Source organism: Diabrotica undecimpunctata, chromosome 1, assembly GCF_040954645.1.
Source record: "Diabrotica undecimpunctata isolate CICGRU chromosome 1, icDiaUnde3, whole genome shotgun sequence".
Lineage (NCBI taxonomy): Eukaryota > Metazoa > Arthropoda > Insecta > Coleoptera > Chrysomelidae > Diabrotica > Diabrotica undecimpunctata.
In genome coordinates, this window is record NC_092803.1 from 116,609,359 (window position 1) to 116,681,447 (window position 72,089).

The following is a 72,089-nucleotide window of genomic DNA, read 5'->3' on the forward strand; positions in this document are numbered from 1 at the left end:
GAGGTTTTTTTCCTGGTTTTTCCCTCATAATTTACTATGGAATCACTAACAGGAGAATTTTACTGTCATCATGGCATGTATTTGTCTTTTTAAAGACGAATTACATGTTATGATCTTTTCTGACGGATATTCTCAAGTTAAAGTTGATTTCATGTAATCGAATGAACTATCTTATAAGTAAAGTCGTCCCAGGAACGCAACTCAACAATATTGGCAATATCATTTTAAAGTCTTCTACTTTAAAATGTATAAGGTATGTCTGAATTGTGAATATAAATAGATGAGTCAGATAAAATTAAATTATTAGAAGAATTTTTTCACTAAGTAATAAAAAACAAAATTTGTTTAATTTACTAATGTTTGTATTTTGAGAACGATTTCCGAAGTGGAAATTAAAACGTCAATAAACGTATTTTAACCTTTAATTGTGGCTTATTCCCATTTAAATATAAATTAACATTATTTTTGTCCTCTCTGTGTCAGGTCGTGTTTCTGCCGCATATGTCATTATCGGTCTGATGTTTTGTAAATTCTGCCTTTCATTTCTTTCCTGATATTTATATTTCTCCATATCGATTCATTGAGGAAACCTGCGGTTCTATTTGCTCTATTCACTTGATCCTTCATTTCTGTTTCGAGCTTTCCGTAGCTAGATAATGTTATGCCTAGATATTTAAACTCTACCACTTGTTCTATTATGTAACCTTTCAGCTCTAATTTACATCTTAGTACATTTGCTGTTATAACCATGCATTTTTTTTGCAGAAATTAACATGTTAAATTTTCTGGCTGTTATAATAAATTGGTGCAGCATACGTTGTAAATTATCTTTACTTTGAGAGAGTAGTATTGTGTCGTCTGCATAGCAGATTATTGTATGTTGTTCTTTTCCCATTTGGTATCCTTTTTTAGTTCTTACTTTTTTCATTATTTCATCCATAATCAGATTGAATAATAGAGGAGTCAATTATACATGTTTCAATTATACACGGTAAAACTATAAAATATTAAGAAGTTAAGAATAATGTGAGATTACAAATTAAGGGATTAATTTGTGATTGAACAAACATTACTATATATTACAAAAAATAAAATATATCTAATAATACCGTAGTGAATACCGCGATAGTGGGACTTTTACTAATTTCTAAAGTAAAAAAGAAATTTAAATATAGAATTTTTTAAAAGTACCTAATGAAGGATATAATACTGATTTCATGTGAGGAACCTCGTTTCGATGGAGAAAAGAAAGATATATTTACAATTATTACTACAAAGGAAAATATATCACAGACAAATACAATGCCACTAAAGATACTATATGCGTTCGAGGATCTAGGAGATCCAAGAGTCATTTATTTGTAACAAAACATTAAAATAAGATAAATCATCTTTGCTGTTGTTTTTTTTTTGTTTAAAACACAAAAGTAAGGATCTATAAAACAAATAGACCTATAATGTCATACACGACCCGACTCATCCAAAACGAAACCACTACTAGGAACGACAAAGATACGATCTCTTCGAACACTATTAGGGAAAAGCCTACTGGGTAATGTGGAAGACATTAATATATGGGTACCAGAACGGAAACAGGAATAGAAGGAACACATTAGCACAATGGTAGAGAATCATATTATATATGAATAGTATGAGACGAGTCACCAAATTATCGAAGAAGTTTTGGAAGACCAATGAACAGATGTTGTGATAATTTAAATAATGCTGATCAAAGAATAAACAGGCTTAAGGAGTTTTACATACAAGAGAAAAGAAGAAGGGGTTTTGGTTGAAGTGTCCAATAAATGACCGTTTGAAACCGTTCAGTATACCGGTACTTTATACAGATTATATATAATCATAGAGTAAATCAAGACCTTTGAGAGACTTGGTAAACCTGCAGTTTATTTTAAAATCCACATGCTGTTAATCGATTGGAAAAAAACATTCAACTTGGCAGCATGATAAAAGTCTTGAGTTAAAATACCCTAGAAGAACATAAGGATGACACGGGTCTGATATGGAGCCCATACATTCGCCACCAAAATATTAACGCTGCTTGGTAGTCAAATAAAACATTCCAGTAAAATTTAGAAATATATTGCTTACTGTTTAATACTTTTTATCACGACAGTCTACGGAATAATATGTATTTCATTATTCTGTAAATAAATATAAAAAAGAAACGTATTGGAGGTTGAGTAAATCAGCCGCAAAATATCTTGCCCTCTGAGACGATTACTCCCTGTTGTATATGAGATTCTACAGGAAATATTTGTATGTTAACTCATGCAAGTCGACTCTGCTAATATTAAAAGCAATAACATGTAGCTCAGATGTATATTGTATATTGTTTCGATTTTCATATTTTCATTTATAATAAAATTGATCTTACTATGTATCCATTTAATTTTAGTTTATTCAATAACACACTATATGAATTATTTTTTGGTTGATATAATATTACTAACGCAAATAACATAGTTTTATCGTTGTCCATTCGTAATATTGTAACCTCGGAAACCTCTTTTGGATGGTGCTAGAAAGGTCACCGATAGAGACACTGCGAACGGCATCTAGGTGGTTGTAGGAGAGCGAGTCGGGGGTTCGAAACTAGCATTTGGAACTAGGAATGGATCCAACAGAAGGAATAATAAAGATAAGAAAGACAGTAAAATAAATAACAAGAGAGATAGGTAAAATTACCAAAGATAAGAGAGGATAACAAAAAGGGTGCCATTTAACTTTTTTTGGTCACAAAGGGGAAAATTAAAAACCATAGAAACGAAAAGAGATAGGGAGAGATAATTAGGTTCTGAGAGCAAATACAAGAAAAGATAATAACAGTAAATTATTAAATAAATGTGGTCTACAAACTACGTACACAAATAATAAAATAATATGTTCGGTGGAATTCGCCCACCTACTTACCTACAAACATAATATACAGCCTGATCTTTCTTCTGGTCGAAGATATCGTGATGGTTAAATATTTTTATTAGCAAATATTCAGAGATACTCTATTATCAGGAAACTTATTAGGAGTAGATAAATAAAATTCAGTAGGTAAACAAAACAAAATATATTCAATAACTGAATCACCAGGCGGGTAAATTCCAAAAACAAGAAATACAAATAAATCTACCGTAACATGTAAAAAATCATGTATATATAAATAAAATATAACATTAAGAAGAACTTGATGTTTTAAAAAAATTCCAAAAGAGTAGATCATATAAATATCTCTCCTTAATGTTTTAGACTTAAAAAAATTTGCTTTAAAAGTAATAATTTATAGCAAGTACAAAATAATACTAAATTAATTAACAATAAAATTGCAGAAGTAGAGAGACAAGATTATAAAAATCAGTTTTACTAAAAATTAAAGAAGGACAAACCCACGCTTGGTTCACAAGAAGCTACTCGCATAGCTTTTATTTAAATAATCAATGTTTGTGATTAATTAATATTTGTTAATGAAAAGATATGAAAGTTAATGAAAATTCTGAAATGTGCAATTGATGAAATCGTTGTTGCTTAGAGGAATTGATTGCATCGGTATTTAGCTTTAACCACTGATCAGGAAAATGTTGTCGAAAATAGCCATCCAGTAGATTACTCTACTTTGGAGATAATTGGAGATAATTAATATTAATTAATAGCAAGACCAGTTACAGTAACTCTAGATAATGTTGCCTCTTAAATTGCACTAAATTTAAACTGTACTCAACTTTAGTACCAAACACTGAAGTTAATTTATACTATATATTTGATCTACTCAAGTGTTAGATCAAACTAATTGAGATACAATGGAAGTGTATATACCCACTTATAGATAAATTCCTACAGAAAGAAATACGTCTAAACTCTTAGACTACACAAACAAAAGTCAGTCCAATATCTTAGACTACCCAACGAAAAGTGATCCTCTCTTTTCAAATTGTACAAATTATCCCCTAAAACAGACTCAAGAACCCCACTTAAAGAATTCCTCTTAACAAGAACCGACTTATTTTCATTTTCAGCGTAAACACATAAACATAACGGTACTTTTTAAAAAGGGGAGCAAAAAGTCAAATAACTGCATCATATTGAGGGAAAGGTTCTTTGTGAATTAAAGCTATTTGTAAGAAGGTTAACAAATTTTATTACTATCTTCCTGGCGCTATAAAAAAGGCTCCTAAATGTTCTTTGTTCCCAAAAAATGACGATTGATCTTAAACCTCTAACAAAGCTGCCATCGAGTAATCTGCTTGTTTCGGTACTTCTTTTAAGAAATAAAAGAGCTAAAAGATATCAACAAATTAGGTATGTAAAAATATAAAATCTAAACTACCGTTACATTTTCATAAAGGACCAAGTAGGGACCTATCATCCGTTCCAGCGAGGTGCAAAAGAGAGATTTTTTGATAAGGCCATTGGCGTAGCTTCAGTAATTGCAAAAAGTTTTTAAAATTAATCTTAAAGTAATATATAATAGTTAGTTGCTAATGTAATTATAAAAAACTTACATTATCCATTTTGTTACAATTGCACATATACAGCACTTTGCAATACTACTTAGTGACGTATTTAGTCAGAGGTATTTACAGAACAGTCCAACTTTCGGGCGTGAGTAATAGTATTATATACTTTCAATTTTTAAAAACATAATGGAATGGTGAATTTAGAAATTAAAAGCGGATTATAACAATATTGGGATATAACATTTAATCGCTTAAAATTTTTCTTATTTCGAGAAAACTCTTTCCTTTTGTTTCTGGTAATGAGAAATATAAATAACTAAAACCACTGAAACCAACAAAACTAAAGAAAAACATACAGTAATGTACTCCAAAATATTTGGCAGCAACAGGATATAAAAAAGTTGTAGAAATCATACAAATCTCCCCAAATAATTGACAAATGCTACTTCCTACAGATCTTATGTCACTGGGAAGTAATTCAGCAATTAAAATATAAGGTACCGAAGTAAGACCGATAGCAAACACTATAAAGTAGCAGCTGACACAAAGTAACGGTACAAATTTAAAAACGTTAGGTATGTTATAATTGTTTTGTTCAAAATAAAAATATAGTCCCAAAAAGAGCATTGAAAGACCAGCCATAAACGTTGCCATTAAAATCAAAATTCTGCGTCCTACTCGCTCTACAATAGATGTAGCTATAATAACAGCAACAAATTTGATAATTATGAGTATTATCGCAAGAATATCTCCACTTAATCCTACAACAGATTTATTTAAAAGTGGACCAAGAAGACCCGTTATTATACTGATTCCTATCGAATCTTCAATTATCATAATTGATGCTGCAAGGTAAAATCCTCTTTTAATAGCCTTATCATCTCTTAAACGTTTAAAAAAACTATTTTTTGTGGAAATATTGATTTGCAGCATATTCTGTGTCTCGAACAGCTCATTTTCAATATCCGAAATATTTTTTGTTTTTCCTAGTTTAGATAATACTACAATAGCCTCCCTTTTTCTTCCCTTAGTTAACAAATACTCTGGTGATTCAGGCAACCAAAAGCAACAAATAAGACATAAGAGTGCAGGTAATCCACAAAGTAAAGAAAAAACATTAACAGAAGTAAAAGCGCCAATAACAGTTCCATATAGCTGACCAACTGTCATTGCCAGAGTCATAAAAAATCCTAAACGGCCTCTATTGTGGTCTTCAGCAATCTCTGCTGTATACGTAGGAATCAAAATTGGTCCACCACCTAAGCTTAGTGAAACAGTAAACTTAAAAATAAATAAAGAGTAAATGTCTCGTGCCAGGAACAAACCAATAAAAGAGATTAGGGTACAAGATGCTATACTGATTAAGGTTCTTTTCCTTCCAATAATATCTGGTACTTTTGCGATTAATATTGAGCCTGTAACTAAACCCAATGGATATGTTGCGATAAAAAGTGAAAATTCCCATACTGTTATTGGCCTTCCTATGGGATTTACCACGGTGTTGTTTGATTGTAATTTTAGGATTACTGGAGAGGTGTACACCATCATACTGCCAAGACAAACTATCACGATATTTACTGTAATAAAAAAATACATATATTAGTAGGTATGAAAATTTTGAAGCGCAATAAATTTGCATCAATATTCTATTATATTTTAAGAAAGCATATGGTAAGTTGTAGATTCAAGATATTTTTTACAGCATAAATTTCTTTGATATTAAGCTTACTAGAAATAGTATTGCTAATAATAATACTATTAAGAAAGAGTTTTACGTAGTACATATGAATTGAAATTAAAGGTGATTTGTTACTTCTATATATAAAGGACATGACCCAAGGTAATAAAGAAAAACAAACAGATTCCATATTGTAGTAAGTTTGATATAATTCTACATAAAATAAAAGATACTGAAGTCTATTGAACCTTATAGAATTAAAAAGTATGATATAATTAAACTTGGCTTAAAGTGTCCGCAGTCATATAAACCCAAACAAACAAACAAACAACTTGGCTTAAAAAAAACAGTCGTCATTATTTGTTTTTTAATCTATTAAATAACCATAATATTACCGTCTATGAATAAAAAATATATTAGCTAGTCTCTCAAAGTAGTGTATATTTTTCTGCACACAACTACCTGAAATTGTCGAACAGTGTTCACAACATAGGCCAAATTTACACTTAGTGTGCCCAATTTTTTACTTAAAGTCGTTTTTTGCGAAAAAAGCACATCTTACTCGTTTTATTGAAATTCGTTGCGGTTGTACATTCAAATCTGACTTAAGGCAGTGTAGTGGCGTAACCAGTTTAATTGTCTCCGGGGGCGTGTCAGGCAGAAGCTGACAGCCGTGCCGGACGCATTTAGAAATTCGGAGAAATACTTGGAATTTCCAAGTTTGGGCAAATCCGAATTTCTAATTGACTCGATGCAGGGAAATGCCACTTTTGCTACGTAAAACAAAGGATTTGTTTTATATAAAAGCAGATGGAATTTCTCTCATCAGTCAGTCGAGCTTGCCTCTTCTTAATGTAGACCTAGTCGGTGCTTTATTGTATCAACTTGAGCTATTGTTTTATTTCTGATTCTCTGTGTACCTTTTTATTTTAGCATTTGTCGTATATTCAGACCTTTTCAGGTTAGAATATTACTATTGTTTATGTATTGATTTATTTACTATTTTATTTGATTATTTTTGATTGTTTCTATTTCTTGTATTTGTGTCTAAGTAGTTCTTTCCGGTAAGTTAAAGAACTCTTATAAATATTTTTCTGATATTTCACTTGTGTTTCATTGTGTGTCTAAGTCGTTCTTTTCCGGTAAGTCAAAAGAACACTTAGAAGTATTTCCATATTTGCACTCTTATTTCTGATATTTCGTATACTTGTCTCTGTTATTTTCATTTTCACGCTAAGTCGTTTCTTCCGTAAGTCAAGAAACACTTAGTTATATTTCTATATCTCTACGCATTTTATTTTCTTATTTTCTATTACAAGTTGTTTCTTCTGTAAGTCAAGAAACACTTGTAAATATTTGTATTCTTATTTTTGCATTTTATTTTTTTCTATTCTATATTACAAGTCGTTTCTTCCGTAAGTCAAGAAACACTTGTAAATATTTATATTCTTCTATTGCATATTTGATTCTCTTGTTGTTTTTCTGTTCTAAGTTGTTTCTTAGCCCAGGATTTCATATATGAAGCCACCTCCACTACCTCAGAACCAGGGAAACGCCAACAGGGGCGCCAACTAAACCCTGTTGTGAAGATGGTGCCCCAACTGAACCCGATTCAGACACGACCCTCGACGACAGGCCTCCCCCAACTCCATGGAAGGATCAACGGATAACGTGTGAAGATCTTAGTCGACACCGGTGCATCTGGGAACTTCATTCACCAGAGATTGATCCAGAGGCGGGACCTGCAACGAGGATCAGGATTGGTTCAGCTGGCGTGCACGGGCAGCACGTCCCGCACCCTAGGGACTGCTGAAGTCAAGATTAACATCGAGACTCTGGATTCAACCGTCAACTGCGTGGTTATGGAGGACTTGAACCACGACGTTGTGTTAGGGATGCCTTGGTTGGAACAGGAAGAGGCCAATGTAGACATACCACGTAAATGTCTACACGTCGGTACCACCTGCAGAACCACCATTTACTGGAAGAACCCAGCAAAAAGGCAATCCAGGACGCAGCGGCTGGAACCCCATCAAGCTCCATCCTTCGCTTTTCAACAAGTTGAAAAGTTGGTTCAAGAGTACGATGACGTTTTCGACGACCGTCTACGTCAGCCGACCACCAAGGCCACCGAGATGAAAATCGAAGTGACCGACGCCACGCCTATCAACGTTAAGCCCTATAAATATTCTACGGAGAAGAAGCAGATAATGGCCAAGGAGGTGAGAGAGATGCTAGCCGCAGGAGTCATCCGCCCCAGCAAATCTCCTTACAATAGCCCGGTGGTTATTGTAACCAAGAAGGATGGCACCCCCTGGCCTGAAGGGTCCTCATACGAATTTACGGTGATGCCCTTCGGCCTCAAGAACGGACCAGCTGTGTTCCAGAAGCTCGTGACTTCAGTCTTTGCAGGATACATCGATGTTTTCATCAAGGTATACATGGATGATATTATCATCTATTCAGAAGACTGGACCCAACACCAGAACCACCTCCGCCTGGTTCTAGAGAGACTTCGGACACACGGACTATGGGCATCCCTAAAAAAGTGTAAATTCGCAGCAGACGAACTGGAGTACCTAGGACACAAAATCACCTCTGCCAACACCCAACCTCTGGAGAAGCATGTGGAGAAAATCAAAGGCTTCGACACTCCACGGACGATGAAGCAACTGCGAAGCTTCATCGGGACAGCCAACTGGTTAAGGGATTTCATCCCTCGATCTTCGGACATCATAACACCCTTGACGGACCTCACCAAGGGTAATAAGAGACGGATGCACTGGAACGACGCCGCAGAAGACTCCTTCCAACGTCTCAAGATCGAAATCGAGGGAGATCTCCTACTCCACCGACCAGACGCGTCCAAACCCTTCTGCCTCCAGACGGATGCCTCCGATGTCGGCATGGGCGCAGTCCTGTTCCAAGGAACCCAAGACGACAAGAGAGTCATCGCATATGCCTCCACGAAGTTAAAACCAGCAGAAACCCGTTACCATATTAACGAGAAAGAGTGCCTCGCATTAGTTTGGGCACTCAAGAGGTACAAGCACTTCCTCCAGGATCAGCACTTCACGCTGTACACCGACAGTCAGGCTCTCCTGTGGCTCCATCGGTTCAAGGAAGACAAGGCCAAACTATCCCGATGGGCCTTGCTACTTCAGGAGTTCAACTTCACCGTGGTACATATCCCAGGGAAGGAGAACGAACTCCCTGACCACTTGTCCAGGAACCCAACCACGGAGAGAGAAGAAGAAGCTGACCAAGACGAGGAAGTAGTGCGACTTAGCTGGCCTACAACGGACGTGGAGGAAGACGAGTCCTTTCCTCTACTATGTATGATGGAGGACGTCGACGAGGATGAAGACACCAACCCCATCCTAGATGATCTGGTTGACCTACCACTCCAGGATAAAATCCGGAGAAGCCACCAGACACACCACGGTATGCAGCGGTTTCGGAGACGCTACCTAGAGATCTCCGGACGTGGACCACGGAACGAAGTCGAAGAAAACCTTCTCCGTGAATTCACACTAGTCGATAACGCCGCTTACTACAACGCTGGACCAGACCACAGGACGCTGATAGTACCCCCATCCCTCCGGAAGGACGTGATGAAGGTCTATCACGACTCAGAGGAGGCCAACCACCCAGGACAAGACGAGGCCAACCACCCAGGACAAGACGAGACCATCCGGGCCATTAAAAATATCTATTACTGGCCCACATTATCAAAGGATGTTCGCGCCTACGTCAAGTCCTGCCTGATCTGCTTGAGGACCAAAGCTGCTCCACGACAACCAGCAGCTCCTGTGATGCCCAGGGAACCCGCCAACCCCTGGGAAAGAGTGTCCTTCGACATTTTGGGACCATATCCACCAGCCAGAGGAACACGCAACCGCTACATCCTCTTGGCGACAGATTGCTTGAGCAACTGGGTGGAATATCGATGCGTCCAATCTACAAAAAGCCGGGACATCATCCAGTTCCTCCAGGAGGAAATCTGCGGCCGCTGGGGGAAACCTACCACCCTCATCACGGACAACGCAGCCCAATTTCGGACAGATGCATGGGAGAGATTCTTGAGACGGCACAACATCAAAGCCGAATTTAGCCCTATCTTCCACCAGAGGGCCAACCCGGTTGAACGCCGAGCTCAGGAACTCAAAAAGGGACTCCGCGCCCGATGCAAAACTGCAAATGATCCGAAATGGGAATCCTACCTGGCTGACATCATGTTCAGCCTAAGGACACGGAGGAACGAGGCCACCCAGGAAACACCCGCTGAACTTCTGCTAGGCTATCTGCCACGGCGCGCAGAAGAAACACAGCGTGAGCATCGTCTGGCAAACACCGCAGCCAGACGAGACGAAAGGGTTGCCAGAGCGGTTCAAAAGGCCACTGTATATGCGAGGAACATGTTTCCTGACAACCCTAACGCTCCACCCGCCAGGAGGTTCATCGAAGGAGAGCAGGTCATGGTGAGGAACCACGTCCGAGGGAACTTCGGACCGACATGGACGGGACCACACACGATCCTGAAGGTGCTAGGCGATCATACCTATGAGATACACCGCGACCTGGACGTGAATAGAACCATCCATGTAGATGACATCCGCACTGCTCCTCAACCTAGGGACGAACCTCCAGAGCAGGATTAAGGTTTATTACGACACGTGTAGATATCAAGGTGAACTGAGTAACCTTATATCTTCACGACGTCGTAAGACCTTCCTCAGGGTGAATTAAGTAGCCCTGCCAGAACAGCTGAGGATAACGGGGCCCTGTTACGAAACGTTACAGACACCAGGGTGAATCGAGTAACTCTACGTGTTCTGAAACGTCGTAAGGCCCCAGCCGGGTGAATTAAGTAGCCTGGCCGAAACACCTGGACCACCTGGACCACCGGGACCACCTGGACCACCTGGGCCATCTGGATATTATAATAGTTAAGTGTAACATATCTTAGTCGCTAGCGTAAGTTTGAATTGTATTTCTTTGTATTGTATTTCTTTTTTTTAGGTTAAGGACTTTTTGTATTATTGTAATGTTTGATTTTTTTTTTATTAATAAATTTTTTTTAGCACCGTTAGGTCTTTCAGAGGGGGGGGATGTCTCCGGGGGCGTGTCAGGCAGAAGCTGACAGCCGTGCCGGACGCATTTAGAAATTCGGAGAAATACTTGGAATTTCCAAGTTTGGGCAAATCCGAATTTCTAATTGACTCGATGCAGGGAAATGCCACTTTTGCTACGCAAAACAAAGGATTTGTTTTATATAAAAGCAGATGGAATTTCTCTCATCAGTCAGTCGAGCTTGCCTCTTCTTACTGTAGACCTAGTCGGTGCTTTATTGTATCAACTTGAGCTATTGTTTTATTTCTGATTTTCTGTGTACCTTTTTATTTTAGCATTTGTCGTATATTCAGACCTTTTCAGGTTAGAATATTACTATTGTTTATGTATTGATTTATTTACTATTTTATTTGATTATTTTTGATTGTTTATATTTCTTGTATTTGTGTCTAAGTAGTTCTTTCCGGTAAGTTAAAGAACTCTTATAAATATTTTTCTGATATTTCACTTGTGTTTCATTGTGTGTCTAAGTCGTTCTTTTCCGGTAAGTCAAAAGAACACTTAGAAGTATTTCCATATTTGCACTCTTATTTCTGATATTTCGTATACTTGTCTCTGTTATTTTCATTTTCACGCTAAGTCGTTTCTTCCGTAAGTCAAGAAACACTTAGCTATATTTCTATATCTCTACGCATTTTATTTTCTTATTTTCTATTACAAGTTGTTTCTTCTGTAAGTCAAGAAACACTTGTAAATATTTGTATTCTTATTTTTGCATTTTATTTTTTTCTATTCTATATTACAAGTCGTTTCTTCCGTAAGTCAAGAAACACTTGTAAATATTTATATTCTTCTATTGCATATTTGATTCTCTTGTTGTTTTTCTGTTCTAAGTTGTTTCTTCCGTAAGTCAAGAAACACTTAGACATATTTTCACATATTGTTTTATATTTACTTATTTCATTTGTTTATATTCCTCTCTTAAGTTGTTTCTTCCGTAAGTCAAGAAACACTTAAGAACATTTCTGCATTCTTTTACCTTGTGTATTTTTACTCATATTTCTGCATTTTTCTATTCTTTGATCTTGTACATTTTTACTTTTCATTCTAAGTTGTTTCTTCCGTAAGTCAAGAAACACTTAGAAACATATTCTTTGCACTACATTTATCATACCATTTTATTTTATTGTTTACCAAGTTATTCCTTCCGTAAGTCAAGGAATACTTAGATTATTTTACCTGTTCTGTTTTCCATTTTTGATGTGTTATTTTGTAACTGTTCCTTGAAACCGTTACCTGTAACAGATACTTGTCGCTGTAACGGTTATTCTGTAACGGCAACAGTACTGACCCATTTCACTAGCGACAAACGAAGATGGTAAACACCCGTTCCAATTCCGGAGACAGGAAAAAGTCCGAAGAGCCGGCGATGGGTCCTACAGGCCCAAATTATTTGAATTAGTTCATATGCCCTAAGTATGTCGTCTTTCTGATTTTCACGATAAACTTAATTTCCAGATCTTTATTCATACGTTGGATCACGGTGTTGTTTGTAACATGATGGATATAGGAAATTCTGAGCATGGGCGGTAGCACCACACTTCTAAGGCTTCTAATCGTTTTGGATGTTGCTTCCGTCAAGGTCCGGGCTTCGACTCCATATAAAAGGGTAGAAAATACATAGCATCTCAAGACTCGTGTTCTTATATCAGGTTCTTATGTTCAGGTGCATATTACATAATATCTTCCGAAGGTGATTGAAGACAGCTCTCGCCTTTTATATACGACATCTTATTTCCTGTGAGTGGTCCCATTCCTTATTTGGGCTGCATGCAAGGTATGTTATTTTGTCGAATATTTTCAAGGGTTTATTATTAGCTATGAATTGGTGCTGTATTTCGTTTTCGTAATCGTTTTTACTTACCACAAGAATTTTGGTCTTCTATAGTTTAATTTCATGCCGTAACTGTCACAGGCTTCCACTACACGGTCTATTAATGTTTGCAGATCCTCCGCATTATCAGGAATTAAAACCGTATTATCCGCATATCTTAAATTGTTTATGATTTCACCATCGATTTTTATACTACTACTACTAAGGATTTCCACAGTTTTCACTGTCTTCATTCACTCAACCGTTTTCTCCAATTTTCCCTGTCATTCCAGTCTCCATCTCGCAGGGTTCTTTTCTCCATAGCCTCGTCGATTTCATCTCTGAATGACCTTCGGGGTCTTCCTCTCTTTCTTCTTCCAATCGGGCTCCATTCTGTGATTTTGTTTATCCAGCGTCCTCTGTCCGCTCTTCTGACGTGGCCGTACCAGGATAGTCTCTTCTCCTCTATATAGTCGATTATGTCTGATTGCACTCTCATTCTCCGCTTAATCTCTGCGTTTTCAATTCTGTCTCTTTTGTAAGTCTACAGCTTCTCCTCAGGAACTCCATTTCTACTGCTCTTATTCTACCTCTATTTCTCTTGTTTATTGTCCAGTTTTCGGACCCATATGTCAGGATACTTCTTGTCAGGGTATTATATATTCTCTTTTTTGTCTTTATCGTAATGTTCTTATCCCACAACACTGAGTTTAGTTGTCTTATACAGTTTCTTGTTTGTCTCAGTCTGTTGTTTATATCTTCTTCTGTTGTTCCCTGGTTCGATATTATGGTTCCTAAATACTTGAATTTATCTGTTCCATTTATTTGTCTTCCCTCGTCTATCTCTAGGTTTCTCATATCCTTGTTTTCTGTTGTTAGGTATTCGGTTTTCTCTAAGTTTATTTCCATTCCGTTGTTTTTATATTCATCTTCTAGTTTTCTGAGCATAAAGCTGAGATCTTCTTCATCTTGTGCGATGACTACTTGATCGTCGGCAAAACTTAAGGTGTATAGGTATTCGTCTCTTACTGGTATGCCCATTCCTTCGCACTTTCTCCTCCATGGTTTGAGTGTCTTTTCCAAGAATATTTTAAACAGAGTAGGGGACGTAGCACAGCCTTGTAGAAGTCCTTTTGTCGTCTTAAATGGATTGTAGGCTTTATTTCCACATTTAATAGCTACTTTGTTTTCTTTGTATAGTGCTTTAACTGCTTTTATTAGTGTTTGTCGGATTCCGAGATCATTCATTGCTTCCCATAATTTGACTCTAGGTATTGAGTCATATGCTTTCTTTAGATCAACAAAGGCCAGATGGACCGGTCTACCTTTTGCCATTTTCTTCTCTATCAGTTGTTCTAATGTGTACGTATGATCTAGGCATGATTTGCCTACTGTGAACCCTGCTTGGTCTTCTCCAATTTTTCCTATTATTTCAGTTTCTAGTTTTTCTTTAATAATTTTCCCGTAAAGTCTACCTACCGACGATATTATACTAATTCCTCTATAGTTTTCACATTTTTTCCTGTTTCCTTTCTTATGTATGGATGTGATGTATGCTTGTGTCCATTCCGCAGGTATTTCTTCTCCATTTAGTCCTCTTTCGAACATTCTATGTAGCATGCGGAATAACTTTTCCGTTCCGTTTTTAATTAGTTCGTTTGGTATTCCTCCGGGTCCTTTGGCTTTTTTGTTCTTCAATGTCTTGATTGCTCTCTTAACTTCTGCCAGGCTTATTTCTATCTGGTCGTATGCCCCATTTCCTGCATGTTCTATATTCTCTTCCTGAAATTGAGGACGGTTTTCTGTAAGTAGTTCTACGTAGTATTCTTGCCACTCGTTTTCACTAATTTTGCCGATCTGGGTTTTCTCTGTCTTATTTCGTTGAAGTGCTTTTAATATTCGCCATGATTCTGAATTTCTCGTTCCTCCGATATGTCGTTCTATCTCTGTGCATGCTTGTTCCCATCGTTCGTTCTTTTCATTTGTTACTCTTTTCTTTACCTCTCTGTTTTTCGCTCTATATAGGTCTAAGTCTTCCTGTTTTTTGGTGTTTAAGTATTTTATGTGTAGTTTTTTCTTTTCTTTTATGCATTTCAATGTGTCTTCCCTTAATTTGATATTCTGATGGGTGTTCCTTTGGTCGTCTTCTCCAAGAGCTTCTAAGGCCGCTGAAATCAGGCAGGTTTTTATGTGTTCATGCATTTCATCTAGCGTGTCATATCTGAATTCTTCTAGTTTTTGGTCTAGTCTTCTTTTGTATAAATCTTTTATTGATTCTTCCTGCAATAGATGTAATTTGAGCCTCTTTTCGTTTATTGTCGTTCCCGTTGTAACAATCGATGTATGTTTTTGTTTTGTCCAGATATAGGGGAATTCCATCCATGCCACCACAAGTTTGTGATCTGTTCCACACTCTGCCCCTCTTTTCACTCTGGTGTCTTTCACTTTGATGGAGCTTTTGTGGTTCATGATAATGTAGTCAATAATGGATCTTAGTTTTCTTGTCTCTTGAGTCCATGTGTACTTATGTATATTTTTGTGTTTGTAGAATCGATTTTTATACCTTCTCTTAAACCATCAATAGCTTCACTGAACAGCATTTCTGAGTGAGTATTGAACAACATCGGTGATAAAATGTTTTATCGTTAATCCTTGTGAGGTTTCGTTGTCTACTCTGCTCTTTCAAAGTCTATAAAGCATGCGTAGTGTTCGCAATTTACGTCTCGAGCTCTTTGTATTAATACTTGTATGGAAAATAGGTCCTCTTGCGTTCCCAGTCCGCTTCTAAACCCAAACTGAACACTGCTAATGTTTTCTTCAAGTTTTCTATATATGCGAGAGTGAATAAGAGAAAGAAGGATTTTGAGTGCATGGCTCATTAAGCTTATAATTCTGTAATCAAGGCATCTTGTGGCATTTGCATTTTTGGGGAGAGGGATGAAGGTGGAAACTAGCCAATCTGTAGGAAATTCTGCAGTTTCATAGATTTTGTTTAGTAGACTCGTTAGGAGTTTGAGTTGGTTGTTTTCAAATAGTTTCAATATTTCAGCTTATATATGTAACTTCACTGAGCGTTATTTCTGGTCCTGAACATCCAAAAACACTGACTTCTGTCTGTTGCTCTTCCTTGAATAATTCTTCCATGTATTGCCTCCATCTCTCAAGTATTCTCTCATTTTCGTAGAGCAGATTGTTGTGCTCATCTAGTATTAAGTTATGACTTCGTGATCCGTTTCCTCCCGTTAAGTTTTTGATCGTTTTATGTAGGTTAAAAGTGTTATGCTTCTGTTCTAGGGATTCTATTTCTATGCATTGATTTGTAGCCATGATTCTTTTGCATCTTTAATATTTTTCTTAATGATTTTGTTTATTTCTTTATATCTTTCCTCATTCTTATTTCTATGTTTTCTTCGTTCTTCCATTAGCTCTAATATTTCTTGTCTCATCCATGGCTGTTTCTTTATATTGTTTTCTGGTTTAATTTTATTATCTACCACTGAATTAGAGATATTTTTAATTTTATTCCACATATCATCCACACTTATGTTTTCTTAATTAAGACCTGAGATTACCATGCTACTTATTTTGTTGTTGATCTCCTCTTTGACTTCTTCTCTTGTGGTTTTATCTTTCAACTTTTGGATGTCCGGACGTTTTTGTGCTTTTATTTTATGGACTTTTTTCATGTGGAGTTTGAAACGTCCTAGTAAAAGATTATGGTCTGATGGAATATTTGCTCCCGGATATGTTTTTGTGGATTTTAAGAGAATTCTGAAATCGTTTGTTGATGATGATGTAGTCAATCTGGTTTCTAATCTTTTTTTTTGACAGTCAGCTGGAGATTTTCAGGTGTAGAGTCTTCGAGGTGGTAATTGTAAAAAGGTGTTTATTATTGCACTATCCGTTTCCTGGCAGAACTGAACAAGGCGGTCTCCTCTATCATTTCGCGTTCATAGTCCAAAGTGTCCCACAGTATTGCCAACACCTCCTTTGCCTACTTTGGCGTTGAAATCTCCTAGCAGGATATTTACTTTTTCTTTTTTGGTATGTTTTAGGGATTCTTTCAATTGGTCATACAATATTTCTCTTTCCTACTCTAAGCTTTCTGAAGTTGGAGCATATGCTTGAATAATGTTCACGTTAACTGGTTTAGCATTAATTTTGGGTACTACAACTCTATCTGATATTCCTATAAAACTAAGTACACATTTGTTAACTTCTTTATTTACTATTATAGTTTTTGTTTCTTGTTGTAGTATCTTCACAGTAGTATATTGTGTGGTTTTCTATTTTGCACTGGCCTAAATATTGGGCCATCTAACTTCACTGCATCCAAGTATGTTAATGTTGAGTCTTCGCATTTCTTTAATTACGTTATTAACTTTTCTGGCCTGGAATAAACTTCGTACATTCCATGTACCAATCTTCTTATTATGTTTAAATCTACGTATTTGTGGCAACCGGGGGATTCTTAGCACCCTCTCCCCACTTAAGAGGTGGTCGGGACTAAGGGCCGTTTTTATATTGACTTGATTCAATGTGATTATACTAGGGAAAGTTAATTGGGGTGGTTTCCCGTTGCCTTCCCCAATGATTTTTCCTTCGTGTGAGGTTTACTCCTGGGGAATGGATATGTGAGAGGATTTATTTGTTTTTGGTAGGGATCTTGGGGTGGGGACATGACGTCCCCCGGTACGGGTTGGGGGATAGCCATGGCTTTTGTGGACAGGGTTACATACCTGAAATAGATCTATCTCATATTGGGATCGTACAAGAGTCTAATACAGCTACCAAATAAATCTTGAGCTACTCGACTATCGATAGCTAGTTCTTTATGATTCTGTTATTGTTCTTGATTGCTGCATTTTCCGATATTTGGATCATATTTGTGAATAAAATATTGTGGATGTTTGAAGAATTACTCTGACCGTCTTCTGAGACAATAATTTTATCGCTGCTAGAGTCGTGCAACCTAAAGAATGAGTCAGAGTTGCTACTATTAGTGTCCAGAAAAGTTATTTTCAAGCGATTTTTCGCTTAAATATCTGCAGTAAAAGAGTTGTTACAGTGCCTAGGCTTCTTTTGAGCTATTTTTACGATTATCTGCTTTATAACCAACGTTAGTTACTAACAATTCTACAGTCTCTGATCATCTTTCCGATGTTGGTATGTGACAGTACTAGGAGAAAATGCTATTTCTGCAAACAATAAAAAACATTACCCCAAATCTCAACATCATCATTCTGGCTTTACAACCTTGCGTGGGTCCTAGCCTCCTCAAGAATTTCTCTCTAGTCGTCCCTATCCATCGCCTTTCTCCGCCAAGCACGTATTAACATATTTCTCATGTCTTTATCGATGTTATCAAGTTAACCTTGTTCTTGATCTTCCTCTTCTTCACTGACCAATGGGTGTATCAAGAAGCGTTTTTCTAGCTAGGTCATTTTGTTCCATCCGCATTACATGTCCTATCTACCCCAGACGTCCTATCTTAATATGTTTTACGATATCTGGTTCCTGGTACATTCTCTTAAGTTCGAAGTTATATATCGTCTTTTTCATACAAGTTTGAAGTTATATCGTCTTCTTCACACTTCTTCCATTGTCATTCACTGCTCCATAGATTCATTCGCCTTATTACTTTTCTTTCGAAACATTCTAACATGTTTTAATGACGTTTTGTTAGAGTCCAGGTCTCTGAACCATATGTTAGGACTGGGCGTATAATTGTTTTGTAGTTTTATTTTTGTATTTCTTGATATAATTGTGGATTTAAGTAGGAGATTGAGCCCAAAATAGCATCTGTAGGCCGTGCAAATTCGACGTTTTATCTCTGCGGTAGTATTATTTTCAATGTTGGAGAGCGCTCCCAGGTATACAAATTCGTTCACTGCTTTGAGGACCTCGTTTTATATAACAAGTTGTCGTAGGATTTGTGGTTACATGTTTATTTTCATATACTTCGTTTTGTTGGTGTTTACTATTAAACCCATTTTTGTAGCTGATTCTTTTAATGCTACCTACGCCTCTCGTACATCGTTTTCTCTTCTCCCAACAATATCATCAGCATATGCAAGAATTAGCACTGATTTATTATATATTGAACCAATGGTTGCGATTTGTGACATACGTATTACTTTTTTTAGAGCCTAATTGAACAGTATACAGAAGAAACGTTCTCTCTGGCGCAGCTCGTTATATGTTTTAAAAGGTTCAGACAGTTCCCCCTGAATTAGTATTTTCAGGAGTTATTTTTGTTAAATTGACCAACTGATTCGGTACTCCTAGCTCTTTCATTGCTTTAAACATTTTTCTTCTATTCACAGAGTCGTAGGCTGCTTTGTAGTTTATAAATATGTGATAAGTATCAGTGCCACATTCCAGTATTTTTTCTAAAATCTATTTCAAGGTTGCATCTCATAAATTGTCGATTTACCACCACTAAAACCAGCTTAGTATTTTCCTACTATCCGTTCTGCATATGGTGCTATATGGTGACAGTACTTTGAAAAATATTTTATACACTGCGTTTAACAGCGTAATTCTTTTGTAAGCTGCTGTAATGCCATTATGGTATCGTGGCCACCTGCTATGTACAGTTCAGATGGGAGATTATATATTATTATCTATGTTTCTGTCTAGTTTTTTAACTAGATCTTTAACTTAAGAATCATTGGTGGTTCCTCATCGCTCTCATCTGTTTCCCTTACCTCATCTCTGTCGGCTTCCATGTTTTCTTTTTCTTCCTTTATATTAAGTGCCTGGCTTGTTGTTAATAGGTCGCCATTTTAACTTCTGCATTGTCTTGTGGTTGCCTTGAATTCTTTTCGGTTGATGTTAACTTTCTTATAGAATGCTCTGAATTCTTTTTCTTTGTTGAGGTTTTCTGTATATTTAAGTCCCTTATTTAAGTGGTTTCGTTTATTTCTTTTGTGTATCCTCTTTTTTCTCTTATCTTTGTCTGTTAAACTTCTACAGTTGTTCTAGTTTGTCGGATAAGCATCATTCTGTAGGTTTATCTTTGCGGTAGTATTATTTTCAATGTTAAGGAGCGCTCCAAGGTATACAAATTCATTCGCTGCTTCGATGACGTCGTTTTCTATAACAAGTGGTCGTAAGATTTGTGGTTGCGTGCTTGTTTTCATTTGCTGATTTGTAGCTGATTTCCGTTGATACAGCGTTTTCCGTTCTCCTAACAATATTGATATCATCAGCATAGGCCAGTATTTGCACTGATTTATTGTATATTGTTTTAAAATATTGAGACAATTCCCCACAAATTCGTAGTCTACATTCAACTTTTTCAAGAGATAGTTGTGTTAAATTTAATTACTCATTTGGTAATCCTAGTTTTTTCATTGCTTTGAACATTACTCTTCTATTCACAGAGTCGTTTAGTATTAATGCCATATTTCAGTGTTTTTTTAAAAATTTGTTTCACGGTTGCAATCTGATGAATTGTAGATTTACCTCCTCTAAAACCAGTCCGGTATTTTTCTTTCTCTTCTCTTCGTCTGATAATTCTCTAGAGTTGTTCTAGTTCGTCGGGTAAGCATCTTTTTGTAAGCTTTATTTTTTCTTTTGTTGCGTTCTTGCATTAATCGTCAAACCAATGATTTTTACGGGCACAAATTTCTGTTCCTATTTTATCTTTCGCTGCTGCTTCAATGTCTGCCTTTATTCTGGTCCAGTAGGAGTATATCTCTGTCTGGCCTTCTTCATTTACATTTTAATTCCTTAGCCTGTTGGTGATGTTTTTCGAGTACCGTTCTGCAATTGTCGCATCTCTCAGCTTTTGCACATTCCATTTTTTTGTATCCATTTTATTTTCTTTACTGGTGAAATTCATGCCCTCAATGTTGAGATCACTAGGCAATAATCTGAGTCTATGTTTGCGCTTCCATAACTTCTGCAGTTTATTACGTCTGTTCCATGCCTTGAATCTATTCAGATGTGATCAATCTGACTTTTTGTTCTTCCATCAGGAGAGGTCCAGGTTACCTTGTGTATCCAAATCTATTTGGATACATAAGTTAATTTATTTGTATACCTCAAATCTTTGTTGTGTAATAACACGATCTATATAGATAGAATGATATTTTATTACTTTATTTTCTCAGTAATATTCAAATTTCATTGATTGGAGCTCGTGAGTACTATTACTGGAAACACAATACAGAGTAATGTCGTATCTTCTGGCAGATTCTACAATAGTGTGATCTAAGTGACATCTTGCACCGTCAAATATGATAATATTTATGCTTCTTTTTGCAGTCATTTGAGCAACAGCACCTGGAGGTAGTGAGTCAACCCATTCTGGCTATTCTCCATCTTTGTTTACAACAACATGTACTCTTCTTGTACGTTTTTCCGCCAAAACTTTCTGCTGATGGTAACTTGTTAATCTGAGCCTTTCTTATCTGCAGTATAGACTAGTTCGGATTTGTTAATTATGTATATTTCTCCAAGAATATCTCCTAGTTTAGTAAAATGATCTTTTACAATGAATTTATTTAGCTTTTGTGCCGTAGCCTAATTTAAGTTAAGTGCTTTCCTGGGCCTTCTTTAAGGATTGCAATTCATAAAACAATGCAGCCAGTAGCGACTAGCTATCCCTTTTCTTGTTTGAAAAGGATTTAGAATTTGATTGAGCTCTGTAAACCGATATACACACTTACGAACTACACTTGCAGTAAGTGGATAACCAATTTGTGAAAGAGTGATAATACGTTGAACTAATTCTACATTTAGTGTATTTGTAAGTAGAGCTTTTTGCCCTAGAAACGACCCAACTTGCTTTCCTTCTTCTAAATATTGTGGAAGTATTCGCCTCGGAATCCGATATGTACGGCTAGCTGTGTTATCTGCGGTTCCATTTTCCACAGGTCTTGAAGCTGCTGAAAAATTTTTTTGTTTCGTCCATTTAACTCAGAGACCTCTACACTGATAGTTGAGCATTTTTAATTTCTATAACAAAAGAAATAAATCATATCAATACAGTGATCAAAATATATATTGTAGAGTAATGTGGCTCCAGGAAGAGAAATATGGCCATGGCCATATAACCTTCACCTGGCCGTATTACTCAATACTGTGTTTTAATATTTTTCTACGAAAAAAAACGAAATAAATCGAGAATTACATAATAAAATAAGAACGTGTACACGATTTTTAATGTCTGAGAAACATTTATGTACAACTAAAATAATAAAAACTTACCTATTAAAACCATATAAGATTTTTTTTAATTATGAAATAAAAAAACAGCTTCTACAATGGCGAGCTTAGCAAAATAATAAAGTACTCGTCCGACGTACAGGAAATGTGGCGCACCCTGTTTAACAATTTCGTCACTAAAAGCGTATTACTATAATTCTATCAAGAGTTGTATCCGTTTATACCTAAAATTAGTAGGAAATATTTTAGCTGGCCATATTACAGTACATGGCCATATTACTTGCATATAGCTATGAAAGCTTTTTTACATGGGATGACGAAATTGTCCTGTTTTTTCCACTCCTATTTTTTCTGTTTAAGGTTCACCAAATTAGTTAAAGCATAATAAGCAATCATTAAAACCGTTGAAAACGAATCCACCTAAATACAATATTGATGCACTGAAAAACGACTTAAAATCTCTTTTATCTATGGGTTAGCCAAAAATTCAAGAAAACCTAATCTACTCCTTGGACCCGAATACATACCAAGAGATAAAGAATATAATCAGTGAAGCGAGCATATCAAGAGTGGCTGCCAACAAATGATCAATATGATCGAACTGAAGCAAAAAATGTTTCCTAAGAAAGTTAATGCGAAGATCTAAACAAATATATATGGTCAACAAGATCAAGAGAAATAAAAACCTGAGAACAAACAGAAAAGAAGCGCGTAGAATATATTGTTACGTAAAAATATGAGTCATAGTTTTAACCTTTAAAACATGTTTTTATTCTAATATGTTGTAGAGTTTACGAGAGGCCTCGATTTACCTGAGCGATGCGAGGGAAATCCAGTTTGCCTTTACCGTTTCGCCATCGAAGGTTTTAGACTATTCGAGATAACGGCACTGGTATATAATAACGGAACTTTATTTGGAAGGGACAGTTAATTCTCAACACCCGCGCTCGCGAATTTGTTACGTACGGATATAATAAATTATTGTCAGATAAGTTAATATAAATAAAGAAATAAATTAAATCCGTAAGTGTTATAAATATTGAACCTTTTAATAAATTCACAACAAATGGTGTCAGAACAGTGGAATACTTAGATAAATTGCGAAAATAAATTACAAGTGAATATAAAATAAATTGTGAAAATGGCTACGATTTATGAGCTGACAGTGACTAATTTAAGAAGACATCTAGAAGACAGAGAATTAGCTTCTACCGGAAAAAAGGCTGAGTTAGTCCAACGACTAAAGAACGCTTTGCTAGAAGAAGGACTAGATCCAGAAACTTATATATTTGAAGACAAGCATGATGCTGTCCTCTCGTCGATTTCGAAAGTTTCTTCTGATGTAGCCAAAGTTTCTGGTGATGTAGCCAAAGTTTCCGGCGACATCGCATCATTGGAGAACAAAGTATCCGGCGACATCGCTTCTTTAGAAAGCAAAGTTTCTAACGAGATTTCTTCTCTGGAAAGCAAAGTTTCTGCTAACATCTCTAAAGTCACTTCAGAGATATCTGCTCTTGACGATAGAGTGTCTTCGTTAAAAAACCAAGTTGCTGCCGATATGTTGGCCTTCGAAGAAAAGATATGGAAAGAGATGGAAAGGAAGATGGAGGAAACAGGGACAGCAGAGAGAGGTAACAATCCGATTACAGTGGAGATAAAAGAAGACGAGACGAAATGTAAGTTGGAGACACGGCCGAAATTTGAAGGAAGTGGAGGTTCTATTCATGTTAAAGTCCCAACTTTCGATGGAAAATCGTCATGGAACAACTACATGAAACAGTTCGAATCAGCCGCAAGAGCAAATGGATGGTCTGAAAAAGAAAAGGCGGTAAACCTGACTATCGCTCTTCGAGGAGATGCCTTAGATGTGCTTCAGACCATAGCCGTAGAGGAGACCGATGATTTCGAACAACTGAAGAAGAGGTTAAATATGCGATATGGCCACGAACATTTGGAGCATGTATATCAGTCGCAGCTTAAAAATCTTAGACAGAAGAAAGATGAGGCTCTTCAAGAATATGAGGTAGATATTGCCAGATTAGTACGATATGCTTATCCAACAGCTCCCGAAGACATGATGGAAAAGTTGGCCGTTCAAACGTTTATTGATGGTCTTCGTGATCATGAAATGCAGAGAACACTACGATTAGCTCGTCACAAGACGCTGGTTGATGTCTTATCCGCCGCCCTCGAATACGAGTCAGCTACGCAGGCCTCTGGAGGGTACAGTAAAGTTAGGACTGTAAAAGAGGAAGAAGATGAAGATAAACTTGACCAGCTCGTTAATATGATTAAGAGTATGACATACAAGAAAACGAAGACCATCAGATGCTGGAATTGTGGCGAAATAGGACACGTGCGAAGCTCCTGTAAGCACCCTAGGTACGACGCAAATCAAGAAACTCACCATCAGGAAAACTAGAACGGGTCAGCCTTAGGGGGGCAGCTTCGACCCAAAACTTTTCCAAAGACCCTCTCATACTAATAGCTTCTTTGAAATGTCGTGAAGATAGTGTATATGTAGATGGAGACATAAATGGTAAAAGACATACGTTGTTGGTGGATACCGGAGCGACCAGAACCATTATACGCCCGACAGTTATAAACAGCCGAAAGAAACTGTTACCAACGAGGTTGCGACTTCGGACCGCTACAGGTGAAAATGCTAACATTCATGGAGAAATCCAGGTACAATTGGGAATTGGAGCAGAAAAGTTCGTCCATACTGTTATAGTTGCTGACATCGAAGAGGATGTTATATTAGGAATGGACGTAATGAATATGCATGGATTGCAATTGGATTTTAAGAATAAGGTAATCAAAGTTGGCAACGAGGAGGTATTTCTCCATCCACATAATGACCACACTGTGCAAGCAGCCATTACAGAAGATACAGTCGTGCCTGCGAGAAGCGAAACGATCATAGGAGCGGCTACAGGGATTTGTGGACGAAGGGAGACCTGTTATGATGGAGCCTTGGAACCACGACGATGAGGTTGGCCGTGGAATCATAATTGGAAAGGAATTGGTGACTTCGGCTAAGGAAATTCCTGTGAGACTTATCAATGTCAACGACTACCCAGTGACCATAAAGAAAGAGACAAAAGTAGGAACTTGTGTACCTGTGACATCCATAATCCGTCAGGCGACAACATCTGATAATTCCAACGACAAATTCGACCAAATGGTTGCAGTTGCAGGACAGTCTCTAAATCAGATGGAAAAAAGGAAATTAAGGGAATTTCTTCGGCAGTATCGTGATATTTTCGTACCGAAAGGAGGAAAGACGGGAAGAACTACCGTTGTTAAGCATAAAATTGATACTGGTAATGCTAAGCCAATTCGTCAAACAGCTCGACGATTACCACAGGCGAAAAGAGAGGAATCTGAAACGATTGTTTAGGAAATGAAGAAAGACGGGGTGATAGAACCTTCTACGAGCCCATGGGTCTCTCCGGTGGTCCTGGTTAAGAAGAAAGACGGAACGACGAGGTTCTGTGTGGATTACCGTTTGCTGAACAACGTTACCAAGAAAGATAGTTATCCTCTGCCTCGGATCGATGACACATTGGACACATTGGCTGGAAGTAAATTGTTTTCCACTTTGGATTTGAAATCTGGATACTGGCAGGTAGAAATGGACCCAGTAGATAAAGAAAAGACAGCCTTCACCACAGGATCTGGATTGTGGCAATTCAACGTTAAGCCATTTGGACTTTGTAATGCTCCTGCGACATTTGAGAGGCTTATGGAAAATGTGTTGAGAGGGTTATCTTGGAAAACATGCCTGGTTTATTTAGATGACATAATCGTCTTGGGGGAGACATTCGAAGATCATTTGAGGACTTTAGAAAACGTTTTTAATCGACTTAAAGCTGCCCAATTGATGCTAAACCCCAAGAAGTGCCAGCTATTTCAAGGTAAAGTCAATTATCTGGGTCATATAGTCAGTAAAGAAGGAGTGGCCGTGGATAAGGGAAAAATCGATTCCATTAAGGAATGGCCAAAACCAACTGACAAACATCAAGTGAGAAGTTTTCTTGGACTATGTACTTACTACCGGAGGTTTATTAAGAAGTTTGCAGATATCGCTAAGCCATTAACGCGACTTACGGAGGAAGCAAGAGATTACCGCTGGGATACAGACTGCCAAAATGCCTTTGGGACCTTGAAAAAGCATTTAATAACAGCACCAATTTTAGGGTATCCACTGCCAGAAGGAGAGTTCATCTTAGATACAGATGCAAGTAATGTGGGAATTGGAGGAGTGCTGTCTCAGATTCAAGGAGGACAGGAACGAGTCCTCGGATATTTTAGTAAAGTTCTTTCAAAACCTGAGCGGAATTATTGCGTCACGAGAAGAGAACTTCTGGCAGTAGTGAAATCAGTAGAGCACTTCTATCAATACCTCTATGGAAGGAAGTTTTTAATCCGAACCGACCATGCCGCCCTTAAGTGGTTGATGCAGTTTAAGAATCCAGAGGGTCAGATAGCCAGGTGGATCGAACGACTCCAAGAATACGATTTTAAGATTGAGCACCGAGCCGGAGTTAGCCACAGAAACGCTGATTCTCTTTCCAGACGGCCATGCCCAGCAGAGTGTCCCCACTGCAACAAAACGGAATCCAAGGAAGCAGCAGTGCTAAGAACGACGATTGTCAACGACGACTGGACGCCTACTAAGATAAGGGAAGAACAAGAGAGAGATCCAGTTATACAGAAAATCCGAAAATGGAAAGAGGAAAACCGTCGACCACCTTGGCAGGAAATATCAAACCTATGCTCAGTAGTTAAGACGTATTGGGCCCAGTGGGACTCATTTATCATCGAAGATGGCTTGCTCAAACGAGTCCTGGAAAATGATGACGGTTCAGAGAAAAGAAGACAGTTGGTGATCCCAAAGAGCAGAATAGCCGAAGTACTTCGTCAGTTACACGACAGTCCATCGGGAGGGCATTTTGGTGTAAGGAAAACCCTTCAGCGAATTCGGGAACGGTTTTATTGGATGAACAGTTCCGACGACGTAAAAGACTGGTGTAAGAAATGTACTATTTGTGCTACGAGTAACGGGCCTCACCGGAAAAGGAGAGCTCCTATGAGACAATATAATGTTGGAAGCCCGTTTGAAAGAACAGCTTTGGACATTGCAGGGCCATTTCCAGAAAGTGAAAATGGGGGCAAGTACATGTTGGTAGTAATGGATTACTTCACTAAGTGGGTCGAGATTTACGCACTTCCAGACCAGAAGGCCGCCACCGTTGCAGATAAGTTGATCCAAGAATATATCAGCCGATTTGGAGTGCCTTTGGAGATCCATAGTGACCAAGGCAGGAACTTCGAAAGTGATCTATTCCAAGGAATATGTGATAGACTAGGCATGAAGAAAACAAGAACTACCGCGTATCATCCGCAATCGGATGGTATGGTAGAACGAATGAATAGGACAGTCGGCAAGTATTTGACAAAGATGTTGTCCGATCATCAGCGAGACTGGGACCAATACCTTCCGTTCTTCACAATGGCCTACAGATCTGCTGTTAACGAATCAACGGGCCAGACACCAGCCAGAGTCCTATTCGGACGCGAAATGCGACTACCTTGTGATCTAGAATTTGGGTGTCGACCTGGAGAAGATGTAGCAGGTGAAGATTATGTGATCGAATTACGAAGAAGAATGGACGATGTACATGAGTTGGTCCGTTCCCACCTTCAGATCGCTAGCGACCGAATGAAGAAACGGTACGATACACAAGCCGAAAAGGGTTGCTTTAAGAAGAACGACAAAGTATGGCTGTATAATCCCAAGAAGCGAAAAGGTTGTTCTCCCAAATTGCAGCAGTTTTGGGAAGGTCCATACCTCATCATGGAGAAGATCAACGATGTCATCTACCGAATAAGCAAGATTCCGAGGGGAAAGCCGATGATAGTACACCATAACCGGTTGGCATCTTTCGAAGGTGACCACGACGTAGATGAAGAAGTGGAAGTAAACCAAGTCCAAGATGTGTTTGACCTCACGTTTGAGGATTTCATGGGTGCCTATGGAGGTACCGGTAAAGCGAGACATGGTGTTACCACTGAAGAAAAGCAAGATCTACTCGCGCTCCCCGATGACTACTCGCTGGCCCTTACCATCCCGGCCAGTATCAAAGACGCACCAGGGTTGGCATCCGTCTTTCGAAGGAAGTTTGGTCGAGTTGCAGAACTTCAATGCCAAGTGCCAGCTCCCGGTAAAACCTTGAAACTCCAAGATGCATCACGTTACCTTTTCTACCTGGTAACAAAAAACACTGCCCGTGACCAACCTACCTACCGAGATGTATGGGAAGCCTTACTTCAATTGAGAGGGCACGTACTAGAGTCCGACGTGCAAAAGTTAGCCATGCCAAAGTTAGAGTGCCGCCAATTAGATTGGAGGGTTATCCGAAATATGGTGGAGGAGATCTTTAAAGACACCGAAGTCCAGGTGTTAGTCTGTTGCAATCCGCATAGTTACTGGTGCGGAGAGAAAACCGTCCCTTGTCATTTTTATACAACTGGAAGTTGTAAAAGAGGGTCCAGTTGCCGATACCAGCATACCGTTCCAGTTCTAGTCCCAACAAGGTTCCAGGAGGAACCATCTTTTGAGAGGGGGGCAATGTTACGTAAAAATATGAGTCATAGTTTTAACCTTTAAAACATGTTTTTATTCTAATATGTTGTAGAGTTTACGAGAGGCCTCGATTTACCTGAGCGACCTTCCAGAACCGATGCGAGGGAAATCCAGTTTGCCTTTACCGTTTCGCCATCGAAGGTTTTAGATTATTCGAGATAACGGCACTGGTATATAATAACGGAACTTTATTTGGAAGGGACAGTTAATTCTCAACACCCGCGCTCGCGAATTTGTTACGTACGGATATAATAAATTATTGTCAGATAAGTTAATATAAATAAAGAAATAAATTAAATCCGTAAGTGTTATAAATATTGAACCTTTTAATAAATTCACAACAATATATTTAATAGAAAAATGATCCTGGATCGAACATTCTACTATACATATAGTAGATATAATGACGCTAAGAATGCACTTCTTTGGTAGATAAATTTCGGGAAAGCGTCAGGTAAACGATTGGCTAAAGATGGTATAAGCCAGTTTGGTGAAGAACTTTATTCTAAATATGAAATTTTTGATGATAGGCTGTCACATTCATCAGCGCCTAAATAAAAAACTTATTTAGTACAAGTGGTGGAAGTTAGCATCTAAAACTTACATTGAAATGTTCAGTTAGTCCTTGTAGGGAACATTTGCATAAAATATGTTAAAAAACATTTAAAATTTTAAATAAAAACATTACAACAATAAAGGGCATTTTTCCAAATACAACACAAAATTATCTAAAAAATAACAAAAACTACAACTTCATGTCACAGGCACCTCAAAGGGAAGAAGTAGAATAGAAGAATTCTTCTTCTATTTTGTTGAAAATCTTGCTATCTTCTGCCATTATTTCGATATCATATGTAACAAGGTTATATTTATATTGACACCTCATGCAATAACATGAAACCACCATTTGAAACAAAACTTAAAAAAAATACAATCAGCTGGAAAATGAAATCTGTTTTCAAGTGCAGGTAGGTCATCTGTGTATGTTATCATAAGTTGCCTCCATATTCCAGTCTGTTACGTCTTGTCAAGTCTTGTTGAAGCAAAAATAAGTAAATACAACTCAAATTTGCCACATCTTTCTTACAGTTGATAGAAGAGCTACAATTATGCATGTAGCACATTTCTATGAAATTTCTATTGAATTGGTTGTCAACCTTTTTTAGTACTTCCACATTGTCATAGTTGGCAATGTGTCCAGTATTCTTAATATGTTGGCTAATAGCTGTACTTGTAGGCTTCCTCACAACATCACTCTTGTGTAAAGCTATTCTTTTTAATAGTTTCTGGCTGGTTTAACTACATACACTTCCAAACAGGAACCACATGGAATAGAATATACTACAATGAAGTTATCCAGTTTTTTAACTCTTTCTGTCAGGTGAGTGTAGTATGTCCCTAGTCTTTTGTACACTGAATTTGCTATCACTATGTTAAACTGACTGAAAAGGTTTGTGATCTGTGGTGATAAACCCCTGATGTAAGGCAATCTTCCATAAAAAAGTTCTACTGAATCTCCTTGTATTGCTTGTCTTTGGTGTGTTCTTGCCGTTGGCATATCTTGGAAGAGCAATTTGTTCAGCAGCATCTTAGTATAGTGATTTTTTCTATATAAATATATATATATATATATATATATATATATATATATTATATATATATATTATATATATATATATATATATATATATATATATATATATATATATATATATATATATATATATATATATATATAATTAAGGATCACTCAGAAGAGTGGTGGGTTTTTTCGGTCAAAAGGTTGAGAAAAAAGACAAAGTTGATGGCTACTTCATCTATTTATTGAAGACGTTTCGCTTTCTTAATCAGAAAGCATCATCAGTTCATCTAAAAGGAACAATATGAAAAAACCACACAAGCATGGAAAAGTTGTTACATGTGTTACCTTAAAAAGATATGTAGCAGTCAGTGATATTAAAGTTGTAAAGACACTTAAGTAAATGGACATTATACGATTACGATGTATAAGCAATAAATTGAACTAAATAAGTTTGAACTAAACAATTTGTTCAAACTAAGCACAGCAAACAGAACATGTGGTTTTTTTTATATATAAAAATGTATAAGTAAAAAAACATTGAAAAAGAGAATGAAGAACAAAGAAAATCATAGATGCACTTCCAACAATACAGCAATAGTTATGATTTAATTTTAACTTTAGGTAGCAATATTATATTAATTAATATTGAAATTGAATAATTTAATGTATAATGAAATTACAATTAATTTCATTATACATTAAAAATGAAATTACACTTTTCTACCATGTATATAAAGTTCAATATCTTCTAAAGTAATTTGAAAAGTCTAAATGTTTTAGCATTATTGTTAACAGTGTTAAGTTGTCTTTGTCATTATACAGAATGCTGTAAAAATTGCCATAAAACCGGCATCCTATTTTTTCGCCTAATTTCTTTTCTTCAAATGGGACACCCTATATGTGATTTATTATTTTAGAAAAATATGTTTTTGACTGTCAATCTGTATTAGTGTTTTCTATACCTATCTCTTGCAGTTTTCAAATAAATTACCTTTATATATTTTTGTCACAAAAAAAATTATTTTTGTAGACTATGTTAGGATAATTTACAACTTTCATATTGTAAGTTAAAACCTGAACAGTTAAAAAGATTATATCAAAGAAAATAGGCACTAGTTTATTAATGTAATAATGTAGTAATATTGTGAAAAAATTATTTATTAAGTACTCTATGGAATATTTTGACAAAAATATCAGTTATTGTACTATTGTGTGTAATGTTTAATAGTAACCTTGTTGTATGCAATTGGGTGACAATTATAATAATAATTTGCCTAATTTTCTTGACAAAAAATAATGGCTCATTTAGAATACTTATACAAATGATTACTTTTTAAATTTAATTATAATTTATGGTAAGTGTAACAGAATAGTATTCAGAACTTAAAGTGTTTTTGCTGCGAAATATCCTGAGAAACCTCGACCCAATCAGAAAACTGTAAAACGTTTGTTGAACAACTGTTTCCAGTTTGGTCAATTTATAAGTCAAAGGACCCACGTCGATAATAAATACGTACAAATAGATATCCTCGAATATTTTCTAGCAGCTAATCCAAATTCATCTTTACGGTAATGTGAGCAATTGTTAAAGGTATCGACACGAACAATTTACAGAATTTAAAAAAAAAACATCATTGGACCCTTTATTCGTATACACTAGCTTAACATTTAAATCCTGGAGATTATGTAAGATCCATAGAATTTTTTAAACGGGTTTTAATGAAATGCCAAGATTTTACACACATTTTTACAATTTTACAAAAAAAATTATTTGGTATGATGAATCGAAGTTTACAAAAAATTGTATATTTAACCGCCATAACAGTCACTTCTGGAATGACAAAAATCCTCAGTTCACGTGAGACAGTAAATTATAAGCATTCTTTTATGAATTATGACGAAAATTTAAACGGATATAGCGTTATTGAAACATTTTACGGCAAGTAATTGTACCAGCACTGCATGATTTACACAATAATCAAGCTAATGAGGCTTGGTTTCAACAAGATGGAGCACCGACCCACAATATTGAAAAAGTCGGCACATTGCTTGATGAAATATTTAGCGATCGACGGTTTGCTAATAATGATTCGTTTCTCTGGTCATTAAGATCCCGTTGTCACCATTAGATTACTATATTTGGAGTTCTGTCAAAAATAAGGTGTTCTCCGAACCTGTCACTACTGAGAAAGCTATAATAAATAAATTCCTTCAGGTTCTAAACGAAATAGATGAAGAATCGATATCAAAAGCTACTAATGAAAATCTGATTAAAATAATTCATAAATGATTGGATGTTGATGGGTAACATTTTGAACATTTATTACATTAATAAGATACTGCCTATTTTCTTTGATATATTCTTTTTAATTGTTCAATGTTTAACTTACAATATGAAGGTTAAAAATTAACCTAACATAGCATACAAAAAACAAAAATGTATAAAACTGATTGTATAGGAAACACTAATACAGAATGATAACGGAAAACATATTTTGCTAAAATATTAAATCACATACAGGGTGTCCCATTTGAAAAAACGACTAAGGCGAAAATTTGAACGATTTTATATATATATATATATATATATATATATATATATATATATATATATATATATATATATATATATATATAAAAGTGGGGTTGAGTATATTGAGTATAAAGTTTACCAATTCAGCTGTTATTTTAGAGGATATATATATATATATATATATATATATATATATATATATATATATATATATATATCTGTGTTAAATCTGTGTTTTTGTCTTCATATTTAGGTGTCACAGGTACAGGTGTCACAGTACAGGTCACATTTATGTAAACACAGATTTATAAAACATTAGTGCGAAGTATTATGACATATGGGGCTGAAAATTGGATCATAAACAAGAAAAACAGCAGTAAGATAGTAGCAACAGAGATGGAATGCCTGCGAAGATGCTGCAGAGTTACAAGAATGGATAGGAGAAGTAATGACGAAATAAAGCAAAGAACGTCAATAGAAACAGACATACTAACATACATATAACAAAAAAGACTCAAGTAGTATGGACATGTAAGAAAAACTAGTGACAGCAGATGGATAAAGAGAATAACCGAATGGAGCCCCATAGGAAGGAGGAAAAGTGGCCCCATAGTAAGAGAGGCCTAAACGATGGAGAATGGGACAACAGAGAGAGATGGAAACGGTTGAGCGAGGGAAGGCAGTGAATACTGTAGAATCCCTGAATATATATATATATATATATATATGAATATACATACATATATATATATATATATATATATATATATATATATATATATATATATATATATACAGAAAGAGAGAGAAATAGAGAGTATAATACTTTTAATTACAAACCGAACTGAAGGTTTTATTGAATGTCCAGCAAGATCTCCCGATTTAACTATCCTGGACTTCCTTCTTAGTTATTTAAAAATCAAGATATATAACACCATTTATATTCCATGAAATGCTGTACAATTTTCTTCATAATTTTAAACAATGACTTTATAAGTATATGGACCTTGGTGAACATCCTTTTAAACATTACAGAATTAAATCGTTACAGAAAATGAATAAACTGTTTTAAATGATCTATTTACTAATTGAAAATTAAGTTCATTTTTTTACGTTATATTTAAGTAAGTTTCATATTAATGTTAAAAATTTTAATTTAATGTAATTTTTGTCGTTACCGGAAAATTTTTAAAGTGACACTAGCAAAAGATAGTGGTAACGTTTAGTTTTTGAAAGGTTTCTGAAACTTTCAATAAACTGATACTTTTTGATAAAAATAGAGTTAATATGGAAAAAAAATCATAGACGCTTGAATTCTTCAACGAACACCATTCTAAAAATGTGCCGTATATGGTATTACACTGGTAACATCTATTTAAAATTAAAAGTTTGTGGTACTGGAATACACTAATCCTGTACTTCATAAAATATATGCTATCCAGTATTTCACCTACGGTACCTTTTTCCAATAAAACAAATAATGTATTAGAATGACGGCATCTCTTAAGTTTCAGTGTTTCGAAAGCAAACAGAGCATACATTACGATTTTATTTAATCGTAACAAAGTGTTAACTTATTTCAGAGATAGCACTATTATAGGATAATATCTTGGAATCTTATAAGTCTTATAGGTAAGAGTATCGAGTTGGTAGATGCATTAAGAGGAAAGTACAAATTGCTTGAATTCAAGATACAAAGTGAAACGGCTAAAGTGATAACAACTAGATAAAAATACAAATTTTTGTACCAGTAGGAATGGGGTTAGTATAGTTGATTATAGAGAAATTCAAGAGAACATAGTACAAGTTATAGACTGACTATGGAATAGTAGAACATAGACCGATTGATAGAATTGTGTTAGCGATATTTGATCATAACAGAAAAGTGTTGAAAGAAGATGTAGTAAATTTACTAATGTTTGTATTTTGAGAACGATTTCCGAAGTGGAAATTGAAACGTCAATAAACGTATTTTAACCTTTAATTGTGGCTTATTCTCATTTAAATAGTGATTAGAGAAGGTATATATATATATATATATATATATATATATATACATATATATATATATATATATATATATATATATATACATATATATATATATATATATATATATATACATATATATATATATATATATATATATATATATATACATATATATATATATATATATATATATATATATATATATATATATCAATGGAGAAGTTTTGAATAACTTACGTTTTGCAGACGATACAGTAATAATGACGGATAACAACAATGATTTACAGAACGTAATGCAACGCCTTAATGAACGCTGTCCTCAGTACGGATTGAAGATAAATTTAAAGAAAATTAAATGCATGATCATGACTAAATCTGCACATGCAAATATCCAATTGACTATTGAAGATACTGCAATCGAGAGTGTTAATAACTATAAATAATTAGGAATATGGATAACATCAGATGTAAACCAAACCAAAGAAATTATGACACGTATTGAAATAGCACGTGCATCATTCATTAAACTGAAAATGTTTCTTTGTTGTCGGGTTATAACGTTAGAACTACGCCTGAGAATGATTTGATGTTACTTGTTCTCTACTCTTCTTTATGGCTTGGAAGCGTGGACACTACAAGTCCATCTGAATAAGTTGGCCGCCTTTGAATTTTGGTGTTACATACGAATCCTACGAATATCATGGATTCAAAGAATGTCAAACGTGGAAGTAACTAGAAGGATAGGAAATGAGGCGAAAATAATATTAACTATCAAAAGACGAAAACTTGAGTACTTAGGACATGTGATGAGAGGGCAAAAATACGCATTATTACAACTTAAGAACTTAAGGGAATGGTTTGAATGCAGTAGTGCAGAACTTTTTAGAGCGGCAGTCAACAGAGTCCGCATAGCCATGATGATTTCCAACCTTCGATAGAAGATGGAACTTAAAGAAGAAGAATACATCCTTGTCTAACGCAGAATCTGGATTGCTTTCGTCACTTGGTAGTCTACAAAAAGTATTTATTGACTGAGATCTAATACCTTGTATTCATGCAAGATCTGGTCGACTGTTTTAAATTCTCTGCTACAGCATGCAGCTTAAGTGTTTATGAAACAGTCCCATTTTTCGCATGTTTCCCTTAGCTTATGCATGTCTAGTAAGGTAGTCTGTTATGACTCTGAGCTGATTCCTGCTTATTTTCCACTATACTTCAGACCTACTACACATGTCCGTCGAATATACATTTTGCCGTATGTTTGGTAGGGTATATTTTCCATATTTTCCAAGTGTGACTTACTTTGCCTTAGGATACAGGCTTTTTACCTGTCGCGCATGATCCTTTTTGGTACTCTTATAGCAGGCTCTGTACCGAAATATTTTGTAGCTTATGGAGTTATTACCACAAAGGCGATCACTTTTGAATTCGAAATGATTTTTTAAACTAATACTTTATGTAGGTAGGATCAACAGATATAGGAAAATAAATGGAGATAGATGCAATAGAGTTGGGGCGAGATTATTTTAAACACAGTAGGTACATATGAGTATTAAAATTTAAATAACAGTACTAAAAAACACATGAAAAGTGCTGACAAATAAAAGATTTAATACCGAATTCCTAAACAGGAATATAAAGATAAGCTAAAGACACTTATAATACCATTAGTAATATTGGCAGAGTATATATAAAAACATAAATCATTGTTGCTAATTTAGAAATACACTTTAGAATTTCAAAACAAATACTATGGATTAAAAACAATTTGATATTATTTATGTTAGTATCTTACCTGCAAATCCACAGAAATATAGAAACGAACTTTTTCCTAATACTTTCATTTTGTAATGAAAATGTTTTTCAAAGAGGAATTTCAAATTGATTATCAAATACAAACGTCCAAAAAAATTATAAAAAATATTTATCAATATATTTATTTGTAATATAACTTTTTCAAATCGAAGAAAGATAAGAACTAATTAATATTAATAACCTAAAGTCATGCTACAGAAATAGAATAGACAAAGTTGGATATAAACTGTTATATTATTTAAAGTTTTTAAAGTCAAACTTATACACATTTGGAATTTTATTTACCGAACATAATTATGATTTCTAATACATTTACTAAGATTCTCTGATATGCAATTAACCAGTGTAAATTTCTATATAACGTCGCGATATTTTCTAACTAATTTATTTGTTCCACTGGATTACCTCTCCTCTGCGATTTGTAGTAGCTTATATGGCACGCCGACAGTGTTGCTCCATCTACCGATTTTTCCTGAAAGTCCGGTTTTGTGCACATAATAAATAATGTTTTATTAACATCAATTTTATTTGTGTTCATTAGGTATTATTTGAATTATTAAATTTATACTTAAATACATTTATTATTCCAAATATTGTTTATAATTTCAAATTAAAAGAGTGTATTATTATTATTTTATTTCTGAAATTCCTTTTTATTTTGACGTGACAACGTCTTAAATTAGGTTGTGGCTCGGAGTCATTCATGAAAAAGTGTAACGCCCGCTCACGTCTGTTACGATGAGTCACCGAACGAGAGAGAGGCCCGCCGGACCGGCGAATGCCTTGCGTCTCTCTCCCACTCAAACATGATCGGTCCGCTGCGCGCGCAGCACAAGAGAATTAGGCGCGTTGAATCGGTGCGTGCTTGTGTCTCTGTCTTTCTCGAGCGTTCTTGGCGTTCAAGACACATTACAGCAGAAACACTTCCTTTCATTTCATATTTCTCCTATCATCGTCCTATCCTCAACAAAATCACTCAAATAGAAATTAGTTAAGTTTAAGTTTACATGTACAATGTTTTAGTAAACAAAATATATTTCTATAGTTAAAATTTGTGCAATTCTTATTTTCATTTAATTCCTTGTTCCCATTGTGCAATTTAATAATATTCATATCAATAAATATTCTACCGAGAAAAAGACGTTGTCACGTAAAATCTTCGCCCGTAAAACCGACTTTACAGGCAACCGATTTTTTTTTTATGAAGAACTCATACACCTGATAACGTCAGAAACTAATCGAAATGCTTCACAGAAGAATCGCCAACAAGAACTTGAAGAATTTCTTGCCTTTCCTATTCTTGCCTTAATCTCTTCTGTGTACTCATTATTTTCGTTAATAATTGTACCCAGATATTTATATTTTTCAACTTTTTTAATTTGTTCTCTATGTATTGTTATGTTTTCTTGGCGCTGTTGGGCTTTTGTAATTACCATAAATTGTGTCTTTTTTGTGTTTAGGGATAGTCCGTTTTCTTCACTGTCTTCTACCACTCTGTCAACCATTTGTTGTAAATGCTTAAGACATTCCGCTAATAAAATAGTGTCGTTGGCAAACCGTATATTATTGCTTGGTCGGCCATTTACTTTTATTCTTATAGTTAGTTCTTCTAGTGCTTCCTAGATTATTTCCTCTGAATACAAATTGAACAGCCCTGCCTGACGCCCCTCTCAAACTGTATTACATTTGAAAAGACGTTGTTCTCTTGTACCACAGCGACCTGATTAGCGCTAATGATCCTGATGTCTCTCATATCTACATTAAGATCTTAAGTAATTCGATAAGCCGATTATGTCTGACCTTATCGAACGCTTTGTTGTAATCCAAGAAACACATATATACTGGTTGATTAACATCCATGCACCTTTGCAGAAGTACATTTACAGCGAACAGGGCTTCCCTCGTTCCCAGTGCATTTCTAAATCCAAATTGTGTGTCACTTATGTCCTGCTCAAGTTTGTTGTGTATTCTCCGGGGTATAATTTTTAAAATTATTTTGAGCGTATGACTCATTAAACTTATTATCCGGTGGTCTTGGTATTCTTTTGCATTCGGTTTTTTTGGTAGTGTTATGAATGTTCACATCAGCCAATCTCTGGGAATGATTCCTGTACTGTATATTGTATTGAATAAGTCAACCAATATTCCAATTTGCTGTTCTTCTATTAACCGTATTATGTCTACAGGTATTTCATCAGGACCTGTTGTCTTGTTGTTCTTTGTTCGCTTAATCGCCTCTAATACCTTATCTTCTGTTATGTCTGGGCCGTTGTCGAACTTTTCCTGCTCTAGTACTATCTCAGTCCGTCCGTCTTTAAATAGCTTTTGAATATATTCCTGTCACCTTTAAAGCCTTTCACCGACGTCTATAATTATTTTGCCGTTTTTATCCAGCAGTATGTTTGATTTTTCTTAACATTAGTGCCTGTTATGTCCCTAATTTTTTTATGAAGGTTTAAGTTATCATGTTTCTCTACCAACTGTTCAATCTCTTCGCATCTGTCACTATACCATCTTTCCTTTGCATCTCTGATCTTTCTCCTTATTTCTGTGTGTATAATATTATTCATGTTTTTGTCTTTGGTTTTATAGGATCTCCTTGCTTCCATGACATCCAGAATCTTATCGGTCATCCATTAATTTTTGTTCTTGATCAGCTTAGGTGTTAGTGTTGTCTCACATGTTCGTATAAGAGCACCTTTTAATGTGCCATTTCCTGTTCGCATTTTCAGTAGGAATAATTTCTATTTTGGTGAGCTCTTCTTTAATTTTTTGTGTGACTTGCCCTTTTGTTGATGGATCTCTCAAACGGGATACTGGTATCCTCTCTACTTTAGTTTTAGCGACAAGCTTTTTTAGATTAATTCTAAACCTTCCTACAACTGGATTGTGATATGATCTCACATCAGCTCCGGGGTATGATTTTACTGATTTTATGGAATTTCGGTATCGTTTGCAGATGAGGTACTCAATTTGGTTTCTGATGACGTTATGTTGGTTGTCTGCTGGAGATTTCCATGTATAGAGTCTCCTGGGCGGCATATCATAATAAGTATTCGCGACAATAAAATCAGTCTCTTGACAGAATTGAGCCAATCTGTCTCCTCTCTCGTTACGGGTGCCCAGTCCAAAAGTTTCCAATAAAATCACCTTGACTTCCTCTACCGATTTTTGCATTTAGATCTCCCATGAAAAATATTTTCTTCTTCTCATTGCGCCGTCTCCTTTCGAAGGTTGGCGATCCAAATGGCAATTGTAGTTTTGGAAACTGCTGCGCGAAAGATCTCTGCGGATGAGCGGTCGAACCATCTCCTCAGGTCTTTCAGCCACGAGTTCTGGCGTTTTCCTACTGATCTTTTGCCCTGTACTTTTCCTTCCAGTATACCTTGAAGTAATTCATATCTTTCGCCACTTAGCACATGACCCAAGTATTGCATTTTCCTCTCTTTGATTATTCTTAGTAATTCTTTTTGTTTACACATGCGACGAAGTACCTCAACATTAGTAACTCTTTGTACCCATGGAATCCTCAACATTCGTCTGTATATATACATCTCAAAGGCATGTATTCTTTTTTCTATTTCAGAGTCCATTGTCCAACTTTCACAGCCATACAGTAAGACAGAAAAAACGTAACATCTGATCATTCGGATTCTAAGCTGTAGACTAAGGTCTGATCTTGTAAAAAATGTTTTAATGCTTATGAATGTTTTCCTTGCTTGTTCGATTCTTGATAGGATTTCTTTTTTTGGATTACACTGACTATTGATATTTGTTCCCAAATATTTTATGGAATTTACCTGTTCTATTATTTGACCCTTGGCATACACCTGTACGTTTATTGGTGTCTTTGAAAATACTAAAGTTTTGGTTTTGGAAACGTTTAGATGTAAACCGAACATTTCGCTGTGGTGAACTACCGCATTTATTATATTTTGTAGTTCTTGTGCGTTGCTTGCTATTAAGACGGTATCATCAGCATATCTGATGTTGTCTATGCTGATTCCGTTAATCTTAATTCCGCCTTGGACCTCGTCTAATGCTTCTCTGAATATAGACTCCGAATACAAATTAAAGAGTAGCGGTGATAAGACGCAACCCTGTCTCACTCCTCGTCGGATTTGTATGTCTTCGGATGTTGGAACAACATCTAGAAAAATATCTAGATGTTGTTTAAAACAAATATAAAATACGTACCGTATCTCCACTTCTCTCATTAATGAGATTAAAACAACTGTTGTTTTACCTAACAGTTTTTTGCCATGTCTTCTGTAGCCTTCCCTCCTTCTTCTTTTAGGAACTTAGGATTTTTCAAGTTATAGGCAATTATCCTTCCGGTGTTTAAATAGCTTTATCTAACGTTCTCCCATTTCAACTTATATATATATATATATATATATATATATATATATATATATATATATATATATATATATATTCAGCGATTCTACAGTATTCACTGCCTTCCCTCACTCAACCGTTTTCATCTCTCTCTGTTGTCCTATTCTCCATCGTTTAGACCTCTCTTACTCATGGCATCGTCTACTTCGTCCCTCCAGGTTTTCGGGGTCGTCCTCTTTTCCTCCTTTCTATGGGACTCCATTCGGTTATTCACTTAATCCATCTGCTGTCGCTAGTCTTTCTTACATGTCCATACCACTTTAGTCATTTTTGTTCTATATATGTTAGTATGTCTGTTTCTATTGATGTTCTTTGCTTTATTTCGTCATTACTTCTCCCATCCATTCTTGTTACTCTGCAGCATCTCTCAGGCATTCCATCTCTGTTGCTACTATCTTACTGCTATTTTTCTTGTTTATGATTAAATTTTTAGCCCCATATATAATAATACTTTGCACTAATGTTTTATAAATCTGTGTTTTTGTCTTCATATTTAGGTGTCTATCCCACCATACTAAGTTAAGTTTTCGGATTGCTGTTGTTGTTTGTCCTAATCTTTGTGTAATTTCTTCCTCTGTTGTTGCCTTTTTCGTGATTATAAACCCCAAGTATTTGAATTTATCCTTTGCTTTGATTGTTACGTTGTCATCAATCTAGATCTTCTATGTTTTCTTCACCTGTAGATAGGTACTCTGTTTTCGCGAAGTTAATATCTAGGCCAGCCTTGGTACATTCTTCTTGTAGTTTCTTCATCATGTAGCTGAGGCCGTTTTGGTCTTGTGCAATCACTACTTCATCGTCTGCAAAGCTTAACATATATAGGTATTCGTTCCGTACCAGTACTCCCATGCCTTCGCATTTTCTTTTCCATGTAGTCAAGGCTTTCTCTAAGTATATTTTGAATAGGGTTGGAGATGTGGAACAACCCTTTATTAGCCCTTTTGTTGTGGTGAAGTCTCTTATGATTCTTGTTCCCATTTTAATTGACACTTTATTTTCTTTATACAGAGCTTTTGTAGCTTCTATGAGTTCCTTCTGTATTTCTAATTTGTACATTGCCCCCATAGTTTTGACCTTGGTAGAGAGTCATACGCCTTTCTCAGGTCCACAAATGCCAAATGTATATCTCTATTTTTTGCTTTTTTCTTTTCTAATAGTTGTTCCAGTGTGTATATGTGGTCTATGCATGATCTTCCTGCCGTGAAGCCTGCCTGATCCTCCCCGATTTTGCCTTTTATTGCTTGCTCTATCTTTTCTCGCAGTATCTTCCCATATAATCTTCCTATTGATGATATTACGCTTATTCCTCTATAGTTTTCGCATCGTTTTCTATCCCCTTTCTTAAATATAGATGTCATGCCTCCGTCCATTCCTTTGGGAGCTGTTCTCCATTTATAGCTTTCTGAAATATCTATTGTATCATCCGGTGTAATTTTTTTGATCCGTATTTTATACTTATATTTATAGCAGGTCTAAACTCAATGTGTTTATTTTTATATTATGAATTGTGGTTATTCATTCTTTTTATTGGCTAAAATTGACTACAGGACATCAAAGCCAGTTTTAAGTATAATTTTATTTTAGCTTATAATATATTACTCTCTTCTTTAAACAGGCCATTCACGTTCCGATTTGTAGTCCGACTAGTGGTCCAACTTCCACAGCTGGATCTGAAATAGGACCGTGAGTGGTCTGGTTGGATTAGTTGGACAACTAGTGGTACGAGTCGGATAATCTAGACGGTCGACTTGAAGGTCCGACTTCCGACTGGCAACGAAGTAGGAGCGTGAATGGTGAAGTTGGAAGTCGGATCCCAGGTCGGATCGAAAATTTCCTCAGTCAGTTGATCTTCGGAACCTGTTACGTATGAGATTTCTATGAATTACTCTACGCAAAGATCCCTAGTTCGTAAATATTTATTAGAAAATAAACTCCCAATTGCATAAAAATTACCCCTATTAAAATATACGATTCTTCATCATCATCTACTTTTTGTTAGGGCAAATCATTGTCCTTTCTGTAGATCTATTTTGGACACTCCCACATAGGTACAATTTCCAACACTCCGGATTGGCTACAGAAGAATTATCAACAAACAACGAAGATTAAATCATAGTTGTAATGAAATTAGAAGTAACTGTTTCTTTATATTGTTCTGAAGTTATTTTCTTGTTGTATCTTATACAAATTTACTGTTTTAATTGGAAATAAGCCTAAATATTAGTTAGAAATTAAATTTTTTTGACGTTTCTACTTCAACTTCTGAATATTTTGATAAAGATTTCCGAAGTGGAAGTCCAAACGTCAAATACATTTAATTACTAACTCATATTGTGGCTTATTTCCAACTAAAACAGTAAATTTACTACAAGATCACTTTGTAACTGATATTTCCTCCCTATATACAATTTGTTAACAACATCAGCTCCAAACAAAATCTCAATTGGTGCTGTCTGTCTGGAAAAATTATTATAGCGCTGCAAGTTTCTGGTATAACCCTTCCCAATAGTTGTGGAGATATTTTACAGCTGATCTTCAGATCCTCAAATGAGCTTCCAGTTGCCTAAAGCGTAAAGTTGCTACAAGGCGTTGTTCAGTACTGACACATTCACGCATGACGGTATCTTTTTTGGAAATGAGTAGATCAACTTTTTCCAGCAACAGCGAAAAAGTGTCACAATAGTTCACACGATCAACAAAAATTTCTTCATTTAACATTTTGTTTTCTATTTTCCAAATGATAAGGATTACAAGCACAATGCTGCCATTTTCCTTCTCCTAACTATATTTTGCGTAGTGTTTACTCGATACATTTTTTGGATAAGCGATGTACATCGTCGTGAAAACAAACTAGAACTTAAGTTGGACCGCTAGTTGGATAGCAAATCGGAGCGTGAGTGGAGACGAATATCCAACTAGTTGGGACCGCAAGTTGGAACGTGAATGCCCAGCTTTAAATAAATATTTTAGATATCCTATTTTTTTTATTACAAGCTTTTTGCAATGACTCATTGTCAGTATTAATACACAGTTTTTAACTTTTTATTTCTTAAATTTTTACGAATGGGTAAACTTGCTAACTCTATAATGTAATGTGCTTTTATTTCAGATATCTAAATGAATAGTAGATCCGGGCGAATCTGAGAGAAATGACTACATTTGGATGTGAGGGGTGGCATTCAGATTTTTACAATAGAAAAAGTTATGTGATAACTTCAATAATAAGAATTGGCTTATCCTCCCTCCTAAACAGGTCGGGATTATTAAAATTAAATAATTTGTATGGAAATTTACTTTTTTAAAAAGTTTATTTTTACAATTAGTAGAACATCTATTACAATACGAATGAGAATTAAGACTAAACTTAAAATCTAATTTTTACTATCTGTATGCTTCTCTTCTGTGATGGGATCCAAAGTTCAGATAGTGATAAAACTAATGGATTTCCAGGTTAGGATTCCTTAATTTTAATAAAATTTAAAATATTTAAAAATTACTAAAAACATAGTTTTTTCTACTTTCCTTGCTTATAACTTTTGTTATATTGTTTATATTGTAACTAAGCTTATATTGGTTCATTTTGGAGCAAAGTCGTAATGAAATAAAATAGCGATAATTAAGTTTTCTATTAAATGTGACTGGCTCAAAATATTTTCATTTATTACCCTTACTGCAAAATAGCAATAAATACAAAAAAGGGGGAGACACAAACCTTTTCATACACACACACACACACACACACGCAGTGATCAACCCTGCCCCTAGGAACATGTGTATACCAATGTAAGAATGGGATCCACATGTCCGAAGATCAAACCGGTCACACCTCGCTAGTCGAAGTGGTACCTATCTGACCCCCAGGCTTTTCCACCACCCCTCCTCATCGTGTGACTTACGTGAGGAGGCTTATGATCTGAAATTTACTTAAGATGCCCTGGGTAATAGGACATCCTCGGTTTTTAGTGAATGTGGTTATGCCACCTAACTGTAGGGGTAGCCACATCTAGGCTTTTCTCCCTATTTATTTTACTGACTCAATTGATTTTACTCTAGCTTTACGTCGGAACTTGAGTCCCTAAAAAAAGAAAAAAGAGCGTGTGTTCCGACCATAGAGCCATCAGCCTGAGCTGATGACTCTATGTCCGGAAAAGAGTGTGTGCTCGGTCACTCAGCCGCCGATTTGGCAAAATAAATTTTGTTCTCCTCGCCGGCTGAGCACCCGAGAGGGGTCCGGCCACCAAGCCCATGCATGCCGCACATGACCTCAGTGCTCGGATTTCGCGAGTAGATCTTTCATTTCGATCTGCCTTAAGGGCCTAGTCCGCGGAGCGGTATATAGAATTCTATATTTGCTATATAAGGTAAATTTACGTTAAACGGTTTAATGAAAAGTATGAATGTATCAATATGAATTTACGTTATTTAATCAGAAAACACATTTTTTTTTTTTTTTTTTTTTTTTTTTTTTTTTTTTTTTTTTTGTGGACTTCCTTGTGGCGTCGGGACTATAAAATGCCTGGGCAACAATTCTTTCCTTTTTTCCTTAATCCTATTTGTGTGCGTGTATTGGGGTGTGCATTCCCAAGTGTATAATGCTCTCACACACCCCGGTGTATATTGGACTTATAATTACATAAAAACCTAAAAAAGAAAAGCGTACCCTCTCGCCAGAGTTTTTTTTGGTGTGTTTTCTGATTGACTGCATTTCTTTGTTCGTTCTTCTTGCAACCATCTCATTCTTTATTTATTCGTTCGGGTTCTCCCTATATCGAGCTATCTGTTGTTTTGGTCTTCTGTGTACCGTCCTTGTGTTTTCATTGTAGTTAGTCAGCTCTCTTAACATTCTGCTGGGGTGGTTTCTTAGTCCGTTAAAAATTTCATATGCTCTCTCGTCTAGCGTGCGTAGGATTCTTGTTTGTCCTGAGTCTCTATATACATATCTCAAGGGTACGTACCTTGGTATCTTAAGGGCATCTCTGACTATTTGATTTTGAGTAGTCTGTATCTTTTTCCTGTTTGTTTTACAGGTGTGTCCCCACGCAGCGGATGCATATGTTAGGACTGGCAGGATAATACTATTCGCAACCCTGATTTTGGTTTTAAATCGTAGTTTACTTTTCCTTCCAATAAGTGTTGAGAGCTGACTTTTCAACGCTTTGGCTTTGCGTATTTGCTGATTGATGTGCTCAGTGAACGTTAGCTTCTTATCTAGATGTACCCCTAGATATTTAGCCTGGTTGGTCCAGTCTACTGGGGTGTTTTCGATTGTAATTTCGCGATTTGGTACACTTCTTCTGTGACTAAACATTACAGCCTATGTTTTATCTGGGTTTAGGGCTATTTTCCATTTTATGCACCATCTTTGGAATCTGTTTAGTGCTCTTTGCAGATGATTAGCTGCATGATCCGGGTTTCTCCAGCTAACAGCTATTGCTGTGTCGTCAGCGTAAAGACTCAACAGAGAGCCTGGCTCTTTTGGCGTGTCGGCCGTATAGATGGTGTACAGGTACGGCGACAGCACCGCTCCCTGAGGCACACCCGCCTCCAGGGTCCCGACTTCGGATAGGGTTGCCCCTATTCGAACTCTGAACCTTCTGTTGGCAAGATATGACGCAAGGAGGCATGTCATCGCCTCACTGTAACCAAATTCATTCATTTTATAGATGAGTCCATAGTGCCAGACTCTGTCGAAGGCTTTGCTGACGTCCAGAAAAGCTGTAGCTGTGTACATTTTTTCATTAAATCCTTTGGTGATGAATTCTGTAAGTCGTAGTACCTGTAATTCACAGGAGTGTTCGCTTCTGAACCCGAATTGAGCCTCTGGTATGGTTCCTAGCATTTGTGATTCTTCATTGAGTCTTTTTAGTATAACTCTTTCCGCTATCTTGCTTATAGATGATAATAAGCTGATAGGTCTGTAATTTTGCGGAAATGTGCCGTTTTTACCAGGTTTTGCAATCATTATTACGTGTGCCTCTTTCCACCTATCTGGGAAATATCGTAGTTTTAGCATGTTGTTTATTATGTTAGTGATATAAACAATAGCTTTTGTTGGTAGATTTTTCAGCGCCCTATTTGTGATGTTGTCGGGTCCTGGGGCTTTTTTGGCATTTGTCATTTTTATAAGTTCCTTTATTTCTTCGGGAGATGTATGTGTAATACCTATTCTGCCCTTTTTCCTTCTAAGTCTTCTCGCTGTTCTTTCTACCTCTTCTTCAAAGTCTATGTCATCGTCGGGGTCTTCGTTATTTCTACACGCCCTTTCTAGTTCGTCCTTCATGACTTCGGCTTTGTCGATTTCCGTATGGACAATCCCGTTTACTCCGTGTAGGGGAGGTATGGGTTTCTTGTCCTTTCGAAGGATTTTAGATAACTTCCAGAAGGCGGATTTGTTAGGATTTAGCTCATCGATATAGGAGTCCCAGCTTTCATTTCTATGATTTTGAAGTTGTTTTTTCACTTCCCTGTCTAGCTCATTTGCAATCCTTTTGTCTTCTACCATTCTTGTGCGGTAGGCTCTTCTTCTTTTCCGGTTTTTCTCTTTGATTAGGTTTTGAAGTTCTATACTTATATCCCTGAATCTTCCTTTTTGTCTTGTGATTGTTTCGGTTTTGGAGCTGGCATCGATAGCATTGTTTATTGCTTGTTCTAGTTTTATTACACTGTCTTCTAGTTCTGTAATATTATTAATTGTTGGGATGTTACCGATGTTCTCGCTCACAATTCTTCTAAAGTTTGGCCAACTTGTTTTCTTTCTGTTGTGGGGCTGCAAATAGTTCTATTCTGTTGCGCCCAGGGTCAGGACGATTAGGTTATGTGTCGAATCGCCTTCATTTAGAGAGTGTATCTCGTATTGTTGACCCACGTTGTGTAGGATTGCAATGTCGAGATACGTAGGGAGTTCTCCGTGGAAACATGTCGGTTCTGTTGGTCCGATGACATATGTGTTCGGTCTGTTCTCGAGATGGTTGCAGAGATATCTTCCGTTTCGGTTGGTCGTCCTGTCAAACCAATTGGGAGATCTAGCATTTAGGTCTCCAATAATTATAGTTGGCTCTTCTGAGTTCAGTATTAGGCTCAAATCTTCGTTGAAAATCGGATCATGTGGTCTAACGTAAGCTGACACTATTTTTAGTGTTTCGTTGTTGGCCTTAAGTCGAATAATTGTGGCTTCCATTGTCACCAGTCCGTCTGGTGTTGGGATGTGCTCGTGTTCGAGTCCCCTTTTGACTAATATAGCTGTTCCTCCTGATAATGCTCTATGATCCGTTCTATAGATATCGTAGCCTGGAAATTTTGTTTTTTTCCTTTCCACTAGTTTAGTTTCTTGAAGGGCTACGATATCGAGCTCTAACCTGTTTATTATTTCATCCAGAAGGTTGATCTTTTTGAATATTCCGCCGGAATTCCATGACCCAATGCGTAGATCTTCGTTTTGGTTTGCTAACATTTTCGGACGGCTTCTCCAAATGCAGTCATCATTTTTGTTGCTTTGTCCATCATGGACATCATTTCCATCATTTTGTTATTATACTCTGTATGAAAGTTTGCGATGAGGGTAGCTGCGTCCTGTACCGACACTTCTTGTGGTTGTGCTGGAGATTCTGAGGTGGTTTCAGCGGATTTTTTCGCTGCCTGTGCGTAGCTGACTCCTTTGTTGATTGGAGCGCTGTTTATGGGTCTTCCTACCGGTCTTGTTGGGGCAGGTGTTTTCTTTTTGGGGGCCTTAGAGCATCCTCTATAATTTGCTGTGTGCGCTTCACCACAGTTTGCACATTTGGGGTCGGTTTCCCGGCTTTTCTCACAGTCGTTACTGATGTGGTTTTCTCCGCATTTTACACATCTGGATCCGCAATGGCAAGCCTTTGAGCTGTGATAGAACCCTTGACAGTTATAACACTGTAGGGTGTCTTTTGTGATTTTGAATTCATCCTCCACATAGATGCGCATGTAGCATATATCAGATATTTTTTTAATTTTTGCAACGTCTTCCTCTTTGAGGGTGACGATGAAATGTGGCAGTACTTTTTTATCAGCTTTTTTGGAGATCATATTGATCACCCTTGTTGCTTCTATTCCTTTATTGTATAGTTCATCTTTAATTGCTACTGTGCTAGTAGTAGCAGATAGCCCTTTTATAATGACTCTTTTTAGTTTATCGCTATCTATGGGATATGCGATGAATTCTACTTTTGGACTGTGTTCTTCTAGGATGTGTACCATTCCTAGGTAATCTTTTCTGGTTTTTGTGTTAATAACAATCGATCTGCCTGATCGTGCAAACTTATTGACTGATATTATGCCTTGGTTGGCTGCTCTCTGCAGGATTTTTTGGTGTTCTCCTACAGTTTTTAGGATTATCGCCGGTGGTTTCGGCTCTTTTACTATAGGCTCCTCGCTTGTTTGCGGTGAGTCTTTTGGTACGTCGTTTTCTTTTTCAACTTGGCTATTTTTGCTCAAGTTATTTTGGGCAGTTTTCTTTTTCTGGCTTCTTTCATGAGCCTCTTTCGCAGCCTTGTTAAATTCGATTTCTTTCCGCTGATTTATTATCTGCGTCTGCTTTTCGGCGACGCTTATTTTTGTTTTCACACTACTGTCTGATTTCTCAGTAGTGGTGCCTGTCTTTTTTCCTTTTTTGTTTTGGACTTGTGTCCAACCTGCAGGTTCTTTGGTTGTTATGATTCTTTCCGGCTCTTTAGGCTTGCCTTTGCTACCGGATGGCTTTACGGGGGGAGGTGAACCGATTCCTAGTTCCACTAGCTTTACAACGTCATTATCGAGGGAGGCTTTCCACGGGTCGATTTCCATTATTGACTCTTCTTTCTCCTTGGCTGCTGTTAATGCCATTATATGTTGTACAAGTTTTTGTATCTCCTTGTCCTTTTCTTTGTTTTCGTTTCTCAGCTCAGTCATCTGAGCGAGAAGGTCTTGGATTTGTTTATTTGCCTTTTCCTCGCGGATACGGCTTTCTTCTTTAAGGGATTTGATCTGTTCCGTCAGTACATTGACCGACCTTAAAAGCTCATTGGCCTTTTCCCTTTCCGCCATTTCTCTGGCCTTTCTCTTTACTTCTTCGTCTTCCGAAGAGTCTTCTTTGGGCCTTAGCCTTTTCATTTTCTTGCCGATTTCGGGCTCGGCTTCATTTTTGGAGACGTTGTCCACAGCGGGTTGTGTCTCTACTACAGTTGGGGGTGGGGCTTCGCGCGATTCTGCAGCTGGGCTCGGCTCTTCGTCGATGGCGTCCATCGTATTGATATCGTCATCGGTGTCGATTTCGCTTTTTTCTTCCTCCGACTCGGGCAGATAGGAGTCATCGTCAGATATTACGATTTCTATGTCGTCGATCGCGGGATTAGTCGATTTAATAAATTTATTATATAGCTCGATCGAGCTGTCAACAGAGGGGTTTGATGATTCGGCTAAATCATTCTCTTCTTCTTCTTGTGTTGTCACCTGCGTGACAACACTTTCTGGGGGGGGAATATCACTCATATTGCCGCAAGGCTGTGAACAAATAGTTCATAAGATATAAGAAAATTCTACTTAGACGACTCTGTTTTTTTTCCACCGACTGACCGCTGTCAGTATGGCTTACTGGGTGCCGTCCCAGGTACCTCGCGGTAGTTCACTCCCTGTATTCACAGTGAGGGATCCTCTTCCTGTTTCTCACACCTCAGGAGCAGGGGCCGTTTCTGTCCGACCTTGTCAAATGTCAAGGCCTTACAGTGTCATCCCTGACGACACACTGAGGTGATCCCGAATTCTTCGCAAACGCGAAGCTATTATAGCCTCCGCGAGGAGCCTATAAAAACAGCTCCTCGACGGTTTAACTAGTAACAACCTCGCATCCGCTTTTCGCTAATATGTAGGACAAGTGCCTATGCCACACTCGGTGTCTTACCCACCGGGAGCTGAAAAGCTCCGTTGACAATAGGTCAGTCACCCCCACCTAAGCACGCTTCTCTCTCACGTCCGTACTGTTCGGCTGCTCGAGTCGAACAAACCTTTTCATATTCTGCTTTTCAATGCTTTTTAACCACTTATATTGTACTTACAGTACTGTGCAAATTAATGTAATCATAGGCTGCAATGAATAAATAGTTTATTTCGTCAGTTGACAAGTAAAATTCACTAAGTACAAAAATGATCGAAATTGACATTTTACCACCAAATGCATTAATGGTTTAAGATATTTGCCTGGAAAAAGTCACTAGCTACAAACATCATCGTTTCAACACAGACTTTCAATTTGAAACATTTCATTATTTGCAAATTTTAATAAGATCCCGGCAGGTAATAGTATATTACTTTATGAGGCGGAGAAGCATGACTTTTCTTGACGCGCCCGATATTACGCGCCGAACGAAGTGAGGCGCGTAAAAGAGGGCAAGTCAAGAAAAGTTGCTTCTTTGCCGAATAAAGTATACTATTTTTTCTTCAAACGTAGCAATTTTCAACCATAAATATTACAATTCATACGCTATTTTTACTCGAAATTACCTGTGACAACTATCAAAGTCGTCTAGATGTTAGAAATTAAAATAATTAAGTCGTCGGTGGGATTTGCGTCTCCCTGGTTACAGTTGTTTGACAGTTGTTTGCAATTATTAAAGACAGCTTATTGTTGTTGAAACCGCAAGCGCAAATTTAGTGCGAAAATGGAAAACCTAAACGAAATTGAGTCCGCGGCTAATGATGCAGTAGCACGTTTGGGGCCCTCCAAGTCCGATAAGAACGATAATGCTCAAAAAATTTTAAACCCTCATGATTCGCCAACATCGGGAATGATTGCTGAAAGTTGTTCTCGACCATCAGTATCATCAAAAATTACCAATGCGTATCAAGAGTCGGGAACATTTTTGCACGGTTTCAATTTTGAAAATGCCTCATTAACTAATTGTACTTTTAATATTACTATAAATAAAAATGATGTTTAATTGTTGTTAATGACATTTGTATTGTTGCTTTGTGACATGTTTCATATTGTTGCCATGACAACATTTTTCCCTCCGCCTTAAAGAAATGGGAAAAAAAAACTGGCGGAGACATCAAACTTTGACAGGATCAAGTTAGATAAGTAATGTCATCATTATTGGACGTTTGAAGAAAAAAGTCATTATTGCATGCTATTTTGAGGATAATGTTAGTTCAGTTAGTTGACTTAATCAGTATTTATTGTTTTTTGCCGTTCTTAAGTTGTAATAATTACTTTAATAAGTGAAAATTTGTTTAAAACTCATTTACATTCCTTCCTTCCTTTATTGAGTGTACCTTCTATTATAACATGAGTTTTCAGACAATGTTTCGGCAGGTAAAATTCACTTATTACATTTTTCTCAAAAACGTCAAAAATTCACCATTTTTTAATAAAAACTCTGTAACGGTAAAAACACATTTCTTCCTTTCTTCGTTGAGTGTAGCTTCTGTTACAGCATGAGTTTTTAGACAATATTTCAGTAGGTAAGATTCACTATTTACATTTTTCTCAAAAACTTCAAAAATACAAAATTTTTTAATAAAAACTTTATAAGATAAGGTTGCTTTAACTGTTTCTTAAAATAATTACATTCTGTTATAACATTGAGTTTACATTCCGTCCTTCCTTTATTGAGTGTACCTTCTGTTATAGCATGAATTTTTAGATAATATCTTGGCAGGTAAAATTCACTAATTGCATTTTTCCCGAAAACTTGAAAAATACACAATTTTTTAATATAAACTCTGTAACATAAGATACCTTAAACTGTTTCTCAAAATAAGCATCTTCTGTTATAACATTGAGTTTACATTCCTTCCTTTCTTCATTGCATTGACCTTCTGTCATAGCATGAGTTTTTAGACAATATTACGGCAGGTAAAATTCATTAATTACATTTTTCTTAAAAACTTTAAAAATACCCAATATTTTAATAGAAACTCTATAAGATAAGGTAGCTTAAATGGTTTCTCAAAATAATTACCTTCTGTTCTAACATTGATTCAAAAATGGATTTTTTACATTAGAATATGCTTTAAAACTCCAATATCTCTGTTCTTTCAATATGGTACTTAGTGAGTTTTACTTGTCACCTGACGATTTAGAAAACAAATTATATTTTGACAAAAATATAAAGGTAAACTTACATCATTTAGTAGTAAACATGTCTCCTTTGGCTGCAATTACTACTTTTACACGTTTAAGCATAGATTCTACGAGCTTCTGACTATTTCCAGATATCCTTTCATCGCGAAACCAAACCTGAATGACTGCTTCTACCATTTTTATTTTTGTAGTACAATCGATTTTGCATAGTTTAGCTTACCAAATGGTCCATAAATTTTCAATGGCATTGAGGATTGGCGAATTGCCGGGCCAATATAAAACACTAATCTTCTATTTTATAAAAAAATCCATTTGCTTTGACTTTTGACAGGGAGCAGGGTCATGTTGATGAATCGCTCCTCCTTGGAACTGGCATTTTTGGAGTTCTGTGTCCAAACATTGTTCCGACATGGATTTGTACCAAAGATCCAACACCCATGTATGAAAAACATCTCCAAACATTTTTTTGACTGCATATTTTACGGTTTGAGCAATTTAAAACGCTGTAAGGTTTTCATTGTCAGACTTCCAGACGAATTTCGACCGCTGTCCCTGAATTATAAAGTGGGTTTTACCTGTAAATAAGTCTTTTCTCCAGTCGTCTATAGTCCAATTAGAGTATTTTTTGGCCCACAATAGCCTTTGTTTCTTCATTATTTTAGTTAAAAGCTATTTTTTCTGTGGAGGTATTGCCCTTCTGCTATTCTCCAAAAGTTTTTTCCGAACAGTTGAGTTATGAATTACTACACCTGACGCTGCTAGATCTTGTTGGAGCTCTTGATTTGTTTTTCTTAATTCCAATTTTTTACTTTCAAAGTAAAAAATCATTCATATGCTGGTGTTGTCTTTCTGTTTCTTCCGCATTTTTCTAACCTTTTCACATCCATTGATCCCGTTTCTCGTTTACGTTTCAAAATCTTGTTTACTACCACCTGACTCAGTCCACACGTTTTTGCGATTTTTCTTTGTAACATAGTGTCTTCATTTAACGTGATAATCTTTTCACGCTTTCTTTGCGTAATATCCATGATGGAATTAAACGAAACAAGCTCACTAATTCCGAAAACAACACAAAGTTAGTGGAAAATGTCCTAAAGCACCCCCAAATAAAAGGCAGAGAAAAGTAAGGTTATGTTTTCAATGCTTGTCAGTTGTAAATGTGTGGACAGTGTTGCCAACAGTAAACATTAAAAAATGTCACAATGATTCCATTAATTCGCACAATACTGTAGGAACTTCCTAGTTCGCATAAAAAATCTGAAAATATATTTAAAAATTAATGAAAACATTGTTTTATCCAAATTTTTTTGCTTATAACTTTAAAACGATTCGTTTTGGGCCAAAGGCGTAATTAAATAAAATAGCGATCATTAAATTGTCCATAAGATATGATAAGATAAATAATTTAGTTTTAGTTTATTACCCAGGCTGCAAAGTAGCAATTAATACAATAAATACAAATAAAAATAGAGGAAAATAAGCGTTTTCTTATTCAATGTTTTTCAACGACTGTTTTTTTTTAAGTTTTTGTTTTTCAAAGAGCTCTTTACCTGTCTAACGTACTTTGTGGAATTGAAATCGGATTATTTGGGCGGCATTAGGAATTTTTTTAAATTATAAACAATTTTTTGGCCTATAAACAAATCTTGGTAACTATTAGCTTTAACTAAATTAAAAAAATAGCATTGAGAAAGACCCGGCAAGAAGCTTTTTTTTAAGAAAACAAGTTAAATTACGAGCAGTAGTTCCTGAGATACAACCGGTTAAAATTGACCGGCATTTGCAACGAAATTTTCGTATTTTCATAATATTTATATCATATATTATAAAAATAAAAACCATCGCTATTCTTCTTCTTCACTGGCTTTACAACTCGGGGTGAGTCTTCGCCGCATCCAGTATCGCCCTTCATCCTCTACGATCTGGCGCTTCTATTTCCCATTGTTGTACCCCAATTCTAGATAAATCGGCTTCAACATCATCCTTTCATCTTTTTCTCGGTCGGCCTACCGATCTTCTACCAAAAAAACACTGTGTTTAACACTCTGTCATCCTCTGATCGTACCACGTGAATTGCCATCTTATTCTGTTTGTCTTGATATGTCTATGTTTTCAGTTCCATACAGAGTCACCAATTCAGCATTGCGGCGTCTTGTGAATCCCCTGTGAATTCATCTCTTTGTGGGAAAAATATTATTCTGAGAACCTTTCTTTCAAATACTAGAAGCTTATTGATTTCCCGCTGGTTCAGAGTCCATGTTTCACTGCCATATGTAATAATTGGGCGAATAATCGACTTTTTAGATTTTTTTTAGCAGCTTCAATCTTAATAATGTTGAAAGGGAGTATAATGCTCTATTTCCCGTAGCTATCCTTGCTGAGACTTCTTTTTCTATATGGTCGTCAGCTGTAATTATTGCCTCCAGGTATTTAAACTCCTTTACTACTTCGAAGTTGTGATCATTAATACTGATGTTCTGCCTAACTCCTGGTCTTGGATTTTTAGTTACTACCATGTATTTCGTCTTTTCTTCATTTATTCGGAGACCCAGACTACCTGTTTCTTTTCGAGCTGTGAAAACACCTCTCTCACGTCTCTTGTAGAATGCGTGACTGCGTCTATATCATCAGCAAAGGCCAGCAAAAGTTTTGATCCTTGATCAGCAAATGCTCCTGTCAGCTCAGACGATATTTTACTTATTGCATATTCTAAAGCAAAACTGAACAGCAACGGTGACAAGGGGTCCCCCTTCCTAAGTCTTGAATTTATACCAAATGGTATAGATGTTCTGCTTCCTATCTTTACTTGCGCATATGAGTCTGTCACGCACATTTGCATTAATTCAACTAATTTTCTTGGTATTCCCATTTCTAACATTGCTATTCACAATTTGCTTCTCTTTATGGAATCATATGCTTGCTGGAAATCTATGAAAATTTGCGATTTGAATATCATCGCGGTTGACTTCCCAGTTTTCCTCTAATAGTTGTCGGATGGTAAATATCTGATCTATAGTTGACCTTCCAGCACGAAAACCGCATTGGTAGTCGCCTAGAATATCTTTCGAATATGGTGTGAGTATTTTTAGCAAGATAATTGATAGCACTTCATATGATGTGCTTATAAGCGATATGCTTCTATAGTTTCAGAATTGTTCTTTATTAACTTTCTTATATATGGGAATTATAACGCTTCCATTCCATTCTTTGTGCATTTTCTGTTGTTGCCATACTCTCATAATGATGTCATACAATTTTTGGTGTAAAAGATTTCCTCTTTTTTTAACAACTCTCGATTTACGTTATCATTTCCTGGTGCTTTATGGTCTTTTAGAGACGTGATCGCATTCTTTACTTTCTCTATTGCACGTGAAAAATAACAAAAAAATTAGGTTGAAGAAAACTAAATTTCAAAGATGAAAATCGGTATACGTAAAAAAATGTATTTTCTCGGCTTTCAATTGAGCAATTTTATTCATTTTTTTAAGCCGATGTAACTCGAATACAGTTTCCCAAAAACGCATTACCCAAACCGGAAGATGCAATAAATTAATTTATTTATACTCCAGTCGTCAGAGATGAAAATGCCATTGAACCTATAAAAATCATAAGAACAAGCTAAATTTTGCTGTGAATGCTAATTTTGGGACACCAAAAGATTAGTAAACAATATTCCTACTCCTACCCCCGGCTTCCGAAACCAACATCTTCTCCCCTAGGTGCGAAAATGGTACCAAGAATCTGTAGGGGAGACCGGATCTGATTTTCAAACCACATGGTGTGTTTAATTTCAGCTCCCACATATTTGCAATTTTATACTAGTATCTTCACTACAGTAAACCAACAAAAGTGATATACCTGTTTATTAAAGCTAGTGTTATAAGAAGACATAAAAACGTGAGTAAAAAGACATTACTTAGATTGAATTAATATATTTATTTTAAAAAGCGATCCAAACAAAATCATCATATCAACACAACACTGGTTTGTATCAACTACAGTTAAAATCAGAGCCGTACTTGGATATGATTTAAATTGTAATAAACTGTTTAAGTAAAATTAAATGACAAATAATAATTTATCGTGAATGGAAATTCCTAGAACCTCAAAATAATCTAATATACTCGGCTATTGCATCTTAACAAACCAGTCTAAAATTTCCACTAAAAGAACAAGCCATTATTTTCAGTTCAATTCTTCTTCTTCTAGTGCCTATCCGTTTCGGATGTTGGCGACCATCATGGCAAACTGTATTTTGCACACTGTTGATCTAAAAAGATTTGTGGTTGTTGTGTTGAACCACGTACGTAGATTTTTCAGCCCCGAAATCCTTCACCTTCCGCGTTTTCCTTTTACTTTTGACCGAATTATTCGACTTTGGCTGTTTTTATTGTTATTAACAACTCTTTTCCATTTTTGCATTCTTAATAAAACGTCTTGATTAGTAACGTGGTCGGTGTAGGATATCTTCAGGATTCGACGATAAAGCCTCCATACCAAGGTAGGTGTATGTTTTTACTCTTTCTATTGGTTGACCATTCACACTGATTCTTTCAATCTGCCGTTCCTTCCTAGAGATCATCATACATTTTGTTTTCTTAATGTTCAGTGAAAGTCCATCTCTCTGACTCACATCTGTAATTCTATTCATTAACTTCTGGAAGATTCATAACTGTCAGCGAATACCACCGTGTCATCCGCGTATCTGATGTTATTGATATATTCTCCGTTAATTAGAATTCCGGCTTCAACCTCTACTGATTCTTGAAATATTTCCTCAGAGTATATGTTAAACAGCAACGGTGATAGTATACATTCCTGTCGGACCCCACGTTTGATTTTATATCATATATCATTGGATTCTCCTACATCTGTACGAATAGACAATGTTTAATTCCAGTAAAGATTGCTAAAAATTCTTAGATCACAGGTGGTTATTCCAATATTTATTAATATCTCCATCAGCTTGTCGTGTTTTACTGTATTAAACGCTTTTTGGTGATTAATGAAGCATGCATAAATATCGCAATTCATATCTCTACATCGTTGAAATAGCACTTGTGCGCTAAAGAGAGCCTCTCTTGTACCCACTGCGTTCCGAAAACCAAGCTGTGTACGGTTGATTTTTTTTTTCGCATAGTCTATAATCATTTTGTATGATTTTTAGAAATAATTTTAAAATATGGCTCACTAAGTTGATGGTCCGGAAATCATTGCATGATACGGATTTTGTTTTCTTTGGTAGAGCAATAAACGTTGACTTCAGTTATGATCTTGGTATTACTCCGTTTTAATATAAATGTCATTGAATATTTTTGTTATTCGTTGAGTACTGTCGGTGTTAAATAGCTTTATAAGTTTAGCATATACCTTGTCAGGTCCATGAGCTTTGTCATCTTTTAGTTGTGTTATTGCTTTTTCCCCTTAATCTGATGTAATTGGTCATTACATTTGTAGGACGGAGGTTGTTCGTGCCTACTATTATCAAAGAGTTCTTGTATGTATTTGGTCCATAGCACATTTCTTAAATTTTATCTGTGATGATGTTCCCCTGTTAATCTTGCAGTTTGCAACTGTGTTGAATTTTTAAAGACCAGCTGCTTGTTTTACCTTTTTATGCATATTAAATGTATCGTGCTTTTGTTCCAGCAACTCTATCTTTTAACACTGTGTTTGTACAAAAAGGGTGTACATATGTGAAATTATGAATATAATTTCAGTTGATGAGGACTGTATTACATAGGGCTGGTTCAAATAAATTAGGATATGTGGTAAAAGGTTATACAGATTATAGCAAATTATGTTTATACAAAGTCTTACCAATTCTTCTGCTGCACATACACACACTCGCGGTATTTAGAGGCTTTCAGTCGCGGCTGTTCTTCATACGGGGAAACTGTCCGGTTACCGGTTTCTGAACACGTCTTTCGCGGTACTAACACTGAGATCACACGAGATATAGCACATTTGCGTCTGTACACGATTTAAAATAGTACTTGCGGTATTTTTCGCGTAACTATAAGCGAGAGAGATAATTAGAGTGCAGAAAAAGCGTGGTAAGTCTGTACCAAGCGATAGATAGCGATAGAGAGATTCAACGTCTGCCTAGTAGGACTCAGCAGACGAAAGAGAGGACGACTGTTTCTAGCAACAGTCAGTAGTGAAGAGAGAGTGTCCGTTATCATCGAGAGACAACAGGCAAGAGAGTGTGACTTTCTTTGCTATCTTACAACTGTCTGTATTTCTAATGGAGTGGGGTTAAAATGTGAGTAGGAAGTGTTGGAGAACGGGAAATAATTGTAAAATTGTGGTAGAATGGTAGCTAGTAATACAGCGAAAAAATGACATGATTTTTCGCATGTGAAAAAATTGAACATACTGGGGGTGGGCGAGAAGAGTTACGCCACTGGGATAGGGTATCAAATAGTTACTTCGAGAACGAGGGTAAACCAGTATACATTAGGGGTACTGTTGTAATGAACTAAGATAACTAAAAACTATTTAAAATCTAGAGAAACTAAAGTCTATAGAAACTATATACATGTTTGGCAGAAAGTACCACTATTGGTTAAAGGGTAACCTAGCTACTTTCTTTATTGACCTAAGATATTCGCCATTAGGTGTGGATACCCTAACAGTTCGAACAAGAGAGTCTTTGCCTGGGAGCACTTCGATAATCTTTGCCAGAGGCCAGAGGAGTGGGGGAGTCTCTTCATCTTTAATTAGTACAACATCACCTATCTTTAAAGGATCAGTAGCGATGTTCCACTTACTCCTACTTTGGGTCATATGCAAATATTCCACCGACCACCTTTTCCAAAAGGTTTGATGAATTTTCGAGATATACTGAAAGAGGGAAAGACGGTTCTGTGGTATTTCTGAGAGATCTGGTTCTGGTGGACTTGTGAGATTTTTTCCTACAAGGAAGTGTCCGGGCGTTAAGACTGAGAGATCATTTGGATCGTTTGAGAGCTGAGTGATAGGTCTTGAGTTTAAAATGGCTTCGATTTGACAAATTATTGTATAAAAAACTTCAAAGGTAAAACGAAGATTTTCTACAAGACGATAAAGATGGTATTTGGCACCTTTAATCCCTACCTCATGCAACCCAAATTGAGAAGGGTTACGAGGCACTCCAAATTTAAAACGAATAGAGTTTTCAGAGCAGAAATTAGTAGTCCTCTGCGAGAAGTTCTTACTTTTAAAGAGTTCGTTTAACTCAAGAAGCTGATTGCGGGCACCATAGAAATTAGTAGCATTGTCTGACCATATAATCTCGGGAGCGCTCCGCCTTGCAATAAATCTTTTAAGGGTGAGAATAAAAGCATCAGCTGTTAAGCCGGTGACAAGTTCGATATGAACACATTTGGTGGTCATACATATGAAGAAGGCTATGTATGCTTTATATAATGGAGCCTTTCTAAGATGAGAGGATCGGATCATGAAAAAACCTCCTTAATCTACTGAGACCTTTTGGAAAGGTCTTGTCGAGAGAACACGATCGGGATGGAGATCTGCCATAAGTTGTGTTGACTTGGGTGTCATGAAACGGAAACATTTCACACAGTCGTGTATTATCTTCTTTGTTTGTCTTAGTCCAGAGATAGGCCAATATTTCGAACGAAAATTTGACAACGTGGTCAAGGCACCTGCATGTCCCAATTTAACATGCATTTGTTTTATCATTAATTTGACAACTGAATGATTAGATGGTAGTAGCAAGGGATGTTTCTGTTCGAAAGAGATAGGGGCAAATTCTAATCTACCACCTACATGAAGAAGTCCAGTTTTCTCAGAGAGGAAGGGGTTTAGTGCCCTGATAGTTTTATCAGAGATTATTTTCCGATGTTTTAACTCATGAAATTCTTTAGGAAAGGCCTGTGATTGTATGTACTTAACAATCACAGTGGTGGGGGAGCTTATTTCACAAACCTGCAGTGGTCCTAATTCTAAAGGTGAATTAGTATGTCTTTTTCTTAGATTTGAGAGAAAACGAAAAACATATGCCAGAGTTCTCTGAATTTTTGAAAATGGCGAACATTTATTAAAAAGGGTTTCAAGCGTATTATTCACTTAAGATATGTCAGAGGTTGTGCTTAAAGTAACCTGAGTGTGTCTGAGTTCCAGTAAATCTCCCGTCCATTCTTTTATCCTGAATTGAGAGTAGTCTATTACACTGGAAACTAAAAAGGGGGGACCTTCGGTCCACAATTTTTTTAAAATTGACTGAGTGATATCTGAGGCTCTAGAGGGCAAATCTGCTACGTTTAAAGAGGAACTTACATGATGAAATAAAAAGGATTTACTTAATTCTTTGATTTGACTGACACGATGAAGTACAAATGGATTCCATGTAAATTTAGTTGTTAAAATCCATGTTAAAGCGATGAGGCTGTCTGAAAATATGTGAACTTCAGATATTGTGACGTTTTTTGAAAGAACCTCAAGTACCTTTCTAGTAAGAGTGACACCTAATAAGATACCAGACAATTCTAACCGAGGAATAGTTAGTTTATTTTTTAGTGGAGCTATTCTAGTTTTCGATGCTATGAGGCGAGACGTGACTGTGTTGTCACTATACACGACTCGAAGATAGACACAAGCAGCATAAATGTCCTGAGAGGCATCGGTGAAACAATGTAATTGCATATCCGATTTAGGCAGTGGAAATGTCAGGCATCTGGGAAATGTAATTATTTTAGATATTGATTGGAATGTATCCAATAATGATTTCCAATCCGGGATCAATAGGTCATCCAGTATATCACTGTACCAGTCTAAGGGCAATGACCAGATAAGTTGTAAGAAAGATTTAGAGTGTACTCTAAAAGATAAGAGTTTTCCTAAGGAGTTATACATTCGAGAAACATAGGTACATAATTTTCTTTTTGTTAAGGGAGGCACCTCTTCACAAATAGGCAACTTAAAAGAAAAATCGTCTTGATAAGGTGACCTGTTAATACCTAGGACCTTAGAGAAGCTACTAACTAAGTCAAGATTAACTTCTGAAGTGAAGATCATATTATGCTCATTTGAAAAGGCACGAGAATTTAAATATATTTTATAGAGTTGGAAACCGTGAATGTTCAGAAGCGAGCGTAGTTGAGAATAAAGTATGTGTAACCTTTCCAAGTTATTGGCGCTGGTCACGATATTGTCGATATTTGCATAATTTTTTATAGTATGAGAGGCTACTGAGTGTGTGGTTTGGTTAACAAAAGTTTGAACCTGAGGGACAGTAAACAACGGAGTAGGGCACGTTACATTAACGTTCACCATATCAGGAGGCGGCAATGCACACTGGGCCTCCAGTAACAGAATATGGTTGGGCACTGCAGGAGCTGTTGTTACTTGGCCCTCTACGAATGGTAGGGCCACGGTAACAGAAGAAAAGGCAGGTTCTACTGAATCTAATGAATTAGATTGTGAGGTGGTATGAGTAAGAACAGTTTGTATTGAGAGAAATTTGATGACATCCGTGTCAATACGAGGCTGTGAGAGGAGTATTTGATTTCCGTGTGTTAGTGGAGGAACAATGGATTTATTCCGAGAAGGGATAATTTTCAAAAAATTGACATGTACAGCACCTTCACAAGGTGTTGCAATTAATAATAAATCAATAGATTTTTGTGTAGGAATTTTATTGAAATGTAAGAAAGTGGGAGTGAATATATTCTGAGCTTGAATAGAGAGTTTATTAACCTGTCGTATATTTAGAGCATTTAAAGTTTCATGTTGAGAGATATCTTGAATTTGTATACGAGTTTGGGGAGGTATATTTGCCAATTCCGCTTGCACACCGCAAGAAGGCGGTACTTGAGTTAAGTTTTCAATAACCAATGGAGACAAATTGACAGTTTTTATAATAGGAGCAGAGATTAAAATATTTTGTGTATGTAAAACTTGACTTGAAACCAAGGTATTGGATTCTTGTAATATTTGTGGGGGAGAAATGTTAAGAAGCACGGGAGATGCAGATATTACAGTTTCAGTAATCATATTTTGTTCTGGAGTATTTTGAAAAGTGACTGTTTGTGCTGGTAACACATTTTTTAAGAGAGGCTGGCCTATTACATCTTGAGTACTAATGTTATTAGAAGTGTTTTTATAAGTCGGCTTTTGAAGCTCTTGCGTCTGAGCTTGAACAATTGCAGAACTAAACGAAGTACTTATAGTTATTTCTTTCATCTCTTTGAACTGATTGGGGAGGGAGTCAGAGTAAAATGTATTTTTAACTTCTTTTTTGCCATTTATATTCAAATCAGTACTTTTAACAATGTGTTTACTGGAAGTATTCGCCTTAAATTTTGTATCAAATTTAAAAGCCTGTTTAGCTTCCAGTTTTTCTTCTAAGAAACATAAAGCATCCATATATTTTTCATAAGTAATATCTACTTCCTCACTTTCGAGAATAGTTTCGTCGTCAGCCAGGTTTTCCAAAGCATCCAAATACGATTTATAAGCTGCCCTAAGCTGAGTAATATATTCTCTAATTCTACAATTAGAGAGGCCTTTTTCATTTGAACTAACAACGTTCGCAATTCTGGCGATATTTCTTTGTGAAACGTGCATTGCATAAAAATATTCTGCAATTTCTGCCATTTTGAATTGGAGTATATTATAGTTATATATAGTATAATAAGAGTGTACCAGACAGAAATGAATGATAAAGAGAATAAAACCTAGAGACCCTTGGAAAGGGTACAGAGAAGAGAAAAAATATGTATATAGAAGAGTGTAATGAGATTATCAGTTTCTTGTTTTTTTGTGTGAAAATTATATTTGGTATCGTGAATTTAATTTAAATTAACACTAATAGAGATAATTTTCATTTATTTAATAAAGCAATTAATACGCAAATACTTTCTAAGAGCAGAGATTATTGTAAAAATCTAGTTTGTGTCATCGAGCGATTTGAATAAAGCGATTATTATAATAGGGATTAATGACAATAACAGCTTAGAATTCTTGTAAAAATTTATTATTCAGAACAATAGGACAAAATCCCAAATTATTTACCTAGATGTCTACCTATGGCAAAACGTGTCAGAGAACAATACAATTAGTTGGGATTATAATGAGTATCTTTGGTTGACAAAGGGCTGGAATTTTTACTACGTCACAGGTATCTATCAATGGGTAATTTTACCTGACTTTCTAACGTCCTTTAACAATAGAATCATAAAATTGGAATTTACACAGATAAGAATTATTAAACAACGATCTATCAATATATCGATTTATCAATACATACGTATATACATATATATCAAAGAACATATACACATATATAGAAATACATAATTTCGAAGGACCAAATCTAATGAGATTTACAGCAGAGGTAAGATTTATCTGAACCGAATTAGATCAAAATATGTTCAATCGAGCATGAGATAAAACAGAGAGAATGAGGATTTACATATGACTCAAAAGTGTACCAAACTATGTAGAATCAAGATGTGAGACAGAGAGATAGAGAGTGAGAGAGAGATTATGATTTATATCCGACTTGAATAGACCACAATATGTGAGACAGAGAGATAAAGAGTGAGAGAGCGATTATGATATTTTGATTTATATCCGGCTCGAAGGACCACAATATGTACAAAAAGGGTGTACATATGTGAAATTATGAATATAATTTCAGTTGATGAGGACTGTATTACATAGGGCTGGTTCAAATAAATTAGGATATGTGGTAAAAGGTTATACAGATTATAGCAAATTATGTTTATACAAAGTCTTACCAATTCTTCTGCTGCACATACACACACTCGCGGTATTTAGAGGCTTTCAGTCGCGGCTGTTCTTCATACGGGGAAACTGTCCGGTTACCGGTTTCTGAACACGTCTTTCGCGGTACTAACACTGAGATCACACGAGATATAGCACATTTGCGTCTGTACACGATTTAAAATAGTACTTGCGGTATTTTTCGCGTAACTATAAGCGAGAGAGATAATTAGAGTGCAGAAAAAGCGTGGTAAGTCTGTACCAAGCGATAGATAGCGATAGAGAGATTCTACGTCTGCCTAGTAGGACTCAGCAGACGAAAGAGAGGACGACTGTTTCTAGCAACAGTCAGTAGTGAAGAGAGAGTGTCCGTTATCATCGAGAGACAACAGGCAAGAGAGTGTGACTTTCTTTGCTATCTTACAACTGTCTGTATTTCTAATGGAGTGGGGTTAAAATGTGAGTAGGAAGGGTTGGAGAACGGGAAATAATTGTAAAATTGTGGTAGAATGGTAGCTAGTAATACAGCGAAAAAATGACATGATTTTTCGCATGTGAAAAAATTGAACAGTGTTTTTAATCAATTTTCTTTGGCCTTTCGTATTTCGGTTTGTATTTGTCTCTGAATATTTTTGTACATTTTTTTGTTATTCTTTGAATTTCTTCTTTCTTCCTTCAGTTGCAGTATATTGTCATTCATCCAACCTTTTCTTTTCTCCGTAAAATAGTTTCGAAACACAATTCAGATAACTGCTTTAATCTGAACCTTCTATAAATGCAAGGTATAACAGACGTTGATAAAGATGTTAATAGAGACATGGGGAATCTAAAATTTGCATTCCACGACATGTCTCCTCAACTAAGCAGAAATCGTTACCGAATTGGTTTCTTGTACTTATACAGAGTAGATCCGAATAAAAATAAAATTAAAAAGACAGTCAAGATTTCATTTCACGTACAAATCGTCTATGTATCTGTTGATACATATTTCGCTTTAATAAAGCTCATCAGAACAGTTATTCATAGGCGTTCTCAACGTGAAAATTAGTCTTTTCTGTCTTTGGGAAGCAACGATAAAATGGCTTCGAAACGGACGCAATAGCGACATCTGATATTAAATCCGTAAAATAGTTTCGAAATTATTAAAGCGAAATACGTATTAACAGATACATAGACGATTTGTACGTGAAATGAAATCTTGACTGTCTTTTTAATTTTATTTTTATTCGGATCTACTCTGTATGAGTACAAGAAACCAATTCGCTAACGATTTCTGCTTAGTTGAGGAGACATGTCGTGGAATGCAAATTTTAGATTCCCCATGTCTCTATTAACATCTTTATCAACGTCTGTTATACCTTGCATTTATAGAAGGTTCAGATTAAAGCAGTTATCTGAATTGTGTTTCGAAACTATTTTACGGATTTAATATCAGATGTCGCTATTGCGTCCGTTTCGAAGCCATTTTATCGTTGCTTCCCAAAGACAGAAAAGACTAATTTTCACGTTGAGAACGCCTATGAATAACTGTTCTGATGAGCTTTATTAAAGCGAAATACGTATCAACAGATACATAGACGATTTGTACGTGAAATGAAATCTTGACTGTCTTTTTAATTTTACTTTTCTTTTTTCTTTATTTTTAGATGATCTTCTCTAATCTTGTTAAAGGTTTTACATATACTCTGGAGTGATTCTTCTGGATCATATGTTTGCTCCATGTTATTTAGCTTTTCTAAAAGAATCCGTGAGACTGTCTCCTTTTTTCTTACCTTTCAATCTTCTCATATCACATTTTTTGTTACTATTCTATTTTATAACCTTTTTAAATTTACCAATAACAGAAATATGATTTGACGATACGTCAGCACCGGGGTAACTTTTAATTGATAGGCATCCATTACGGAATCTCTTGTTCACCATTATGTAATCAATTTGATTCCTTATTATGTTTCCTGTTTGATCTTGCGGAGGGACCCAAGTATACAAACGTATTGGTAGTAGTTTGAAGAACGTATTTAGTATTGCAAATTTTCTTCAAAAACTAATACAAAATAATTGCAAAAAATAACAGTTTTACCTTTTTTTTTAATTTGTTTAAGTGAATTTATCAACTACTCACAGAATTCAACTGAGTCCAATTAATGGCGCGAAATTATAAGATTATATATTGCAACTTGGACCACTCGTTCAACCAAAAAATATTATTTATTCGTCAAGAATCTCTAATAACCGGATATGCATTTATCTTTCCAGTAAAGCTGTAGTTGACGACTTTCTCAATAAAACAGGATCCATAAAAACAATAAAGTACTTCTAGCTCGTAGACTAATCACCCCATCAAAACGACTTCTCTTTTATCTAATGTTAGTCCAACAATTTCACACGAAATATTGAGAACCCCTAGTTAACATAACCATACCTGAATTTATCGTCAAAATTCATTAAAAGCGTTAACAAAGGAAGATAATACAGAATGGGAAACAAAGAAATAAAAATACTTTGTTACTTGGTAATATTGATAGCCCAAGATGAAGATAGTCTGCAAAGACTGGTCCACGGATTTAACATAAGAGCAGAAAAATTTAATATAACAATCTCATCTCATAAAACTAAAACAATAGTAGTCAGCAAAGAACCAACCAGATGTAAAATAGAAATTGATGGCATCAGTATTGAACAAGTAATGGAAACAAACTATATGGGAATTACACTGTCTAGCTATGGAGACTTGGACAAAGAAGTGAGAGATCAAGTACAAAAAGCAAATAGACTGGCTACACTATACGGCGAACACTATATGGCGAAAGAGACACATTAACACTGAGATGAAGTCAAGAACTTATAAAGCTGGTGTAAGACCAATAATGACATATTCCTTAGAAAGAAGACCGACCAGGCAGAACGCAAAGGCTACTGGAAACTGCAGAGATGAGAGTACTGAGAAGAGTTACAGGACATACGCTGAAAGATCGAAAGAGAAGTGAAGACATTAGAAGAATATGTACACAACAGAGGTATTAATCCAAAAATTAACAAGCAGAATTGTTTATAAAGGGGAAGAAGAAGAATTTATGATGGTCGATCATGGTAATGTTAGCTACAAAATATTTTTATCCAGCAACCAATCGCTTTATTTCAAATGCAAAGAAAATGGCCATCTTGCATCATAATGTTCATTAGAACCCTCTACCCAAATCAATTTTTATATACTAAATACTGTTACAACTTCGAATATACCTCTAAATAGTACTTCGCAGATTTCCACAACAGACAGCCACAATAGTAATTCACCAACTTCTCCTCTTCCAATAAATTTGATGGAGATGTCAAATCTGATACTTCCAACAACGAAAAAATGCCAACTAAATCAGCCGAAAGACACTTATTCCAAACTTTATGCCCAACAGAAGAACAAGCAGCCAACTTATTTTACACAGGATGTAATAAAATTAATTCTACACCAAAAAAATGAAGGCCGACACCAATTTAGCACCTGATAAAAACATATTACCATAGATTTAAGATCTACACCAAGAACAACAGACAAAAATGGGCTATAAATTACAAAATCACATTAACACAACAACTAAAGTAACAACAGAAACCAAAGAAGCCGGCTAAAAGATTTATCAATAAACATTCAAAATCATATGTCTCAAACAACGATCAATTCCGGAATTTACTAAATGAGACATACGGAGCTAAAGATGTCTATAATATTTTTAAGGATTATATACCGGATTTAAGATCACTCATTAAAATGCTTGTTGACACTCAGGCTCATTTTAGACTCAAAATTAAAAAAACCAAATCACACGATTACGCAAAAGACTAGAAAAACTATTAGAATATGAAACATCTGAACTTGATAGTAATTCATGTGGAATTACAATTGAATTTAAATAGATATTATACACATTTAACCAAGCTATAGCTTCTTCTCTCAGAGTATACATCAGATTTTATTTCTGTAAAAGAAACGCACTTTAAAAATTACTTAACGCACAACCTGAAAGGTTACACTGGATTGTGCACCAACCGACCCAATCATAAATGCCAGTCGAGAAGTAGCTCCATATATAAAGTTAAATTTATCTGTCCAAAATTAGACCCACAATGCTATACGCTGCCGAGACATGGACTATGAACAAAACCATACAGAACAGATTGCAAGCATGGAAAAGAAAGATACTTCGCAGAATGTTTGGTGAAAAAGTAGCAGAGGGAGAATGGTCAAGACACACTAATGCAGAAGTGTACCAATTATATGCTAACTCTACAATAAAAGAAGTGGTGAAAAAACGTAGACTAGAATGACTTGGACATCTAAAAAGAATGCAAGGTAGAGACTACTCAAGAATATTGATTGCAGAGTACCTGAGGGCAAAAAAGAGAGGAAGTACCTGAGAGCAAAAAAGAGAGGAAAACCAAGAAAAAAATGGAGAAATGTAGTGATGGAAGATATCAGAGGGATGTAAATCAGAGATTTTAAGCTGATAGAATAAAAAACGATGGAAATTATCCATCCAGCAATGGACATAAAAGGCCTGTTACCGCTATACATACATATCTGTCCAAAAAAAAACCTCATAACTAATATCGAAGCAGTAGCTCTAACAGTACTGGGCCCACTAAAGTTTAATATTTGTAGCATTTATATTTCACCAACAAACATAAAATTTATGTATAGCAGCAAAAGTATACGAAACCATAATAGAAAGGAAAATCAGAAAAAAAATAGAACATAAATTAGAGGACGTACAAAGTGGATTCAGGAAAGGATACGACACACAAGACCATATATTCACCATGCAACAAGTAATAGAAAAAGCCTTTAAGAAAAATAGAGAAATATATCTGTGCTTTATAGACATGGAAAAAGCATTCGATTCAGTCAAACGAAAATATATATGGGAAAGCCTAAAGAAAAAGCATGTAAGTGAAGAACTGATAAAAGCAACAAAGAGTATATACATGAAAACAACAAATACAGTAAGAATGTTAAATATACAGTCAGAACCATTTGAAACAACTCAAGGAGTTAGACAAGGGGAAAGTCTCAGCCCAGTGCTATTCATAAATGTAATAGATGAAATAGTGAAAGAATGTAAGATAACATTCAAACAATACTGCATCCGGATGGAATAGAATGCAAATGATAAACGCTGAGATGTGTATATTTACAGATGACATAGTATTAATTGCGGAAACAGCAGAAAAACTGAAATACAACTTAGAGAAATGGAACCTAGAAGCAAGCAAATACAACTTAAACGTAAACAAAGAGAAGAGTCAGATAATGAAAATATCAAGGAAACCAGGGATGAAAGATCAAATAGAAGTAATGATAGACCAACAAAAAATAATACAGACAAATTCATACAAATACTTAGTAACAGTAATCAACAAAAAAGGAGACATCGAGGACGATCTTAACAGAATGGAAAATACAGGAAAACTATACCAACCACTAAATTTAGGATTTCCTAATAACAAAGAAATATTAACAAAGATCAAGATGACAATATACAAAACAATATATAGACCTACAGTGACATATGGAGCAGAAAATTGGATATTAAACAAAAGACAAATTCAGGCAGCAGAGATGAAATACCTCAGAAGAACGATCGAAGTAAAAAGAACTGATAGAATCAAAAATGAAGAAATAAGAGAAAGACTAAAAATCAAACCGATACTCGACTCAATCAAGGAGAAAAAATTAGCATGGTTCGGACATCTAACCCGGATGAACAATAATAGACAAGTAAAAAGATTGTGGAACGCCAAACCAGTAGGGAATAACAGAATAGGAAGACCCATTAAAGAATGAAACAGTGACATCTCGCAGATACTGCAGAGTAAGAGTAAGACTTGGCAGGAGGGAACACAGACGGCATTCAATAAGAAGGAATGGAGAAAGTTCGTTAAGAGCTAGGACACTTCAGAAGATTGTAAAACATTGTAATTTAATGAATTGTATTATAAACGGCCCAACACCGAAAGGTACAAATGCGTCTACTGATTAAGTAAGTAAGTAAGTATGTTTCACCAGACCAAACTCTAACTAAACACGAATTACTTAATGTTCTTCAACAAATTTTCTCGCCTTGAATAATCACGGGAAATTTTAATGGCCATAACATTACATGAGGATCAAATAAAACAACACAGAGGAGAAGTATGTTAAAAACCGTTTTTAACATTATGAACCTATACCTGCCTACACAACGACGGATCTCCAACAAGATTCGATATGGCTATGGGAACATCTTCTGCCATTAATTTCTCCATATGCGAACCCATATTGCTCACAAAACTCGATTGGACAGCACTAAAATATTTATATATTAGTGCCACTTCCCAATCTTACTAAAACCTACAGTTACTTTAAAAACAAATACAATACCAACTCAAAAATGGAAACTAAAAAAGGCAAATTGGATTGAATTTGAAAAAAATTGTATCGTTACGTTACATTACTTTACGTAAATGTTACTTTATTCAATTTTATAAATAATATTTAAAATTTAAAAATACAGAAAACATATTATAAAACTTCTGCTAGTGTATAGTACCGCTTACCGTACCACTTTTGTTTAAATACTTGCGCCAACAGACGATTCCCCGAGAGTAGAAAAAGAACATTTCACGGAACAACTTCAACATCAAATAGAGCTAATTAAGAAGAACTTGGAGATAATTATAACAGGAGACCTTAACGGCAGAACCGGAAGGAAAGAAAACAATAAAGTAGTGAGAAGATTTGGAGAGAATGAACAAAACGATACCGGGAACGTCTGATTGAATTATGCGAACTAAACAACCTAAAACTCACCAACGGATTGTTCAGACATAAAAATATTCATAAATATACATGGACGCAAAAAGGCAACAACAGAGGAAGAAATTACACAAAGATTAAAAGATTAGGACAAACAAGAACAGCTATCCGACAACTTAACTTAACTCAGTATGGTGGGATAGACACCTAAATACGAAGACAAAAACACAGATTTATAAAACATT

General features: G+C 35.9%; 1 protein-coding gene across 1 annotated transcript; it reads right to left on the reverse strand.

The window, feature by feature from the left end:
• Positions 1-3,159: 3,159 nt before the first annotated feature.
• LOC140440035 (facilitated trehalose transporter Tret1-like) lies at positions 3,160-36,945 on the reverse strand. The gene is made up of 2 exons (XM_072530280.1): positions 36,822-36,945; positions 3,160-6,043 (listed from the first exon to the last, which is right to left on the reverse strand). The coding sequence occupies exons 1-2, from the start codon at positions 36,868-36,870 to the stop codon at positions 4,710-4,712; spliced, it is 1,383 nt and encodes a 460-aa protein (XP_072386381.1). The 5' UTR covers positions 36,871-36,945; the 3' UTR covers positions 3,160-4,709.
• Between the last annotated feature and the right edge of the window lie 35,144 nt (positions 36,946-72,089).

Coding starts and splice junctions, on each gene's coding strand:
- LOC140440035 (XM_072530280.1), bottom strand. CDS start 36,870: ATGAAAGTATTAGGAAAAAGTTCGTTTCTATATTTCTGTGGATTTGCA. Junction 6,044..36,821: donor ATATTTCTGTGGATTTGCAG/GTAAGATACTAA, acceptor TTTTTATTACAG/TAAATATCGTGATAGTTTGT.